The sequence below is a fragment of the Apium graveolens genome, chromosome 7 (assembly GCF_009905375.1).
Source record: "Apium graveolens cultivar Ventura chromosome 7, ASM990537v1, whole genome shotgun sequence".
Classification (NCBI taxonomy): Eukaryota; Viridiplantae; Streptophyta; class Magnoliopsida; order Apiales; family Apiaceae; genus Apium; species Apium graveolens.
This window is the reverse complement of record NC_133653.1, coordinates 269,301,087-269,373,175: the sequence shown is the minus strand read 5'-3', so window position 1 is coordinate 269,373,175 and position 72,089 is coordinate 269,301,087. Positions and strand designations below refer to the sequence as shown.

Sequence of the window (72,089 nt, the reverse complement as noted above, 5' to 3'; positions counted from 1 at the left end):
GTAGTAGTGTTAATCATCTATCTGCTAATTGCAAGTCTGTTAAGAAAACTCCCATGCATGTACCCTCTTCCATGCCTAACATGTCTGTATCACCTCTACATGCTATGCCTACTATGTCTCAACAGAATCCTTATGCACATTTTGCAAACATGCCATATTTTAACAATCCTTATCTTGCTGCATTTAGTATGCCTCAAATGCCATACAATATGCCTATGTGGAATAACATGTTTGCACAATCCATGCCTTATCATATTCCAAATGTGCTAAATGATTCTGTGACTAACCCTACACCTCAACCAACTACATCTAAGACCAAGGTTGACTCAAAGTTACCTAAGTCTAAAGATGCAGGAGGAATGAAGTCTAGGAGAAAGGATAACAAGAATGGACCCAAGGAAACTTGGGTACCAAAATCAACTTGATTGATTTGGTGGTGTGCAGGGAAAAAGAAGGAATCTATGGTACTTGGACAGTGGCTGTTCAAGACACATGACAGGAGATTTCACCCTGCTCACAGAGTTTAAGGAGAGAGCTGGCCCTAGAATAACCTTTGGAGATGACAGCAAAGGGTTTACTATGGGATATGGCTTGATTTCAACAAGAAATGTCATCATTGATGAAGTTGCATTAGTTGATGGTCTCAAGCATAACTTACTGAGCATCAGTCAACTATGTGATAGAGGGAATACAGTTTCCTTCAATTCTGAAGCCTGTGTTGTCACTAGTAAGAAAGACAACAAAGTGGTTCTAACTGGAGTTAGAAAAGGAAATGTGTACTTAGCTGACTTCAACTCTGCAGATGCAGAATCTATTACTTGTCTCTTCAGCAAGGCAAGTTCAGTTGAAAGTTGGCTATGGCACAAGAAGCTATCCCATTTGAATTTCAAGACAATGAATGATCTAGTCAAAAAGGACTTAGTAAGAGGAATTCCTCTTGTTGAATTCTCAAGGGATGGTCTGTGTGATGCTTGTCAGAAAGGCAAACAAAGGAAAGCATCATTCAAAAAGAAGCTTGAAACAACAATTGATGAACCATTACAGCTGCTACATATGGATTTGTTTGGACCAGTCAATGAATTGTCAATTGCAAGAAAAAGATATTGCTTAGTGATTGTAGATGATTTCTCAAAGTTTTCATGGGTCTATTTTCTTGGATCAAAGGATGAAGCAAGTGAAATTATTATCAATCACATCAGGCAAATCAATAATCATCCTGACTTGAAGGTTAGGAATATCAGGAGTGACAATGGAACTGAGTTCAAGAATTTGTCAATGAGGCTGTTCTGTGAAGAAAATGGAATCATGCATGAGTTCTCAGCTCCAAGAACACCTCAGCAAAATGGGGTAGTTGAAAGAAAGAACAGATCTTTAATTGAGGCTGCCAGAACAATGCTTGAAGAATCAAAGTTACCAACATATTTCTGGGCTGAAGCTGTTAATTGTGCCTGTTTCACTCAAAATATTTCTTTGATCAATCAAGCTAAAGGCATGACTCCTTATCAGTTGTTCAAGAGAAGAAAACCAACTCTAAACTTTCTTCATGTCTTTGGATGTAAATGTTTTATACTGAGGAATCAATCTGACCATAATGGGAAGTTTGATGCAAAGGCTGATGAAGGGATATTTGTTGGTTATTCAGCTGGAAAATCTTATAGGGTCTACAATCTAAGAACCAACATTGTTATGGAATCTGTGCATGTTGTGTTTGATGATAAAAAGATTGATGGACTAACAGATGAGGGACAACATGAGAGACTCAAATTTGACAACATTGAGATATATTGTGATGATAGTGAAGAGGAGACTGATGGAGATGACACTTCAAAAGGGATTCAAAACATGCCCTTGGATAATGCACAAAATACTGCATCCGTTGAAAGTCAGAATTCTGCATCCGTTGATAGAGGCAATGCAGTATCCGTTGAAAGATATGGTGCATCATCCGTTGAAGTACTAAATGAAGCATCCGTTTATCATAGTTTATCAACGGATAATCGATTTACATCATCAGTTGATAGAACTCCATGTTCCCTGCAAAGGACTAACAACTCAGGGGGAGTTTCAACTAATCAACACTATGTCTCACATCATGACAATACTGAGACCACCTCATCTAGAGCATATCTTCCACCTCAAAGGAAATGGACCAAGAATCATCCCTTTGAACTGATCATTGGTGATGTATCATCTAAAGTGCAAACAAGAAGAGCTACTCAAGATGAATGTCTATATAGTAGTTTTCTATCTCAGGAGGAACCTAAGAAAGTGGAAGAAGCCTTATTGGATCCAGATTGGATATTAGCTATGCAGGAAGAGCTGAACCAATTTGAGAGAAACCAAGTTTGGAAGCTAGTACCCAAACCAAAGAACAAGAGTCCTATTGACACAAAGTGAGTATTCAGAAACAAGATGGATGAAAATGGCATTATCATAAGGAATAAAGCCAGATTGGTTGCTAAAGGCTATTCTCAGCAAGAGGGAATAGATTTTGATGAGACATATGCTCCTGTTGCAAGACTTGAAGCCATCAGAATTTTTCTAGCCTATGCAGCCCATGCCAATTTCAAAGTCTATCAAATGGATGTCAAGAGTGCATTTCTAAATGGGAAATTAGAGGAAGAAGTCTATGTAAGTCAACCTCCAGGATTTGAAGATCCAAATTTTCCAGACTATGTATATTATCTGTTGAAAGCACTCTATGGACTGAAGCAAGCACCTAGAGCCTGGTATGAAACCTTATCAAAATTTCTTTTGGAGAATCACTTCACTAGAGGTGCTGCTGATAAAACTCTCTTCTTTAGGAATGTTAATGGCTCTAGTATACTTGTTCAAATTTATGTAGATGACATAATATTTGGTTCTAAAGATAATAAACTTTGTAAAAAGTTTGCTAAGCTAATGCAAAGTAATTATGAAATGAGCCTTATGGGAGAACTAACCTATTTTCTTGGTCTACAAATTAAACAAGTTAGTGATGGAATTTTCATTAGTCAAACTAAATATATTCATGATCTTTTAAAGAAGTTTGACTTAATGGAATGTTCATCTGCAAAAACTCCCATGGCCACTGCCACCAAACTTGAATTAAATAAGACTGAAAGGTCTGTGGACATTACAAGTTATAGAGGCATGGTTGGTTCACTTTTATATTTAACTGCTAGCAGACCAGATATAATGTTTGCTACATGTATGTGTGCTAGATTTCAAGCTGATCCTAGGGAGTCTCACTTAATAGCTATCAAAAGGATTTTCAGATATCTCAAGGGTACACCAAATTTAGGTATTTGGTATCCTAGAGAATCTGGCTTTGATCTAATTGGTTATTCAGATGCAGACTATGCAGGTTGCAAAATAGACAGGAAAAGTACAACAGGCTCCTGCCAATTCCTGGGAAACAAGCTTGTATCATGGTTTAGCAAAAAGCAAAATTCAGTCTCTACTTCTACAGCTGAGGCTGAATACATTGCTGCTGGAAGTTGCTGCTCTCAAGTGTTATGGATGAGAAATCAACTCCTTGACTATGGACTTCATGTTGATAAAATTCCTATCTTTTGTGACAACACAAGTGCCATAGCCATAACAGAGAATCCTGTACAGCACTCAAGAACCAAGCACATTGATATCAAGTACCACTTCATTAGGGAACATGTCATGAATGGTACAGTGGAACTACATTTTGTTCCAAGTGAACAATAAATTGCAGACATATTTACCAAGCCACTTGATGAATCAACATTCACAAGATTAGTAAGTGAGCTAGGTATGCTTAATTACTCTTAAAATTCATGTCCTTATTGCAATTTGAATTGAAGCCTGAAATGTATTAGCTACTAGAACAAATTTGACTTTTAACACAGATTATTCCATCAACGGATATTTCCTATCCGTTGAAAGTCAAAATTGTTCTGTCAACGGATGTTCATTATCCGTTGAAAGACATATACATTTCTGGAATTTTTATCCGTCAACGGATAAAGCTGAAGTGCTTTTCAACGGATGATAGTTTACCTTATCCGTTGAAATGTCACATCAGTCGATTCAGGTGTTTCACAGCCGTTGATTCTATTTTCTTAACCGTTGATACTCATACATACAGTTGTATGTATTTGTTTTAAAGGTAGTAATTAGAATACTTACAGTTTATTCTTAAACGGTTGAAATTTACTTACATATATTTATTGTTTAATCTTTTATTTATGCTTTTTAACTTGAGAAAGTATATAAGCCCTTCTGATTTTTCATTTTTACTTTACGCTTTCTTAAAATTTCAAAGCTTTTACCATTTTCTCTCTGCAAAACCTTCAAGTTATTCTCTGCAACTTCTACTCACAACAATGGCACCAGTAGTAAAGATTATGTCTCAATCTGGATTCATCTATGAGAAGAACAATTTCATAGCTTTGGTTGAAAAGAATGAAGCCCACTCAGATTATCACAAAATGATGGACTTCATCAAAAACTGTAAACTTAGCTATGCAATGCTGGAAGCCCCAACGATTTACTGTGAAGTAGTTGAGGAGGTTTGGACATCTGCTGAGTTCAACTCCATAGATATGACTATCTCCTTCACTCTCAAAGGTAAAAATCACTGTGTTAACTGTGATGATTTACAAGCATGTTTTAAATTACCTGAGAACAATGCCATGACACCACACACTGATAATGATGTATCCAGCATGTTAGATTCCATAGGTTATTCTCTTAACTCTGCTAGTTTAGGGAGTATTAAAAGAAAAGGCCTTAGGAAAGAATGGAGTTTTCTTGGAGATGCCTTTATCAAGGTTTTCTCTGGGAAGATTAGTAATTTTGATGCCATAACTTCATCTCTTGTTAATATGCTCTATATGCTTGTTTCTGATAGGTATTTTAATTTTAGCAACTATGTAATGCTAGAATTGGGTACTAGATTAGGTAACAAAGCTAATAGACCTAATAACATCTATTATGCTAGATTCTTTATGTTATTGGCTAACCATGTTGCTGAAGGTTTGGTCATAACCAATGAGAATAATAAACTCAAGTGCTGGGCACAAGAGAAAAGAGTTCTTGCAGATTTAGTGAGAATGGATCTCAACAGCAGTGTGCCATTGGTGTATCTACCAATCATGAATGCACCTCAGGTAAGTGAGGTAACTGCTTCTACAACTCCTACTTCATCCAACCCCTCTATTTCTTTATCTTCTAGTGTGGCCATGGAATCTGTGACAATGCCCCAACAGATTCCTACCAAAGTCACCAAAACTAAACTTTCAAAATCAAAGACAAAGAAAACCACCTCTGTTGTTTCTCAAAAGATAATAGTTGTAACACCTACCATTAACCCTGAGGGGAGTGAACAGGGTGTGAGTGGTGAGGGGAGGGGTGAACATCAAAGAAACCCCCAGGATAAGGAAGGAGAGTTAAGTGCTTCCCAAGCTAGCCAAGCCACAGTTTCTCAAAAAGCTGTGGTGGTTGAAAAGGTATCTAGCACATCCCTAGTTGCATCCTCCCAAAAGGATGTAGCTATTGAAAATAGTTCCCAACCAGGAACACAGAACAAACGAGGGAGGGACACTGAAGCCAAACACTCACCAACAAAAGCCTTTATTAGAAGAAAGAAGGCTAGAACCCAATCTTCCACACAGGGTGCACACACTGCACAGATACATCCATCTGTATCTATGCCTTCTCAAACTCAGTTTGATGTGGCTCCAACAAATGTGGAGTCACAGCCCCATTCTCTCACAATAAATACACATCAATCACCACACACTTCATCACCTTCTCTGGATGTGGATATGTTATTCCCATCAATTCCTGATTCTCCCTCTTTACAACTCAGGGAGGAGCCCCACTCAAATACAGGTGATCATCATCTTTTAGATGATTTGTTGGATCACCCGCAAATTCTTTCAGATGTAATTGAAGGATCTGTGTCACCAAATCTAAAATCAATCCACACAGATTCAACAGTTATATCACTTTCAATTTCTACTTCTTTTCCTTCTTCAACGGATATCACTCATCCGTTGACAAGTGGTTGTTCTTCAACGGATAAGCTTAATAGCAGTTATCCGTTGATACTATCAGTTTCACCTTCAACGGATACTCCATATCCGTTGATAGTCTCTACACACTCAACTGAAATAGTTCCAAGTGTAGAAGACATGATTACTGTACAATCACTTCTAGGACTGAGGGAAGGGAGTGATAATTTGAGTGAGAGGCTGGGTTGCTCCCAGGCAAAAGGAGAGATTGAGAGCTCAAATATGCATGCTATTTCTTCCAGCATGGCAAAAGTAAGTGAGAGGAGTACCACCTTAGTAGGTGAAGGTGAGGGAGTGAGTTGTGTGAGCCAGGGGGAGCCCCTGATGCAAGAAAATAGAGAAAATGAGAGAAAGGCAGGTACAGCAGATATAAGGGTGGAACCAGCCATTGCAAGTGAGTCAATGATTGTGGATGATGCTGAAAAGGAAAGACAATTTCAGCAACATTACAAAGCTGTAATTGATAACATTTCCTTGGATGCTGACACTTTTACTCATCCTGTGCCAGCCTATCAATTGTTGGCGGCTCAGGGCAATGAGGAGGCAGAAAATACACTACATCTAGTACATACAACATAATCTCTTCAAAGAGATAAAGCTGCTATTAACAAGATGCCTTCTACAGCTGGTGAGTCATCTGAGGAATTTGGAGTAAATTCTGATGATGATGACTCTGTTTCTTCTGATGGAAACATGAACTTAGGGGGAGATGAAGGCCCTAGTTCAATTTCAAATCTACCTGAATGGGCCTTGACAAAGGAGTCTACACCAGGGCAATTCAATGTCTCCTTAGTCAAGCAAATCAGTACTATTCAACAGGCCATTCAGAAAACTTCTCATGCTGGTACCAAGGCTATCCTTACAGCTCACCTGGACTCACTGCATCTCATGAAGTTGCAGCAAGTAAGACATAATCTGAGTGTGGATGAACTCCGAAAGGATATTGCTGACTTGAAATCCTACAATTCTGAAAAGTTGGATTCAGTCATGCCTTATGGTACAATGCAGGACTTGTTGTTGAGATTGAAAAAGGAATCAAATACTGAAAAGAGACTGGCCAAGTTGGAAGACAGAGTTCAAGGTATTGAAGATTCTGTGGCCACCATTCTTCACAACCAACAATCTCAAACAAGTCTACTTATGCAGCTGGCAAAAGCACAGGGCTTGACCCCTCTCCTTGATGATAACAAAAAGGGGGAGAGTAAAAGGGAAGGGGAAGGAGAGCCATCTACAAAAATTCAAATATCTAAAGTGCTAGTTCCTGCCATCACTACTTCTCCAATCATTCAAATCAAAGGAAAGCCTGATGGAATTGATTTAATCCAACTGGCAGCAGCTGAAATTCAAGTGAAAGAGCAAAGGAGGAGAATTGATGAAAGGATGCAACAGTTGTTTGGCTCTACACAAGATAAATCAATATCTGTGAAACATAGCACAAAGGTTGAACCAATCAATATGGAGCACAGGCCAGAAAGGAGAAATAAGGTTGGAGAGACTTCTTTCAAGAATTTAAAACCTATGGTTCTCAAGCCCAACACTAGATCCAGCATGGACTCCACAAAGAACCCCCTAGACTTTGCTCAGATGAAAGAAGTAGACTTTCCTCTTCCAAAGCCTGATGAAGACAAAGTTCTGGGTGCTAGCATCATTAAGAAGAAGGAGACCAAGGACAAAGCTGAGAGAATGAACATGGCCTTTATCTATAGAAAGGGAAAGAGTATCTGTGTGATGCAAGGACATCCCAAATTTCCAAAGGCCAAGAGGGAAGAAACCAAAAGGTTGAAGAAAGAAGCTGTAAAACTCAAGGCTGACATAAGAGCACAAGCAAAGCTTGAACAACAGCTAAAGTCAAGTCAAGTTGAAGAAAAGAAAGGAATTGAAGTCAGGGGTGAAGACAAGATTGCTAACTTAGATGAGGTTCTTGGGAGTATATTTGGTGAAAATATGGAGGAAAGAGAGGAATGACAGAAGGGAAACAGAAGAAAGGCCAAGGCACATAGAAGGAGTGAAGATAACCCTGAAGAAACTAAATCTATATCTAAACCACTACCTTCCATACCTGAACCCTTTGTTGCTGATCCCACTATAAACATCCATGGTGAACCAATCATTCCAAAAGAGGAACCTATTGATTGGGACACCATCAAATTACCTACCTTTTTAACCACTCTTCCAATACCAAAGAAACAGAAAAGAAAATCCAAATCTACACCTCCCCTAACCTCTAAGAAATTCACTCAAAAACAAAAACCTAACCCTAAACCACCCATTTCTAAAGATGATTATGTTCACATCTGTGACATAAAAGAAATTTCAGACATTGATCTCTATCTGGATGAGCTGGAGGATGTAAGGGGAATAGCTGCCTACAGACAGCTACCAGAGAGACTGGTGTTCAGATACAAGGGAGCTGGGGAAAGAACATGGCCTCTCTACAGGATTCTGAATGAAGGCTACTCTACCTTGATCAAAGTCTTTTCAGCCATACAAAAGGATTCTGGCTTTACCAGGACTGCCAAGACTGAAATTCTCAACAAGATTGCCAACATAAGGAAAACTTGGAGGGAGCCCAATGCTTTGCCCAGAACCTTACTCATTCAAGAAAGGGGAACTACAATTCACAAATCACCTCATTGGTTGATGGAATTTAGAGATGATAAAGGAGTCAGAAGATTTTTCAGACTTGAAGACCAACTCAAGATTGCCAGCAATGAAACTCTCAAGGAAATGCAATCTAAGTTGGATATCAATGATGAAGATGAAGCTGAATTCTTCAGAAAACTCCAACTCCAAATTGAGGAAAATGACAAAGGACTAGGAAAGAAAACCAGGGAACAAAGAAGAAAAAGATGATTTGCTCAGGCTAGAGGAGCACCCTTGGAAATACTGTAAATCTTCAATTACCTCCTAGTACATACAATTTTGCAGCACTTTTAGATTTCTACTTAGTTTCAATTCATATATCTGTTAAGTGTTTTGTTATCATCAAGTTAACCCTGAATTTATGCCTACAATTTTTATAGACATAAATAGGGGGAGATTGTTAGGAATATATGTGCATTAGTTTGATGATATGTTTTAACAAAACACTTAAGTAAAAATCTAGTGACTGTAGCCTCAACGGATAAGACCATTTTGGTCATCCGTTGATGGTGTAGCTTCACTTAGAAATAAGTCTAGTGTTGTAGCACATTTCAGTCTCTGTATTTAAGTTATTATTCTTAGAAGTTGAGGGAAATTATAAGTCATGTTGACTACTAGAGGATATGCAGATAGGAAGGCCAATTGTAAATATTTCATGCCTTGTAAATCTGTATAAATGAAGTGGTATCAACGGATAACTTAAAGACCTTCAACGGATGAGAAACAAAGCTTCAACGGATGTCTCTAAAGCTTCAACGGATAACATCCTTCAACGGATGAGTGCATCAACGGATAGAGCTTCAACTGCTAACACATCAACGGATAAAGCCATCAACGGATGAAGGCTTCAACGGATGTTCTGTTAAATAGCAGTTGATAAGTGGTAGTTGTAACTGCAGACAGAGGCACATGGGTGAACAGAGAAAACTGAGATGTGGAAGCCTAATTTCAGGAACATCAGAAAAAGCAGCCGTTCTACTCTAGTACAAAGAAGCAATAGTCTACAAAGTATTGGAGTGGTATGGAGAAGAAACAAGTGGAGAACTTATTTTATTATTTTATTTTACCCTTGTCTTCACTTGTAAACTTGGTGATATATAAACCAAGTAGCAGCTAGTAATTAGATAAGAATTTTTCCAGAGCTGTTTAGAAAAATCTTGAGAGAAAAATTATCTAGTTTGTACTAGGACGCAGCTGTGATCAAATTCTTAGATCACAGAATTTCTGAAATACCATCTCTGGTGGAACAACAATCCACCAGAAAAGTTTTTAAGATCTGCTGTGTTATTTTCGTAAGTGTTTGAATATATATCTGTCTATATTAGCTTAAAGCAATTCACACACTTGTTTATCTTGAACACTCAGCCTTTAAAACTGCTCAAAACTTGAAAGAGTTTTGAGATTTACATTCAACCCCCCTTCTGTAAATCTCATTGTTAGTCCACTAGGAATAACACGTTTCCTATCCGCTCACGTATTGGGAGCTTGGTCCTGTTCATCTTGTCTATCTGTTGTTGTGTCATGAAAGAAGAAAGTAAGGGTGAGCAACAAGCCCACCGAAATAATATGTATAATAATTAACAATATATGAGTATTCTCATAGTACTCATGAAAGTCTTGGTCAAGAAGAAATGAACCAAGTTGATATCGTAACACGACCAAGTCGCAAAATATTCAGTATATATATACATATATACTTTTCAAAATCTTTGAAATCCTCTGACATGTATAATATACACAGAGTTCCAGTTTATAACTGTATAAAATATCGTTGCAAGGTGATCTTATATATCTAACCTTGTCCCAACATTTTTCTGAAAATCCTTGTCATGTATAAGATAATCATTAACCAGATATAAGTTGAAAAGATGAAGTTACAAGTTACTCCAATATACTTATATATTTTCCGAATACTACTTGAACTACCACCTTTCAAGGTATAATCAGTTTCAAAAGTTCATCACATAGATGAGACTATAAGATAAGACTTGAATAGATTAAATCTTTGAAATATCATTCAAAAGAAATGAAGTTACGAGATACTTCATTTAAGTCCCGATATATAAATACACCTATATATATCTCATACATTCCCTGAAAACCTCTGTCATGAAAAGTATAAACAGAGTTGTCATATCCAATAAATTTGGAAATAAGAGAATTTTGGCATAAACCTGATATCTTGCTGATCAGGCAAAGATACCAATAAGTAACCTTTTCTACTAGTAAATGGACGAATTCCCCATTGGTCATCACCCTGGCCGCATTAGGACCTATGCTGGACTGCCACTCAGCCACTTGCGCGTTGATGGACTCTCACTGAGCCACTTACACGTTCATGGACGCCCACTGAGCTCATGTTGCTTATGCCGACTCAAATAGATGGACTTACTGTTAGTGTATACTGAAAATATTTATTTGAAGTATGTACATTTATTTCTGGCCAGTTTATTTGAGAATCATTTGAATGTTTACATGTTGTCTAATATTATATATTGTGAACAATCTAGTATCAAATGGGATACAGAATATTAGATTGTTAAATACGGTTATATAATATAATAAGGTTCACAGCACAGGTGGTGTTGGACAATCCACTGGTATGGCTGTAGTATTATCTAGATTAGTTTATATTGACTAATAAATAATACTAGTATACTTTGTGTATATTGAACATGATCAAATTTAGAATTGTTCCCTTAATACTGATTAATAAGGAGAACTAAGATTCTATGTTATTATTAATGCTTAGGTTCTTAATCCGGAAATAGTAATTGACACGTGTATATTATTTACATGCTTTGATTTATATATGAAATAATTCTTTTTAATTATATCATTATATTTTGGGTGATGGAATTATATACATGGTGGATATTATTTATTGAAGGAATCCATGTCCTGATAATATTCGGGTTAATGATGTCCCTTTGAAAGCTCAAAAAGATTTAATTATGTGAAACCCTGCAGGTGGAATTTATTTTGGCATAATTAAATAAAGGTTGAGTGGATGATCAAGGATAAAAGATATTAATTAAATAAATTATCAGTAATTTAATTAATTAATGGACATATAATATTTTAAACATGGGAATTTAATAAGCAAATAATATTGGAACCGAATTAATTAAATTACGGTATTAGGAAAGGTAGTGCAAATATTAATTCTTTAGTGGATTGAATTAATATTTAATTACATTGGGCTAGGCTCAAGATGTAATTAGAAGGCCCAACCTAATTATCCATGGTCCCTATTGTAGCCTATATATATTCTTATTCTCTTCTTGCTTGGAATTGTGTGAAAACATATTGTAGCCACCAAGGAGCAAGAAGAGAGGATAACTTGAGAAGACGGAGGCCACACTTCGCTCAAGGGAATTCGGAAATACAATAGAAGAGCGTGGAATCAACCATTAACAAGGTAATCCTCTTTTCGTAATCTTTATCGTAAAACGTAGTAACACCCTAAGTCCGTGGTTCCCAACAATTGGTATCAAGAGCCTGGTAATGGGTTCTACGTTTTATGATATAATGTCCATGTCGTAATTATATATGCGTGTATATAGTGTTTTGCTTGTATTGCTTTTGATGCAGGTTGTTAATCCACTATTATGGCCATGTATATTTTAATTATGTGTTTGGATCCCACGTGGTTTAATCGTGGTTAATTTTTGTTTTGGTTTCCACGTGGTTTAATCGTGGTTGTAATTTACACGAGGGTTGATCGTGTTAGAATAGATTTTACAAAATTAGTTTTGTATTAGATCTATTTTTTTTGTAATTGTTCCGGGTATTTTGTAATAGTTATGTGCGATCGGAAATCAATTCCGGTATTTTTTGTTCCGCTGTGCGATTACAAGGGGCTGCTGTTGATGTTTGGATCGAACAAAATCAAAATAAAACTCACAGAAAAGCAACAGGCGCGTGCGCGCTGCGGCAGCTAGGACTGCTGGGGCTGCTGCGGCAGCTGGGACTGCTGCGGCAGCTGGGGCTGCTGGGGGTGCTGGGCCTGCTGGGGCTGCTGGGGGCGTCGGGGCGCGCTTGGGGCAGATTTTTTTTGAGAGCTGGATTTTTTTTTCAAGGGCCATAATAGTGGAAAATTCATTTTAATTTTTTCCATTAAATTTTAATTATTGCTTTAATTTATTGATTATGTGTGTCGTTAATTATGTGTGTAATTCTTTTAAAATTGCATGTTTAACTTAATTAGGACGACATGGACATAAAATTTATTTATTACTTTAATTAAATGTTATATGTTGCTAAAATTATGTGTGTATTTTGAATGCATGATTAGACATAATTATAACAACATAGGGCCCCATTTAATTTTAAAATTCCTCAATTTTAATAAAAAAAAATCTAAGTGGGAGAGGGAATTAATATGAAATTAAATTCCATGGTCTCCATTATTGGTTGTAGGTAATTTAACATAAAGACGAATATAAATTATATATACGTCACCCATCGTGGCATGTAATTTGTGGTGTCTAGAATGTTATAGAAATTGCTTGAACAAACTTCTTAAATTAATAAATTTTGAAAGGAATAAATATGAATTTTCTTTATTTCTGATTTGGGACGATTTTGTCAAAAACGGGTTCATCGAACTTGTAAGGCTGTGGGTTTTAAGCGAGACCGATGTGACTACTCCACTACCTGAAAATCAAACCATTGATGAATATTGAATTGAAGTATTCTATTCAAGGCAAAATTACGAATAGTGGAAGGTATACACGCCACCCATCGTGGCGTACCAAGTTCCATAGATTTCGAATAATTTAAGATTTGATGATGGTATACACTTAGCTATGAAAAATAATATAGTCCACCCTAACGTGGCATATTGTTTAGTAATAGGACCGAAGTAACATTTAAACAAAATTAGGTGGTATACATGTCACACATCGTGGCGTACCAGAAGCTTATGGTGTTTAGATGTTAGTGCATTAAATTTTAATAATTTAGATCTTAATAATTAATGCACCCTTATTTATGTGATGTTTTTATGCATGATTCTCAGGATAAAATGGGCTTTAACCCACTATTCACCATACTTAAGGATAACAAACTTACCGGACCTAACAATATTGAATGGAAACGAAATTTGGACATTGTGTTGACTGCTGAGGAGTACAAGTTTTGCACTTATGAACCCAAGCCTGAACAGCCTGCTGTTGATGCTCTTGAAGATGAGAAAGAGTATTATAAACGGTGGATTAAGGCTGATGAGATGTCGCGATGTTACATTCTGACAGCAATGTCGGGTGTTTTGCAGTATCAGCATCAGTCTATGGCCACTGCTTCGGATATGCTCTTTTATCTCAAGGAACTTTTTGGAGATCAGAATAGGGCTGCTAGGCAAGTAGCCATGAAGGCTTTAATGAACACTCAGATGGCTGAAGGCACACCTGTAAGGGATCATGTTCTCAAGATGATGTCGTATCTGAATGAGATAGAGATCCTTGATGCTGAACTTGACGGGGAAACCCAGATTGACATTATCCTTATGAGCTTGTCCAAGAGTTTTGAGCAGTTCCGCTTGAATTACAACATGAACAAGAGGCAGTATAGTCTCGCAGAACTGCTGACAGAACTTCAGGCAGCTGAAGGATTATTTCGGCAGAGTGTTCAAGTGAATGTGGCTGAGAAAGGTTCTTCCTCTAAGCCGAAAGGTATTAAGAAGAAGAAAAAGGCTCAGACACAGAAAGCTGTGAAGGCAGTGGGAGTTCAGGGTGGTGTGAAAAAGCCTAAGGAAAAGTGCTTCAGATGCAAACAGTCAGGTCACTGGAAACAGGATTGTCCTCTTCCTAAGAAGACAAACAATACTAGTATGTCTCTTTCTCTAGTTACCGAAACATTTATAGCGGTTATATCTACGAGCACTTGGTGTGTAGATACAGGAGCCACTGATCATGTTTGTAATTCTATGCAGGGGTTCCAACTATCCAGAATACTTAGAGATGGTGAGATATACGTGTTCATGGGAGATGCTACGAAAGTAGCAGTAGTTGCAGTAGGAGTTATTCATTTATCTTTTGGTTCTGATAGGATTTTGGTTTTGAACAATTGTCTTTATGTACCTTCTTTTAGAAGGAATTTAATTTCGGTTTCTAAACTTGCTTTGGATGGTTATAATGTTTGTTTGGATCGTAATGTTTCTATTATGATGAATAAACGAATTATATGTTCTGGTACATTGCAAGACAATTTGTATATAATTAATCCTAGTCAACCTGCACTGCAACAGCAATTTAGGGAATTGAACAACACATCTTCTAACTCTACTAAAAGAAAGGAACCTTCTAGTTTGAACCAAACATATCTTTGGCACTTGCGATTATGTCATATTAACTTGCGGAGGATTCGAAGACTGGTAGTAGACGGGCCTTTAAGCTCATTGGCAGTGGAGCCATTTCCAGTTTGTGAATCCTGCTTGGAAGGTAAAATGACTAATAGGCCTTTCAAGGCCAAAGGGAATAAAGCCAAACAACTGTTAGAATTGGTTCACTCTGATTTATGTGGACCCATGAATATCCAAGCAAGAGGTGGTTATGAATATTTCGTCACTTTCATTGATGATTATTCTAGATATGGGTACGTTTATTTGTTGCACCGTAAGTCTGAGTGCTTTGATAAGTTCAAAGAGTACAAAGCTAAAACGGAGAAGCGACTTAATAAAAGTATCAAGTCACTACGATCAGATCGTGGTGGCGAATACTTGCTTGGAGAATTTAGGGAATATTTATCAGAAAATGGGATAGAATCCCAGTTAACTGCACCAGGCACACCCCAGCAGAACGGTGTAGCAGAGAGAAGGAACCAGACTCTTTTAGAGAGTGTTAGATTGATGATGAGTTATTCGGATTTACCCAAGTCGTTTTGGGGACATGCCTTAGAGACATCAGCTTATCTTCTGAACTTAGTACCTTCTAAGTCGGTTCCTAAAACCCCCTTAGAATTGTGGACCGGGGATAAACCGAGTCTAATACATATTCGAATATGGGGTTGTCCAGCACATGTGCTGAACTAGAACGCGACTAAGTTAGAATCTCGTACAGAAGTAAGGTTGTTTGTAGGCTACCCCATGGGAACGAAAGGATATTTATTTTATAGTCCGAAGAATCGGGATGTCATTGTTAGCACCAATGCAAGATTCTTAGAGGAGGAATATATAATGAATCACAAACCCATGAGTAGTGTCGTTTTAGAGGAACTAGTGGGAGGGACAAATAATACCCATGAAGCTATAGTACAAGTAGAACAACCACAACATAATGTACAACCTGTCACTAATACCGCACCAGTGCCTCGTCGTAGTGGGAGAGTTGTTCAACAGCCTGATAGATTCATGTTTTTGGGTGAGTCTTCAGACTTGGTCTCTGGTGAACATGATGATGATCCCTTTACATACGAAGAGGCAGCACAAGACAAAGATGCAGATCTTTGGCAAAAGGCGATGAAATCTGAGATAGAATCAATGTATTCTAATCAGGTCTGGGAGCTCGTGGAACCACCCAAAGGTATAAAACCTATTAGATGTAAGTGGATCTACAAGAAAAAGAGGGGATTAGATAAAAAGGTGAAAGCCTGGAAAGCAAGACTTGTTGCGAAAGGGTATACTCAGAAAGAAGGTATCGATTATGAGGAAACCTTTTCACCGGTAGTCATGCTTAAGTCAATCCGTATTCTTTTATCTATAGCAGCTCATCTCGATTATGAGATTTGGCAAATGGATGTCAAGACATCTTTTCTTAATGGAAGTCTTGAAGAAACCATCTATATGCAGCAACCAAAAGGATTCATTAAGGAAGGCCAAGAGCATCTGGTATGTAAGCTTAAGAGGTCTATTTATGGACTTAAACAAGCTTCCAGAGACTGGAATATTCGTTTTGATCAGGCAGTCCAGTCATATGGATTTGATCAAAGTCCAAGCGAATCGTGCGTGTATAAGAGAAGTGAAGGTAATGCAGTGGTTTTTCTAGTACTATATGTAGATGATATTTTACTCATTGGAAACAATGTTGAGATGTTGTCATCAGTAAATGCATGGTTGTTCAAACAATTTGACATGAAGGACTTAGGTGAAGCGGCATACATCCTTGGGATCAAAGTTATAAGGGATCGCAAGAAAAGGATGTTGGCTTTATCTCAAGAGCCCTACATTGATGAAGTATTAGCTCGTTTTAACATGCAGAACTCCAAGAAAGGTTTTCTACCTTTTAAGCATGGAGTTGCTCTATCTAAGAAGTAGTGTCCTTCGACACCTAAGGATATAGAGAGCATGAAAGGAGTTCCTTATGCTTCAGCATATGGAAGCTTAATGTATGCTATGTTATGTACGAGGCCTGACATCTGCTTTGTTGTAGGCATGGTTAGTAGATATCAGTCGAACCCAGGTCAGGAACATTGGAGTGCAGTAAAAACTATTCTCAAGTACCTGAGAAGGACTAAGGAGTATATGTTAATTTACAAGGCCTCAGATCTATTTCCTTTGGGATATACTGATTCAGATTTCCAATCAGATAGGGATAAGAGGAAATCAACCTCGGGATATGTTTTTACTTTGGGAGGTGGAGCCGTTATATGGAGGAGTGTAAAGCAGAAATACATTGCAGACTCCACCATGGAGGCCGAGTACGTGGCGGCCTCTGAGGCTGCCAAGGAGGTTGTATGGTTCAGGAACTTCCTTTTGGACTTAGATGTGGTACCTAATTTGCCTATGAGCTTGACAGTGTATTGTGATAACACTGGTGCTGTGGCAAATTCAAAGGAACCGCGAGACCACAAAGCAACTAAACATATTGAACGTAAGTATCATCTCATACGAGGAATCGTAAAGCGAGGGGATATAATTGTGGCTCACATATCATCAGAAGACAACCGAGTAGATCCTTTCACAAAGAGCTTGCCAACCAAGGTTTTTGACAAGCATGTGGAAGCGATAGGAGTCAGATGGATGGACACATAGATTTTTATGTAATAGTGGATTAAATAAACACTGATGTACACATAGAATATTTTGAGTATAAGTGGGAGATTGTTAGTGTATACTGAAAATATTTATTTGAAGTATGTACATTTATTTCTGGCCAGTTTATTTGAGAATCATTTGAATGTTTACATGTTGTCTAATATTATATATTGTGAACAATCTAGTATCAAATGGGATACAGAATATTAGATTGTTAAATACGGTTATATAATATAATAAGGTTAACAGCACATGTGGTGTTGGACAATCCACTGGTATGGCTGTAGTATTATTTAGATTAGTTTATATTGACTAATAAATAATACTAGTATACTTTGTGTATATTGAACAGGATCAAATTTAGAATTGTTCCCTTAATACTGATTAAGAAGGAGAACTAAGATTCTATGTTATTATTAATGCTTAGGTTCTTAATCCGGAAATAGTAATTGACACGTGTATATTATTTACATGTTTTGATTTATATATGAAATAATTCTTTTGAATTATATCATTATATTTTGGGTGATGGAATTATATACATGGTGGATATTATTTATTGAAGGAATTCATGTCCTGATAATATTCGGGTTAATGATGTCCCCTTGAAAGCTCAAAAAGATTTAATTATGTGTAACCCTGCAGGTGGAATTTATTCTGGCATAATTAAATAAAGGTTGAGTGGATGATCAAGGATAAAAGATATTAATTAAATAAATTATCAGTAATTTATTTAATTAATGGACATATGATATTTTAAACATGGGGAATTTAGTAAGCAAATAATATTGGAACCGAATTAATTAAATTACGGTATTAGGAAAGGTAGTGCAAATATTAATTCTTTAGTGGATTGAATTAATATTTAATTACATTGGGCTAGGCTCAAGATGTAATTAGAAGGCCCAACCTAATTATCCATGGTCCCTATTGTAGCCTATATATATTCTTATTCTCTTATTGCTTGGAATTGTGTGAAAACATATTGTAGCTACCAAGGAGCAAGAAGAGAGGATAACTTGAGAAGACGGAGGCCACACTTCGCTCAAGGGAATTTGGGAATACAATAGAAGAGCGTGGAATCAACCATTAACAAGGTAATCCTCTTTTCGTAATCTTTATCGTAAAACGTAGTAACACCCTAAGTTCGTGGTTCCCAACACTTACTTCCCGAACGTTGGGCAAGTAATCAAAATGTTTTCTCAAAACAGCAACCTCGTTGCGAACATAAAATACACCACAGAGCCGGATCCCTCAGGTTTTGAGCGAGTATTTAAATCCCCTTCGAAAGGAAGATCTTAAATCTAAAAATGAGTTTTGGGATCCGCTCTAACTTTTAAAATCATTTTGAAGACTCGAAAACATTTTAAAGAATGTTTAGAGTAATGATGACTTAATAAAATAAGTCATTCCCGATATGTTAGAAAATATCTGAGTATTATTATTTAAATAATATTTCCATAAGGATAATCTTTATAAAAATAATTGAAGTAGAAGTTTTAAAACTCATACTTGAAATGAATAATAAATAACCAAAGATATACTTATACGAAAGTACAATCTTTATTTGAATAATCGAAAATAAGTTTGATTATCGAAACATTATTCTTTAATAAAATAAAGAATATTATTTAATAAAATAAGCGGAGTCATAAGTCCTTGAATAAATATTCAAAATAATATTCATTAAATAAAATAAAGTTATCGAATAAACCTTATTCGATTAATAGTTTTGAAAACTATTTATATATATATACATATACTATACTTGGGAACATCGACTCCCAGTTTAGAAAATGTTCATCTTTGGGTCCCCTATACTAAGGGTATACACAACTACTGCTTATCTCTAGCATATGTATTATGCAACTTATAAGCATTTGAATCAACAATTAGATATCAAGATTATGAAACAGGCATGCATATATACCATAACAGCATGCTCCAATATATCGCAAGATTTGCTAATAACAATCATGCACTTATCACAAGATAATGCATATACATATATACATCACACCAACAGTACAACGGGTTGAAAACTTGCCTGAGCGACTGGGGGTGGTAAAAGGCCTGAGACGAGTCTGATAACCTATAAACAACATATAAGTTGGAATTAAACCAAAGTCGCTTAAGAAACTAGACTTTAACCAATTAGACTCTAACGTTCGCTTAACGATTCACATAAGTCGTTCGAGTACCCTCGGCTCCACCATTTTTAATAAATTAACCGTTACAAATTTTAAGGCGACTCTTTCGCGAATACTTTACCAACTGACCTATTAACCTTACATAATTGTTTCATACTCCAAATAGCCATTTAAGGACCTTAACCAAGGTTTCAAAGTAAGGCGAGGGGAAATGGTTCGTTCGCGAAACGCCGTTACTTAAAACGGTCGTTTCTCCTAAACCGTACATCGGATTCAAGCGAACCACATATCAAAACGAAGCTTACGACATAATCTAGCTAATCATGGTAAAGTCACAGATTTAACAGTTAGCTCTCTGTCCCGAACACTAAGAACAAGCAGTTGTATGAAATTGGGCATTACGACGGCTATGTTTACACGATTACCAAGTTTTAAACCACTCCAAACAACCACAATCCAACTCACAATCAACAATACAACCAACCCTCATCCAAACCTTACTACATCAGTCCCAACATCTCAATATTTTCCAATTTATACAACCCCAAACATGAACTACTAGCTATACTTAAGTTTCATTAACTATAAACAAGATTTACAACTCAAACTCATTACCATCCAACCAAACTCTAAACATACATGAATCATGCTTCCCATGAACTATATATTCAAAAGTAAGGCTAGGGTATGAGATTATACCTTCCTTGATGAGTAGAAGTAACTAAGGAGCTTGAAACAACCCTTGAAAATCCTTACAAAAGCTATATCTAAATAAAACACAAGATCAAAAATTTAAAATTCTTGAAAACACTATTCACTCTCTTCTTCAATGATTTATTGAAAGAGATTGTGAAGGAAATGGGAGCTTAAACTCCTTGGATAGCCATAACTGATCATAAGGAACCTTGGATAATTACCTTGCAATTTATCAAAGCGTGGATCTTGGAAATTGAATTTTTGTTCTTGGTTAAAATGAAGAAGCCGAGAGCTTCTCGTTCCTTTGGCAAAGTCAACTTCCAAATTTGTGTTATGATTTTCTTTGGCTTGTTTGATACACTTTTGTTGTTAAATTATTTTTACCATGGTGAAAAATGCATGGCTCACAATCAACCAACCATTCTTTCCACTTGTCATGCTTATGTCACCATGCTTAAGTCATCTTGTTAACACGTGTCATCTCCTTGTTGGTGTGATGACGTCATCATCCACTAACTTCTTTGATTAACCCTTAACTACTTGGCTAATGACCGCTTATCTGTTATACGGTTCGCTTAACTTTCGTTCTCGTTTATCGTTTGAGGGATCATACCCGGGATCTTATTACTTGGGTTCCCTTAAACCTTTCGGAATCTGGTGGATTTTCAGGAAAAAATCAAAGTGTTCGAATTTGGATTCTAACGATCTTTACATACACTTATATACCTTATGGAGTACTAATAAGATCTGAGAATATCAATAAAAGAACTCCTACATAGTGTTGCATGAAAAGTTTTCTTAATCAACATAATCAGCAAAATCACTATTCATAAGTGTTACAAAAAGTCCATTTTTTTGGGGTTATTACAGTCTCCCCTCCTTAAAAGGATTCTGTCCCGGAATCATATAGAAAATGAATATGAATACTTTCTTAGTATTGCACTTTGTAACTCTCAAGTCAATTCTCCACATTGTGGTTCTACCCCCAAACTCTGACTAGTTTGATAACCCTTCTCCTAAGCACTTGTTCATTTTCGATTTATAACCCTTCCTAGTTGCTCCATATAGGTTACGTCTGGTTGCATGTTTATGCGCTCATATGCCCCTATTGTCTGGCATCCAGATTACACTTCCTTAACATCGACACATGGAACACGTTGTGAATTTGTTGTAGGTCGGGGGCAAGGCCGGCTCATAGGTCACTCCCCAATGTGTTTTAAAATCTCAAATGGTCCGATATTCCTGGGGCTTAACTTTCCTTTCTTCAGAAATCTCATCAATCATTTCCAAGGGGATACCTTTAACAACAATAGGTCCCCTACTTCATACTCTTTGTCCTTTCATTGTCAAATCAACATACTTCTTATGTCCATCTTGGGCTACTCTCAGCCGTCCTCTGATTAGATCTATTATATCCTTAGTCCTTTGGACCACTGCTGGTCCGAACATCTTGCGCTCTCCAACTCCATTCCGATACAAGGGAGATCGGCATCTCTTTCTGTATAGGGGCTCGTAAGGCGACATTCCGACACTGTCATATCATCCATCGTCGTAAGAAAACTCGATACATGCTAAGTGATCATTCCAAATTCTTTCAAGTCTATCGCACAGACTCTCATAATAGCTTCTTGCGCTATAGGTTTTGCTTCTCAATACCCACTCTTTTCCAGTTCGTAGTCTTTACTATCTTCCGTACATAATACTATACTGGTTACACTTTTGCTCGTTAGTATTCTATAACCTTTTAATAATTGTGTCAACCTTAATATCACGAATGCGTTAGCTTCGGAGTACCACCGCACTGATATACTTCCTTTAGCTGCTTCCATCTTCGAAAGCTTGATCCATCGTATAGAAGTAAAAGATTTTATTGAGAGATCACAAGGATCAAAATGAGTTAATACACCCAACATTTTTAATATAATCATTAACAAAATTTTATTATAATCAATATCAAGACATGTATATAACAATCATTTTCATATCAAACATGAAATTATTTCCACTAAAATAAACCATTCCATAAAGATTAATAAACATTGCAAAAAAAACAAACAAACCAAGTAATAAAAAACATACTACAACAATTTAAATAATTTAATCATGAAAACAAAGGATAAGTATGAAATAAACGTTGGCATGTCTTCATCATCACTCCCTTCTTCCTTCCAGGACATTCTCGTAAATTACATATTTTGATCCCCTCTCGAATCAATTATACCCAAAAAATGCATTAATTAATTTATTTCTTTTCTTCTAAATATTTCTAATATTAATACACACAATCCTTCTCTACGGTGCCCTAGAAATTCGATTACAAATCTGAAGATTTTAGGGTTTTTCATTCACAAATCTCGCTCTTCAATTCTCGTAAGTTCTATTTGTTTTTTTATTTTTTTATTCTGTATTTTTTTTTTAATTTTTATTGTTTGATGTTTTTAGATATATGATTGATGATTGATTGATGATTGTATGTAACTGTGCTGTGAGTGTACTGTTAATTTGAAATTTTCAGTTAATTTGTATGTATATGTGTATGTGTATGTATATGTTTGTTTTTGAGCTTTGATTTGAATTGGTGATGTTTGTTAGTGGTGAAGTGGTCATTTATGGCACTAATTTCGATGTAAGTTTGTTACGATTGGCGGTGGTGGATTTTTATGTGGAAGTTGATGATTTCGGGATTGGATTCCTTTTCGGAAGTTTGGATAGGTGTAGGGTTTGCTTTTCGGTGTTTTTGTGGAATTTGATTGGATGTCGGGGTTTTAGGTTTTATTGATGGGGTTTATTAGGATGACATGAAATGTACGTAAGTGATTCTGTGATTTACGCGGTAAAATGCATGTGTTTAGTGTTGGCGGTTATGTTGTAGGATGTTTATTGTTAGAATTGAATCTGTCTTTACTCTGTTACTTTTAATTTGGATACGGACTAGGTTTGCGTTTTTGTAATATTTGATTGGATGTCGGTATTGTACTTGTGCTGATGTGTTTATTGGTTTATAAAGATGATGTGAAATGTACGTAAGTGATTATGCAATTTACGCTGTAAAATGCAATATGTTTAGTGGTGGTGTTTATGTTGAATGTTTATTATTAGCATTGAATCTGTTTATACTCTTTTGCTTTTAATATGGATACCGGAAACGTACGAGGTTTGCCTTTTTTTAATATTTGATTGGATATCGGTATTTCTACTTGTATTGATGTCTTTTCTGGTTTATAAAGATGACGTTAACAGTACGTCATAGGTGATTACGTGATATAAGCGGTAAAATGCATGTCTTTGAAAGTTTTGCATGAATGTTTATTGAGGTTTAGTAGTAATAGTTATTCTGCGGTGTAATGGTTGTTTTGGATCTTTTACGGATACTTAAGTTTTCAAATGAAGCGAGTTTATAATTTCTTTTTTTATTAGTATTCTTCAAATTCAGTGTTTTTTTGAATATTGATTGAATATGTTGCTGTATTTAGGGAGTTCGTAGAAGGATTTGGCGCTTTTGATTTTCTGAAGTAGGTTCATAGGGGAAGACCATATTCTGGAGATCATCCACTGATAAGATGTATGTTCGTGGGACTTTTCCTCCTCCGCATGGGCAGGGTCCTGAGACATCAGTGTCTACTTCTCAGCAGCTTGTGCCGCCTCAACTACCGCCGCCTCCTTATCAGCAAGGAGATAGAACTCAAAACCCTCAAATGATGGAAAAAGGTCCTCCATTTTACCCAACTCCCCATCAGGCTTACCCGCGTCCCTATGTCAATGGCCATCATGTGTCTGCTCCATCAACTGGAATACCGAGCTCAGGACAATCTTACTTGATTCCTCTCTCGCGCCCACCAGCACCTTCACAAACCCAAGGGCATAGCACCCAAATGGCTCATCCCTTCTCAGGCCCCCAGCAGAATTCCCAATGGACTCAAAATGTGCAACCTGTTATACCACCTTTACCTCCTACTTTTGGACGTCCGCCCTCTGGCCGAAGTGGTCCAGAAATGTTACTCCCCCCTCCACCTCCTAGACTGCAGCCTCCCATGCTCTCACAAGGACAACCTCTGTATAGAGGCTTTGTTCCTTCTCCCCTACCTGGTCCAGTACAGGGGCTTCAGCATACCCCACTGACACAACCACCCCCACCCACTCACACACCTTATACACATGGTCCATTTGGGTCGATAGTGCATCCAGTTTCACAAGCTCCTCGCAAGTCATCTACTGGTCTCCTGCCTCCTCCACTTCCCCCGTCCCCTCCTCCTGGACCTCCACCCCCTCCAGCCACTTCACCACCACCAACTTCTTCATCTTCTCTGTCTAAGAGACCACCAATTTCTCCATCTTCTCAGTCTAAGAGTGCTGCTGCTCAGCAACATGATGTACCTCAGGAAGACGTGCAGACTAGTGATGCACCCGCGGGATCAGTTCAAGTTGACAGTTTAATTGATGAAGTCTTATCTCATTCACCTGCTGATTCTAACATGGATATAGAAGGTACTATTATAACCATTGCATCTCTTTCCTCTTGCATATGCACAAATGTTTTACTGATATGCATGCTTCTGTTGCTGAGGTCTTGTTATATAATGAAGTTACACAAACATAAAGCCTCTAATATCTGAAATTACACTGTCTTTCTTTAAGGACCTTTGTCGCTTATGTGCGTGAAGAAACTATTACCAAATAGAGATGTATGTGGCATGTTGAAACTGTATGTCTTACTGCTATCATTGGTTTTATCATTGGTTTTATCATTGATTGATTGATTTTTTGAACCACTAATTAAGGTAATAGATATATGAAGATGACATTTTTTGCAATGAATATTTTTCCGTAAGCACTATATGCAAAATATTTCTAGTAAGTAAGATGAACTCTAAAGAGGATAACATACCGACATCACTTCCATTTTTCAATGCCTTTATAATATCTCAACTGTGACTACATGACCCTAAGAAAATTAAAAAAGGTATCAGATCATTAGTAGAAAATCATAATGGTGGTCTTTTTAAGTGTTTGAGCCCCTAGAGGACATTATTACCCGCTCAAATCAATAGCAGCATGGGGATGCTTGACTGCTTGGTGGCCGGAACTCCTGTGTGATGATCAGTTTAGCGCATAGAGTATAACACGGGACAAATCTTTCAAGCTTTAAAATGACAAGTCTAATCACTTTCAATTTGTGGTTATCCTTCTTCTAAGAAGCCTTTTAAATAAGGTTCTATAATGATATTAATTGAAGTGATTGGATTAGCCTCCAATACAACTGAATCAATCTTTTTTGATTTTCAATTTGCTCCATTAAGGCAAATCTGTTAATCTAACTGGTTCAGTCAACCATAACTAGTGACATTTTAGAAACATAAAAGTGTGGAACCTACGAAAAAAGATGTGGTGGATCTATAGATCATATATCGTATACAGGTAGAATATAAGCCTGTATAAGCTCCTCTCCAAGTATTGTAGTGGTAGATCAGATCATATCTTATAGTAGAGACTTGGGTAGTAATGACTGATTGGTGTTGTAATTTCATTAGAAATGAAATCATATATAATGCTTTACTGCTTAAGTTTTCAGACTTGATCCTTGTTTATCTTTATGCTTGCAGATGAGATGATTGAGATTGATGAGAATAAAAGATGTTCTGAAATTGTGGATGGCAAGTCTGTTTTGGTATCTAGTGAATGTGAAGTGGAAAAAGAACTACACGAACCAAATATCCTTGCAAATCATACTTCACCCGAGGAATCTGCTTCCCAAAATACATTCTCTTCAGACAAGTCAGAATCTGCGGATCACAGAGAAGGTGAGAATTTGATTCTACAATATCTTCCCAAGTCTCACTTTATTAGTACTTATTTAGTTATTTGTGTATGTTAACTGAATTACATGTTTGATTTGCTATTGGCGCCTCTTAGTATGTTCTTTGGACAACACTTGGGGTTAAATAATATAATTTTTTAATGAAAACGTTATTTTTTAATATTGGTAATATTCTTTTGCTTACATTTGTAATCTATGTAGATGTAAAACGGCCCAATGCAGCAGCAAGTGCTGATTATGAGAAAGTTTCGACTGATCTAGTCAAGGGTACTAGTGCTTTCAAGCTTTTACAAGATTATGCTTCTGATGATAATTCAGATAGTGATCATGAACTGTGTATTAAAGACATTGCTTCAGCACCAGTCTATCCTTCAGGTGAATCTGCCGCTGCATGTTTGGAGAGTGAGACAGGTTCTGATTTCATGAAAAATGAAACAACTAAAAATTCTTCAGAATCTGAAAGGGGTTTTGGGCTATCCTCTGAGCGTGGTGTATCTTTGGATGCTAGCATGCCTTCTAAATCATTGGATTCCTTGTTGGTGTTGCAAGGACCTTCTAAAGAAGTTGATGCAACTATAATCATGAAAGATAATAGACCTGATTATAATAGACATGCAAATCAACTTGACATGAAGAGTGGCACTTCTGACAAGGATTCTGAACAGAAGTCCAATAGAGGAAGTCATAATAGGCCAGCTTTTGATGTTGAGAAGACCCGAAAGGAAGACGGGAAGTATGATTCTGCTTCTCAGCTAAAAGTTGATGAGTTTGGAAGATTAGTTAGAGAAAGTGATAGTGGCAGTGACTCAGATGATTTGCGCCACAGTAGGAGGCATGGTAAAAGAGGTCGAATAAGGAGTCGCAGCCGATCTCCTTATGATAGAAGAAGAAGGAGCCCACAAGGTCGAATGAGGAGTCGCAGCCGATCTCCTCATGATAGAAGAAGCCCACGGAGAAGACGACAGAAGCGTAGTCGCTCACGCAGGTAGACTTGTTTATTAATTTTGTATATATCTGAATGAAGACAGAGATCTCTGTTAACTTCTGTCCTCGCTATGTTTTGATCAGACCCAAAGAGAATTTTATATCTTTTATTAAATAAATTGTGCATATGTATTATTTTCTAAATATTGAGTACAAATTTGTAATTTGTTTCTGGTTGCCTTTTTAGCTGGTCGCCAAAGAGACAAAGAAGCAGGAGCAGATCTCCAATTAGGCACGGGGTTCAGTATGGCAGTGACAGAACAAGACGGGATAAAGTTCCTAGTCAAGCTTGCTTTGACTATCAAAAAGGTAAGTGTTACCGAGGGGCATCTTGTCGCTATTCACATAGTGACTCTACTAAGAGTGATCTCTCGAGGGGTTACAGAAGCAAGTATCAAGCCGTTCAACTTAGTCCAAAGAAAACTGGAAAATCAGTGCATAAGAATGATGAAGACAAGAGTCAAGAGATGCAGCTTTGTCGCGATCTGTCCGGAAACATTCTTGGTGCTTCAAAGGATTGCAGCGTTGATCGTAAAGAAATAGCGTCTGCAAGAAATTTTACTGACAAAGATGTTGAATTATTGATCTCTTCTGTTGCTGAATCTGTGAGAACTCGAGAAGCAGTTCAAGTTCAAGTAACTGAACGTACAAGGGACGATTGGGTGAAGTCTTCTATTCATGAATCTGCTGATAGTATTTACATGGAAGCAGGAGTAACCCCAAATGATGCCAATAAGTTACCTCCTGGTAGTACTTGTCATGGAACAGAGACATCTATGGGTCAAAAACTGCAAGCTAATCTTGTTAATCAAGGCCTTCAAAAAGCCGACCATCACCCTCAGCCTTTGGATGCCCCTTCTACTCATGATCCTGAAACCTTGCCAGCTTCGGAGGCCAACTTAAATCGTCTTTCTGTTCCTGAACTTTCTTATCTACCGCATCCTGCTACAGGTTCTGCGGAAAAGTCATTCTCATCTGAAACATATTCAACTCAGCGTCTCAAATTTGAGGAGCCATCACCGAAAAATTCCCATCAGCCTTCCCAATTTCTCCCACACCCTCCCCCAACTTCACAAGCTACGAATGCTCCGCCACAGATGCCTAGAGATTACATCATGATGCCTCAAAGTTCAAGATATCAATCCCTTCCTAATCCCCCAGATAATTTTACTCCCTATCAAGCTTCATTATCTAACCAACATGCCAGTTTCTCCATCTCAGGAAACTCCGCTTGGAATTCTTTACCGCAGCCCCCACGTCGGCAGCATGACAATGAGTCGACTGTACATGTGTCTTCTTCATATGGTTTACCTTCCTCGCAGTTTCAAGAAAATCAGTTGCCTTTAAGAAATGACTTTCCTCAGATGCCTGTTAGGCCATATTCTACAGAAATGCATACTTATTCACAGGTTGGTGAATCTCATCGACAATTCTACCCTCCAACACAACAGCCTAGTCAACCTTTATCGCACGTAGAAGATAATAAGTCGAATGCATTGCCTACTGTAAGCACCACAACTCAACAATTTGGAGGCCCCAGTACTGTGGGAAATGGTGGTTTAAGTCATGGCGGTCAAATTTTATCAGTTGAAGGTAGCGTGCGCCATCAGCCTATCTCTTCTTCAGCAGGATCTTCAGCTGGTAGAATTCAATCTTTTGGTAGTAGTAACCTACAATCTGGTGAACCTCTTTCCTCATCTTCTCAGAGGTATTCCAACTTGCAGCAGCCTTTGGATGCTTTTCAGCACCCTACAGATGGAAATGTCTCGGTGATTGGCAAGCCTGGGACGACAAGCAATGATATTTCAAGCTATAGTTCAGATTATTTTCAGAGGAACATGCCATCTCATGTACCTGATTTTGTTGGATCGAGAATACCAACTTACTATAACCCCTATGCATCTACTTTCGAACAGCCTGCAAGTTTGAAAGTCAGCTCAAATGCTTTCAGTGAAGTCAAGGGCATGCCCAACAATAACACTCATGGCGATCCATATAGTTCGAGTCATGTTTCAGCAGATGTCCGTGTAGTCGACATTGTTGACTCTAAAAATGTGACTTGCCTCACAAATTCAAATCAGCCTGTAGAGAAGACATTACTCAACTCTACTGGCGATCAGTATGATCCACTCTTTGACAGCATCGAACCATCTTCAAACTCATTTAGGACTCCCAATAACGATCAAAAGAATGAAATAACTGATGATTCTGACATAAATATGAAGCTCAGTGGCTCAAACAAGCCACTGGATTTTGCGGAAAACACAAAGCAGAAGGAGGCTGAAGCTGTTGCCGTAATGTCGTCGCTGGACAATGATGAGTATGGCGAGACAGCAGAAGCTGAAGTGGGTGCTGTGGAAAATGGAAGCCCAAGTGATCCAGTTGATGAAGCCAACATAGCTGAAGGAGAGACTGAGATAGATCAGGTTAATACATCAGGAAGAAGCAAGAAAGGAAAGGATTCCAGATCAATGAAACTTTTTAAAGGTGCTCTTGCTGACTTTGTAAAGGAGGTTCTAAAGCCATCTTGGCGACAGGGCAATATGAGCAAGGAGGCTTTTAAAACCATCGTGAAGAAGACTGTAGATAAGGTGTCTGGAGCTATGAAAAGCCACCAAGTACCCAAGTCCCAGACAAAGATAGACCACTATATTGACTCTTCTCAGAGGAAATTAACCAAGCTTGTTATGGTAAACCTCTTTTTAGTTGCATTGTTGCCTTAAAAATTTTGAACACTATCTACTTCCTAATTTTAATTAGATATTTGGAGGTGCTTGATGAATCGTGTTTAAGTGTAAAAAGAAAATTTAGGGTAAGAAAATAGGTGATATTTGAGTTCTAATATTGTAGTACCATATTTAGTTAGGGCAATAAATATCTAAACAACATTGCAGACCAAAGGCTGACTTGTTCGCCATGACAAATTTGCAATGTATTAAAAAAGTTTGTGACATGATTAACTGACACTAATGTTTTACGGTTTCTTGTTATAATTGCTGTTCCATACTTACGGTTTCATGTTATAAGTTCTGTTTCATACTCTATCAAGTAATTTTGGTTTTGTAAGCTTTGGCTTCAAGAGAGCACAGAAAAATGGTATCGTCTGCCTTCAAATATCATCATCTGTACCTAGACGCCCGTGCTTGTTTGTATACTGTACCTCAGTAATCAGTTGAATTGTTCGTTGTTGAATTTGAGATGTGCTTTGTTTATTTTAATATTATGGGTAAGCTTAATTTGAGTCCTACAGTTTTGCGAAGTCAGTCATTCTTCTTATGAAGTTTGTCCATCTATTTGCAGGGCTATGTTGACAAGTATGTCAAAGTTTAAAGGCTAAGGCGTGATTTGCATTTTCTTCTGCTCAAAATTGTTCATTTGTAAGTTCTCTGTTCATGTAATGTGTGGATGCTTGCATTTATGCCTCTTTATGTATGTCTCACTTTAATGAATGTGATTTTTTATACTATGTTTCTTATGCGACCTGACAGATCAATTGAAGTGACATCTGCAGCCTAATTTGTTGAGTTGAGGGAGCGCTGCATTATGTTCGGTTATTGCTCGCTACATAAGCTGCCTGCTTGCATCTGGAGTCCAAAGTAAACCTTATCGGCGGAAAGTAATTTAATTTAAGCTTTATGACACCGCTGTAGAAGCTATGTAATGCTTTTCTTCATCATAGATATATGTTTGTCTGATGTTTGTAAAGATCTTGTGTCTCAGCTAGGCACATGGGTGACTTGTTTATCTATCATCTAAAAGTACTTCAAGTACAGTACTCCCCCCTTATATCCAGTATACAGTTGAAATATTATCTTGAAAAGCGATCTGTTGACACCTGTTTTTTTAGTTTGTGGTGTATGCCTCCTTAGTCATCTTATAACATATTTTCTTGACTGAATTTTTAAAATAGTAACAAGTTAAAAAGATTTCCAAACCTATAGATGTGTGTTTCTGATGAAATTCTACCGATGTGGAGATGGTTTGATTCATGTCAATGAAATTGTGCCTAGCTCAAGTAGGTAGAGAAAAATGTTTATGTACTAATTCCGTTTTGCGGTGTCAGTGTTCTAGCTAAAGTAGGTAGAGAATTATGTTGATGTACTAAAGCTGTGCTCCACCGTCGACCTTTCTTTTCTTTCTTTCTCTTTGACTCTTTCAGGGAAAATTTTGGATGTGGCATATGATGATGGTATAATGTGGCAAATTAAATTAGTGCAAGATTTTGTTCATTACGACCTCTCTATAAATTTCTTTGAAAGAACTGAAGACGGCATGATTTGTGATTGCCCTGCTCAAGTTGTTGACTAAGGGGCGATTTGCTCTTCTGAAGGCAGTTCCTTGTGCGATATCTCTATATGGATTTGTGGAAAGAAATCCTAGATTACAGAGGGTAGTTTCCTTGCATTAGTTTGATTGAAGTATTCGTTAATCGTTTCTAGTGGTGATGATGTAAGTGTAAATTATGTGCGTGTTTGTGATTTAAAGGGAGCTAGAAATGTTCTGTATACTTGGTGAAGAACAATATGGTGGATTTGGGTGCTGCTGTCCATTTCTCCAAGGTGTTTGATATTGGATGTTATGGTGTCAACAAGAATCTCTCTCTTTCCTGTTGTGGATGCAGGAAGATATTCGAACTCTTTGTACCTGATGCTGAGTAATAGGAGAGGAAGCAACACTTGTGATAGTGGAAAATCAAGGAGGGGGAGTTAATATTTACTTGTAAGATATTATTGGTTTAACTTTACTTTTACAGTTGATACTACGAGTTCATGTCTTCGTACTAATCTATGTAAGCAATGGCAGATTCATTGGTGTTTTGTTTGCCCAGCAACTGGCTAGATTATTATTATTAGTTAGACCAAGAGGAAGGAGGTGTGTTATGCACCTTATGGTAGTTGCTGATCAAATTTAAAACAAGAATTGCATAAAATCTAAAACTAATTTTGAAGATAACCTGAAAAGGAGTAGCAGTCACTCTACCTAAAGGAGCACAACAATCAAGTCTTTAACAGAATTGAACAAATCAATAGGATACTTAGAAATATTTTAGGTAAGGCTATAAATAAATTGATATTACGGATTCTAATAATGTGTTATTTTCGGAAAGCAAAGTTTTTAGGAACAATTATTGCATTGATTTCAATTATAAATAACATAAAACAATGCTCCAACAATTTGACATCGTGGCATCAAATTTGGTTCACTGGCTAGCGAAATCAAAAAAACACATCAACAAATTATCCAGCTGCATAATACCTGGGCACTACAACAAAATAGGCAAATTACGACGGTCAATTTAGTATTTACGACGAAACTCAAAACCGTCGTAAATTTAGTATTTTATTAATAAAATTATGCACGATACGATTAAACAAAAATGAAAAATTAGTATTTGCTTTGATAGAAATACAAACTTATGACGGTTGTTTATCACATATTCCGTCGTAAGTAGGTCCCAATTCCTAACATACGACAGTTTTTTCCGTCGGAAGTTACTTATGTTATATTTTATCAATGGTGGGTCCCACCAAAAACATCCGACGATTGCTCCGTCGTAAGTAACTAACATACGACGATATTTTCCGTCGTAAGTTGGTTTATAATTTTATTAAGAATGTGGGCCCCTGCTTACTAAATTACGACGGAATTTTATTTTGTTACGAAAAATTGAACTTACTACTCGAGCAAAAACGACGAAAATTTTCCGTCATAAATGGCTCAATTACGATGATTTCAGTTCAAAATAACCGTCGTAAATGACCTGATTTCTTGTAGTGAGGCTCACCTAGATACCAACGAAGAGTTAAAGGCTGCGGAGAAGAAATTAAATGACTTATTGAGTAAAGAAGAGGTTTTCTAGAAGTAAAGGTCAAGAATATTGTGGTTACAACCTGGGGATCAAAATACCAAATTTTTTCATCAAAGGGCAAAGAAAAGAAGTAGAATAAATAATATGAAAGGTAAAATTTATGTGTACTGACAAAGTCCTATTGCCTCACTTGATGATTAAGTTATTTTAAATCTATACATGGAGAAAACCTCTTTATAAGGGGGACTCAATAACTCGTTAACCTCTAAGTTATGCTATCTTTAATGGGATGAGAATTATAATCCCCTATAACTTCTTTTAGGAGACATTAGGACTGAAGTACACTATATAATGTCATTTATCAATAATTCAATATACATGAAATCAAACTTGAACTATAAGAGTACAAAACCAGAACAAGGTAGAAGTGTCAATCTACGGAATAAAGTCAGATCTAATAAAAAGTGATACCAGTAAACAATAACAAACCTAGAGAAATGTAGTCTCAGATGAATGATTGCTAAAACAAAACTGAGATTATGAAATGTTCTAGATATGATAAAATTAATTTGATAACAACCTCATAAGAGAGTGTGAGACTATACAAAGATAAATATAATGTGTAAAATTATGGATTCAGAATGATACAGGATGAGGCCAAAAGTTTATACAGGATGACAGGATAAAGAGATGAAAGTACATATAAATGTGATATGTTTAACATGCTCATATGTCGATGGATCATAGTACTGTTAATTATGTTATTTAAGCAAAAATAAAGTTGATATAAACCTCTATGATGGACCTGCACGTTTGCTAAATGAGAATAATGAATGGTGCTCAAAGGAGGAGGAGCGCAGTGCTATAATTCAGAGGTTTTATGAAAATTTATTTACTTCGATATCACCTGCTGAGGAAAAGATTGAAGAACTACTGACAACGGTGAAACCACTAGTAACAGAATCGGTGAGCAGATCCCTAGAAAGAGGGTTTTCTAATAAAGAAGTTAAAAACGTTGTGTTCTCTATGTCAGGTGACAAAAACCCTAGACCAGATGGGATGAATGCGATATTCTATCAACAACATTGGGATATTGTCGGACCACTCGTCTCAAAAGCAGTATTGGATTGTTTAAATGAAAAGGCTGATATGGACTAGATAAATTATACACTTGTCACACTTATTCCAAAGATAAAGTAGCCTAAGTCAATTGGGGAATTTCGGCCAATTAGTTTGTGCAATGTACTATACAAAATAGTATCGAATGTCCTAATTAACAAACTTAAACCAATCCTACCGCTGATCATCTTTGATACACAAAGTGCTTTTATGCCCTAAAGACTTATAACAAACAATGCGTTGTTTGCCTTCGAATGTTTGCATCATTTGAGATTGATGAAAGAGGGAAAACGGTGTTATGCTGCAATGAAATTGGATATAAGTAAAACTTACAATAGAGTGGAATGAATTTTTGTTGAAAGGATGTTAATCAAGATTGGGTTTTCACAAAATTGGGTAAATAAGATTATGAGATGTGTAACTTCAGTGAGTTATTATTTTCAAATTAATGTTCTCACTTTTGGAGAAGTTATCCCAACAAGAGAATTACGTCAAGGAGATCCCCTCTCACCATACTTATTCCTCATATGTGCGGAAGGGTTCACAGCCTATTTAAGACAAGCAGAATATAGAGGAGATATTGTGGGATTAAAAATTGCAAGAACTGCGCCTCCTATAAGTCATTCATTTTTCGCCGATGACAGCTTGCTCTTTCTCAAGGCAACTACGAGATCACTAAAATCAATTCAAATATATTCTCCCTATACTCTGATTGCTCAGGACATGTATAACAATATTTGGAAGAGTTATAATAGTATTATTTGTTGAGACTTAAATAATATTGATGGAGTTTGTATTACCTAAAACCAAATTATATTATTGAAACAGAGTTCCCCTTTAACATGTAAGGGACCCTATTACATTAAAGGTTGATTGATGTTTTTCCCTTCTATTTGCAAATGATTAATTATAACAAATCTCTAATTCTATTCTCCCCTAATACCAAGGAAGAGGTACGTTCGATATTTATATCCAACCTGAATATGCAAATGACTAGTGCTATTGAAACATATTTAGGACTGTCAATGATGGGAGACTCAAATGAAAAGGCCTTGTTTAGATCTGTAAAGGACAAGATATGGGTACAATTACACTTATGGAGCTCCAATCAATTCTCACAAGGAGGCAAGGAAATTCTCTTAAAAGTCGTAATCCAATCCATGCCTACATATTTTATGTCTTCTTTCAAGATACCAGAAGTACAATGTCAAAAAATAGAGAAATTACTAGCACGCTATTGGTGGTGAGCTTCCCAACTTAAACGAAAAATTCATTGGAGAGCATGGAAGAAGATGAGTATACCGAAAAGTGAAGGAGGATTAGGATTTAGACAATTCACGCAACATAATCAAACGTTGTTGTCTAATCAAGCTTGGAGAATATTAATAAAACCAACACCTCTTATTTCGAGGGTTTGCAAGCTAGATATTTCACAAATTCAGGTTTTTTAGAATCTAAAGAAGGCAGTTGCCCATCTTTTACTTGGAGAAGTATTTGTTGGGATAAAAGCTTGTTAATCAAAGGAATAAGAAGGCGCATAGGAAATAGAAAGAGTGTCAGTGCTTCAAAAGACCCTTGGTTACCTCGACAACCATCCTTTCTACCGATTACTCCAGGGTTAAATGATGATATGAAAGTCTCTGATTTGGGCCAACAACTAGGCAAGTGGAATAGAGAATTAATTCAACAATGATTTTTGAACCTGGATTCACAACTTATCCTAACGATTCCTCTTAACCCTTTCAATCACGCAGATTCATGGCTCTGGCACTATACCAGTGACGCTAATTACTCTGTTAGAAGTGTGTACAATCTAGCTATTAGTGCTGACATAAATAAACCATCTTCATCATCAGGAGATTCCTCAAATTGGTGGAAAGCGTTTTGGGCAATTAAAATTCCCCGAAAAATTCAAATTTTTGCGTGGAGAGGTTTTCATGAAATCTTACCCACAACAAAAGGATTATATCGAAGTAATATATCCATCAACATCAATTGCCCATTATGTGGATTTGGTGAGGATTCAAACACACATGCTGCGTTCTGGTGTCCTTTTGCGCAGGATGTATGGGTGCATTTTGATTTTCCTTTCCTAGTAGGATCAAAAGAAGAAATATCGTTCAGAAGCGTGTTACTCTATGTTACTGATCTAGTAACAAGAGAAGATCTTGAGCATGTGTTAATTATCATGTGGGGTATATGGACCGAAAGAAATAAGAGAACTCATGGTCAATTATACAGAACTCCTAAACAAATAAAACGAAGGTTATCTGCGTATCACGAGAAAATAAAGAATGCGAAAGAGTTAGAAACTTGAACATTCGTAAGAGAATATCTGACTCATGGAGTTCAAGAGGAAGTAAATTTAAACATTCTCGCACTTTTTGTGGATGCATCAATTTCAACACAAACGGATATCGTCGAATTTGGAGCGGTAATTTTTGCAGCAAACAAAATGATGCGGACAAATCTCTCAAAGCCTCTAAAAGGTAATCTATCAGTATTACACGCCGAAGCACTAACAACCCTAGTGGGGCTATGTTGGGCAAAAGATATTGGCTTGTCAATCATAACTATCTCATCCGATTCTTTATCCACAGTACAAGCCTTAAATAACTCAAATGTGTACCATAATGAGTAAGTAATCATCATCTCTGTTATTAAAATGACATTGTCAAGTTTTCAGGGGGCAACTATTCGACATGTCAAGCGTGAATTTAATATTGCGGCACATAAGTTGGCTAAACAGGCCCTGCAGCTAGAGAGCGAACGGTCATGGATAGAAGATCTCCCTCAACTCAGTGAGAGCTATAATTAGCAACCTGCTAGATAAATTTAGGTGCGTATATAATTATGTTTGTTGTATAATTATTGACTTTATTATATTATTTAAAGTTGTCGATTTGTTAGTTATTAAAGATGGTTCTGTTCTTTTACACTTATGACTGATGAAATAGTTGTAGAACTACTGTATCAACCATAATTTTATAAAGGATGTAAACTCATGATCATGGACATGTATTTTAATATCTTCTGGTTTTAGACAAAATTGTAAAATAATCAGACAAATTAATATTATGTCTAAATCTCTTAATAACGTTTGTAATTTTCAAGGCCCAAATAACAATTTAAAACCACATAACTCCTAAAATGACCTAAAAACAATTTTAATCGTAAAATAACCTTCATTTTACATGATTTAAACAAACCTAATCTTCAAAAATTAATATAAATACTTTTATACATGTATATAATAAATGAAAATATTATATAGCACACACAAGATACAATACAAATGGTGTGTATTTAATCTAAATTTTTTCGCATATTTTATAGTTAATATACAAAATTAATTATTTTCAAATCTGGCAATATTGACGTAACACTAATCCATGGAATTGTTGACAAATATTTAAAATTTCATGAATTTCAAAAATATAAATACACGGTTGTAGAATCCTTAAATCAAAAGAAAATACATCATAGGCTATTAGATATCATAAAAATTTGTGAATCCAAAAATAAATTCATCAAAATTCAGTCTAAATATGTGAATTATTATCGGACGGATGAAAGTCCGTACAGATGACACGTGGGTGCAAATCATGCTAAATCCGGACATATATTATAACCCTAATTCTCCTCATTTCTGCCGCACACACAAAACTTCCCTAAATTTCTGCAATTTCATTCTCTTTCAGGTACTTCTGTTTCTGTCTGCACATTTACATGTCTGTGTGTATCTTTGTTCAAATTTAATTATCATTTCTCCTGATTTTATTATTTCTGATCTTTAATTTTTGTGCCTATAGGGTTTTATTATATTTGTGCAGTCACAGTTTTTAATTCACTCTGTAACTGAATTTATGTGTGCAGTGATTTGTTCTTCTTCTTTTTTCGCGACAATGAGTTGCAAGAATGGTTCAGAGATGCCTGCGAAAACAAAAAAGATCGAGTATGAGAGTGATGCTGAATCAGAGGCGCATGATATAGAAACATGTGAAATTTGTCAATGTGTTATTTGTGATGAAGCTTTTCGTACTTGGGCGAATGGTGATAGAGTAGCTATCGTTGATACTTCTCATGATCCTATTTCATTTTTCAAGTTTTTTTCTGAAATTACGGGGAACATGGCAGATGGTGATGGTGATGGTGATGGTGATGGTGATTCGGATTCGAGTAGCTGTGTTACCTTTGAGAAGGTGCATTCGGAAACTCAGTCTACCAAAATCTCGGAAAAGAAGGGAGACGGAAAGATGGAAGATGAAAGCGATGCACAGTCCAGAAACTAAAGAAATCGTGCATCGATCACAGGTAGCAGAAGATTTTATGTACTCATGTCTCTGATCTTATTTGTCTTCTGCAGTAACTGTCAGTTTTATGGCTAATGTTGGTTGAGAATTATGTTGTGTACTAATGCTGTGCTGCAAAGTCAGCGTTTTACTTCTTTTTCTTTCAAAAACTTAAGATTTTCGATCCTCTGGGAATTTTTTAGACATATATGGCTTATGTTATGATGTTGGTATTATATGTGGCAAGTTTGATTACCTGCAAGTTTCTGTTTTGTCGATTTTAGAGATGATCATATGTGTTCACCTTGGAGCTAGAGCAGTTATGTGTCCTATAATTTTGAATGTATTTTGTTTAAGGCAATGCAATGATCATGGATTCGTCGAATGAATGCCTAGATTACAGAGGTTAGTTAAGTTTTCTTGCATTTGTTAGATTATAGTACTCATCTTCCTCATCAGATGTAATTAACCCTTTTAGTTTACTCCCTTTGATACCTTCTTAAGTACTCGAAGTTCATTGATTGTTTCCGGTACCTTCTTAATTTACTAGTTCATTCCATATCCTGCAGCTTGCGGATTTAAATTAAGGGGGCTAGATATGTTGTGTATACTTGGTGTAAACTCCGTTTTAAAAATCACCGATTTTACCGATTAATCATTCCAACATGTTTTGCTGTTCGCTTTTATAATTCGATTAATCATTGCACTTTTTTCTTGAATTAATATATTTAGTTTAATAAATTAATCATTTCTCTATTTTATTAAAGATATCCGATTAATGCTTCGATTAATCAATCTGATTAATCACCCATTATACAATTAATCACTGAAACAATACCGATTTCCGTTTTTTAGAACAATGGGGATAAATGATGGTGCATTAGGGTTTTGTTGTCCAGTTCTCCAAGGTGTGGTTGATACTGGATGTTTAGAAGTTACATATATATATTGCCAGTAATATGATTTCATGTGCTTAAATGAGAGGATTATTGTTATAAGTTGTCCAGCATTGTTTTTGCACATAGTCAATCGGTATGTCAGATTGCTAGTTAATAGTCAAGATATAATTTTCGAGAGTGACCCAAAAATAAAGATATGCGGGTTCGCCCAAATCCGAAAATAATTAAGAAATGTTTAGCAAGTTCAACAATTATTTTTATTAAATTAAATGAAGCATTATACATAATTACTAAGGGATTGTTTGGTGGTCCAAGGCTGAGGAGCTGGCCTATTTTTTTTTTTAAATGCTAGAATTGTTTAAAAAAATGCTTAGTAAGTTTGAAACTTAAGACACAAAACAATTGCTGACAAATATTTTTAATTTGACAAAGTTATAATTTTTCATATTGATCGCTAGATACTACTTAATCTATAAATATAATATATAAATTTTTATAAGTTGATCATAGATATCCGTTTTTCTGGTAATGTTAATATATTTATTCATCAGATATATCATATTTGAAGCAACTCTAAACTATGTTGGTTGTTTGATGGAAGAATGTTTAAGAGCATCTCGAACTTTCTTTTACCTTAAAAATAATATAGATAATAAGTTTGCTAGTAAGTTATTACATAAACTATGTTCCTAACAATATTTATTCATTTATGTTCTTTATTTTTAGTTTATTTATTTTATGACATGTAGCTATATGTAGTTATTGAAAATGATTATTTCATTGAAAATAAATTAAGTGCATGTCTTGTATAATTTGCTCTTAAAATTGAAAAAAGAAATGTGACGGTAATGTCCCGCGGACTATTAATCTAAATACAAAAACTTAAAAAATCTATTTTAAGTGGAGGTCAAAGTAACAGTTAAATTCAATAATCAAAATCATAAAAACGAAGACGCAGCTCCACAAAATTCAAATTATTATCGGATTTGTGGAGCTGAATCTCCGTTTTTATGATTTTGGTTATTGAGTTTGACCGCTACTTTGATCTCCATGATATATTTGAATAATCTAATAAAAATCTATTTTATTTAAGTTTTTGTATTTAGATTAATAGTCCGGAAGTGCGGGCCGGTGACCATTCTATGTTTAAATAATTATCAGGAGTCTAACTCAAAAACATTTTCATCTTTTTCATTTTTTGATTTTAGGCTGCACCTACACTTTGGTGAGTATATATATAATAAACCATTTTTTTTTATCAGAATTGGATATATTTAAAATGCTTAACTATGTTGTGTAAGTAAAAAAAATGGTTAAAATGCTGCAATATGTGTGAAAAGTTTTATGCACCCAGACGTTCACAATTAGTTGACCATTTTTATTACAACTAATTAATACTTTGGTCTATGAGCATGTACAGGGTGAAGGAAGAAAGCCAAGAATAATGAAATTGCAGAAGTAAAGAATTTTCTTTATGGCATTAAATCAAGAAAAGAATGATATTGAGAAGTCCAGATTGCTGTTACTCAAAGAAGTTTAATGCCTAGATTACATGCAGAGAGGGTAGTTTCCTTGCATTTGATAGATTATAATTATGTGTTTGGGAAAGGTCTTATTAATTTATAAGACCGCAACAACTAATCGACGGGTATTTGTCTACACAATTTATAGGTTGAATTTACAACTTATATTGATAAATTGAATGTTAGCAATGACGTATTTTTTCTCAACTTATTTTGATTTTTTGTTTTGTTTATTAACTTTAGTTTTTAAAAATATTTTTTTAAATGTTAACCTAACTTAAAATTCAATAATTAAGATAATTATATTTAAAAATTATTTATTTTAGTTTATTTAAATAAAAAAAATTCTGACTTATAAGTTAAATTAGCCAAACACTTGTATAATTTATAAGCATTTATCAACTTATCACTTATCGGTCAATTATTCAATTTAAATCATAAATTACTTATTTTAAGATTTTCCAAAGGGGCACGTAATCTCATGTACACAACTTATAATTGTCGACAAATTTCGAATCTTTAAAATCTCATCAAGTAATCAAATGAGATGCCATCAAAATTAGGAATGATAAAAATAATGAAAGATATTAGAAGGTGATATGTTAGATATGACGAGCACAACCACAATGTCAATATTTTATTCCGTTCTTAAATTATATTCTACGTTAACAACAAATTTTATATAGGGATCTTAATTTTTTACTTCTCAAAAAACACTTTATTAGGTAAATTTTACATATGGTTAAATGGTGAATAATATTAATTTGTTTAGGAAATTGATATTCTGAAATACGTACTAACCTAATTTTATTAATCAATACAAATAATTTTTTAAATCACCAAAATTTCCAATTGTTTTTTCGAACTCCGATAATAAATAGAATTCGCGACACGAGAACTAGACAAATTTTTATATAATTCAATGGATAAATTTTGGAACATCCATAGTAGTAGGGGACGTACAAATATGGCACACAAGGATTGGGTGCAGAAAATAATGGTGGTCTAACCTGCACAATTATTATTTGGGTGTAAAAACTTTTGTTTAATTATTTCCTCCGTCACTTTTTAATTGTCACATTTGATTTTAACTCAGTCAAATTAATTAAAATTTGACCGAAGTTTATTAATATTTTATAATTGAAAAAAATAAAAAAATTATATCACCGGAAAGTAGTTTTAATCTATTTTAAATTTTAATATATACTCCCTCCGTCCCAACCATTTCTTTACACTTTTCTTTTTGAGATGTCTCATCCAATTCTTTACATTTCAAAACTTACCACAAATAGTAAATGGGTCCCACCACTTTCTCATTTTTTCCCCTTTTTACACTACTTTTACTTCACTATCTCTTTTTTATACATTAAAAATCAATGGGTTCCGCTACTTCACTCACTTTTGTTTCTCTTTTTCAATATTTTATACATATTTCTTAATTTCCGTGCCCAAAACAAATGTAAATAATTGGCCGGGACGGTGGGAGCAATTTTTAATTTTTTTAAATAAAATAAGAGTAATGTTACAACTAAAAAAGGACGTAACAGTACAATAACCACTGTTACCGGAAAATGTTTGTAAATGCGTGTCCCAGTCTCGAAAACAAGAGTGTCACTCGAAATATTCAAACTGTACTTGTGTTGTTAGTGACGGTGAGTCTCACTATTCTACTTATAACTCAAGATGTCATTGTGCTGCTCTTGTACGACTGTCACTCCGACTTGATGTCATTCACACGTGATCATGCATGAAAATATATCGTAAAAGTCAAAATTAATGACACAAACTTCAAAGTTAATTTTTAAAATGTGGCGATGAGAAATATTTTCATGTGTGCGTCGAATTTATATTACGTTTTTATTTAAATATATCGATGGATAGCATTTTTATATTTACAAGTACGACATTGTTTGTTGTTGAGAGTGAGTTAATTTTAAAATTTAAACGGGTAAGCATTTTTTATGCTTATATTTTAGTATTTGATTAACGTTTGTAATGAGATGACATGATATAAGTGAAGCGAAATTTAGGTCCGTATTCAATCTGAATTTTGATTTGGAGTAATGATAATAATATATAAATTTTGGAATATTTTTGTTGATATCAATTTTATGTGAATTTTAATAGAGTTGATCAAAAATGTCCAAGATTCTTGATGATTTACTTGAGTTTTTCACAAATTTATCAAAATTTCATGTAATTTAAAGAAATATATCAAAATCCACCAATTTATCAATAAAATTTTTAATGGACTTTTGAATATTATGAAATTTTGATGTAATTCCAATTGAATACCAAATATGTTTTAATAATTTTTTTAAAATTTAAATTGAATACGTTCAGATTTTAACATATTTTTTAAAATGTAAATTAAAAACTTTAAAATTCAAATTACATCGTTCCTGATTTCAAAAATCTTAAAAAATCTTTCAAAGTTAATATATCACTCATAAATCGAAAGAATGAATAATATCATTTGGAAAAGTCTAAATTATGAGTTAACAAGTAAAATTGTTCGTGAGCTACTCAATTTCGACTCGTAAATTATTTTAGTAATAATCTAGTTGTTCACGAACTTTAATTATTCAAATTTTTTACTGAAACGAGCTCCAACTTCTAATTAAGTAACTATTAAGGTTCGCGAGTACAGTCAAGTTTTTATTATTTTTATATCTATATATTATTTACTAGAGTTCGATCCGAAACGATCATATTTTTTAGTTTTAGTCAATATTTGATAAAATTCGTTTAAATTTTTGAACTAAAATTCGAGCTTGAAATTCTACTATTGGTCGAATTCGAGTCCAAACTTTTTAACCGAGTTTTGTTCGACTCTACTTAACTAGTAGAAATCACTCTCAAAGAAATTTAAGAGGACCAAAATGTCTATGTAATATTAATATATAACTGTTATATATATATATAATTTATTAATATATAATATCCATGAGACACTATAGTTTATTACAACTTGAAAATTACAAATTTGATATATCCTTAATATAATAATACTTTTACCATCTTATTATACTTGTAGAATCTTGTAATTTTTCATAATATACAATTATAATCTATACAGATACATATCGAAATAATACTCATTCCTGATTCTAAATAAGAACTTCTTTATTTTTTGACACATGCATTTAAAAACAAAAACATAAAAATTTGTAATCAATGTTAAATTCTAATCAAAATTTCAAAATTAAAGTTTAATTTCTAAACTTTTTGTATAATATAAATTTATTAGTTGTTTATTAAATTCAATTGCGTATTTTTTACTCCTAAACTTGCGCGCGCAAAATTGTAACTGCAGTAAAAAGGAAAAAAAGATGAAAAGATATACATATATTGTATACCGGTATATACTTTTACAGTGATCCGTGAATGTATATCTAAACTTATATTCTAATCATGTATGTATAATTACCCTAATTTACATTACTGCCGCATCACAAATTTCAGAAGAACTGCAGACTAAATTATTTCAATTACAATCTCTCCAGGTATGTTTATACAAATCTGTGTCTATATGTTCTAATCTAATTATTGTTTGTTGTAATTATTTTGTTTTATGATTCTCTAATTGTTTGATTGCATCGAGTTCGTGATTTTTGATACATACATGTTTTGTATCTAGTTTTTGCTGAATTGATTGATTTGGAGTGTTGATTTGTCAATTCATAGAGTAGCTGAATTTGTAATTGCTAATTTGCAGTGAATTCGTTGTTGTTTGCGCGTGATTTGCTTTAAAATGAGTGGTAAGGAAAGAGATTTCGAGATAGAAGGTGGATTAGAGCAGGTTGGGAAGAGGAGAAAGTTGGAGAACGCGAGTTCATTAGCATGTGTTGATGGTGATCAGAATGATTCTAAATCGATAGAGGATTCGTGTGTGGATAATCGTCAGGAGTCCATATGTGGGAGTGATTTGAAGGGAGATGGTGAATTAGTTCAGCCTGATGATGATTCATGTATTTCAGAACATGTGAGGAAGGACATTATTCCGCAGGCCTCTAAAAGTGATGAAGTTATTTGTGGAAGAGGAGATGATAGACTAACTATCGTTGATACTTCTCGTGAAAATGTTGTAACTTTGAAGTCTATTTCTGATATTCTAGGGAATAATGATCAGGTGGATGGTGATGATGTTTCCAGAGACATAGGAAGTTATTCTGCTGATCAGAGTATCTGCATTGTCTTTGAGGAGATGCGTATGGAGAGTCCATCTACTAACAATTTGTCGAATCAAATCTCATCAGGACAGAAGCAAGACACTATAATGAAAGATGAAAATGATGCACAAACAAATTTTGTTGAAACAAATGAAGATGATAAGGAGGAAAAGCCTCAAATTTCAATGGGAGTAGATGTTAGAAGAAAACTTCTCGTGCTTGATATAAATGGACTTCTTGCTGATGTTGTTTCTATTTCATGTGTGACGGATGAATATAAAGCTGACATCGTGATTGGCATGAAAGCAGGTTACACACACATATAATATATATATATATATATAATGATTTTTATGTTTTGCAAATTGTAACTTAATTATCCTATTTCATCAGTTTTCAAAAGGCCTCACTGTGACGACTTTTTGCAATTTTGTTTCGAGAGATTCAATGTAGGCATATGGTCGTCAAGAACAAAGTATGCATCGCTCTTCTCCTGTTGTAATTTGGAAATTACTTGTCTGTTTATTAGCCCCATTCGGAATATACACATTCAATATCTTTTTAAGTCAATTTTAGTATGTTGTAATATCTTAATGTTATGGAATGTTACTGCAGGAGAAATGTGGATTCAATTCTTGAGCTTTTAATGGGGGAACATAGGTCCAAATTGGTATTCTGTTGGGTAAGCCACTCATTTCTGATTTGTTTTAGGACATCTTTATTTCAACTGTTGCCTTTTTCCTTCGGTAAATATATTTCTCTATTTTGCTAATGTCTAGATATTTATATAATACCAAGTCTGAGTTATACCTTATTGGGTACACACGTATATTTTTCTAACATTTCCAAACATAATGGAAAACCTATTAAGTGTACCTTACACAGTTACTAGATTGCAATGTTGATAATTCATTTCCATGATTAAAGCTCCAACATATTTTGTTATGGACAATATTGCTTGTGCAGGATCAGTCCCATTGTACTCTAACAGGTTTCAACACCATTGACAATAAGAATAAGCCTTTAGTATTAAAGGAATTGAAGAAACTCTGGGAAAAAGATGATCCTAGTCTTCCATGGAATCTTGGGGACTATAATGAGTCAAACACCCTCTTGTTAGATGATTCGCCATATAAAGGCTTGAAAAACCCAGTAAGTTTTATCAAGTCCAGTTTATTGTTCCTTTGCTACTTACTAGTTACACATAATTGTAGTTGTCATACTTAACTGTTTTGAAAATTGATCATCAAGTAATTATTGTCTTATAATCTCTTGGGTTTCTATTTTTCAGCCGAATACGGCAATATTTCCTGATACATACCAGTACAAGAATTCAAAAGATGATTCACTAGGTGAGTTTGTATTTCTTTGTTTTTTTAAATATAAATGGAACTGCATCAGGTGAGCAAAGAGCCATATAGAACCAAAACTTGACATTCTATTTATAGAACTAGAATGTTCTATGTGTGTGTGTGTCTATAATGTTATGTAGCCATAGATTCATCTTATGAAATTCCTTTCACAATATCTTTCCTTGTTCAAAACGGGAAGGAAAAGAACAAGCAGCTCTTAATTTATATTCAATTTTCTAAATCAGAATTTTAAATTGGCACGTTTAGTTGGTTGTCTAGTATATTCTTGGTAACTTAGAAGCCTCTTTTTTGTGGGATCCAGTATGCACGTGCGGAACACCCTAGTTACTACTATTCTTGGTAATTTAAAAGCTTTTTGGTAATTTGTATGCGGAACCTACTTACTACTATTGACGTATTAAACTTGGTCTTTGAACCTCACTTTTCTGGCAGTACCTAACTTGGTCTTCTTTCGTTGTAACTTCTAACTTCAGCGCATGGCTTTTTAGTAGTATTCATTGTTGTGTGTATGATGGAAACGATGAATTACTTCAGGATTATTGGATTTGTTTACTTTGTAGTGAAAAGAATCCACAATTGGAAATGAGTTTTATTATGTCACTTATGTTTTAAGCATGAATGTCTCTTTGCTAATAATTGCAGGACCTAAGGGGGATCTTCGGTCTTACTTGGAAGGATTATCATTGGCTCCTAATGTCCAAAAATATGTTGAGCTTAACTCACTTGGTCAACGACCTATAACAAAATCAAATCCCTCATGGCGCTTCTATGCGAAAGTCATTGGAAAGGATTCTACTGAACAAGAAGAATCTTCTTGTCATTCAGAAATTAGACATGAGAAAGCAACGACTACAAAATGGTCGTCTGAAGAAATTATGAAAGACAAAAGTTTTACCAAAGATATGAATTCCACAGAATACCATAAGTGGCATTCCCAGTGGGATAAATTGCCAATAAATAAGAATGAGCAACACTCGAACTGGGATAACCGGAGTAAGCTAGCAGCAGGCCAAAATTTAAACTCTATTGCATGTTCTTCTCAGTCTAACTGGGATAAACCAAGAGTAAACCAGAGTTTAGAGGAAGTTGCATGTTCTTCAACAAATCCATTTGAGAAAGTTAGAAATATCCGCGAGAAGGAAAAAGCTTACAGTGATTCTCGTGGCCACCATCCTCACACCCAACCTAATGAGCAAAATACACAATCTACAACGAAAGATTCAGTTAATTTATCATCGAAGACCGATCAACAGTGGGATTGTAGAGCTCGCTTCCCATCAATTCGACGTTTCTCTTTTGGAAGAAGTCGTGAAGTTTTTCGTAAAACGAAGCTTCTTATTCTGGATGTCAATGGATTGCTTGCAGATTTTGTTTCATATGAACCTCCTAAGTGCAGAGCAGACGCTTGGTTAGGAGTTAAAGCAGGTAAAGTTGAACTTTAGCTACACTATTATTTTGCATTTGATCAATTATTTTCTGTCTAAGTTTTGTTGTTTTTGTCTTGTATCAGTTTTTAAAAGGCCATTCTGTGATGACTTTCTGAACTTTTGCTTTGATAAGTTTCATATTGGTTTCTGGATGACGACTACTAGGTAAATATATCGTGTTAGCTATATTTGAATATATTATATACACACACACATGACACTAGATATAGCATTTTTATAATATTATGCTCATTGTGTTGCATTTTGAAAAATTCACAGGAGAAATGCGCGATCTAATCTTGATTTTTTTTTGGGTACGGCTGCTAAAAATGTGCTTTTCTCTTGGGTAAGCTATTCACAGAGTTCATTTAGAGTGTACACGCATTTAATTTAATTTTTTTGTCTGTATTTTAATAAATGCATGACAACTTCTAAGTATATTTTAAGATAAATATGTCTTCTATTGGAAGGTAGTTTTGCATTTGCCTAGTATCTTCGTACTCGAAACTTGAAAGTATAGTGCTTACATTTAGCACAAGTCAGTAGCTTCGAAGTTGCTAACAACTTCTAATATTCTGATTATTTTTTTGCACAGGATGCATCCCACTGTTTGGAAACAGATTTCTTCTCTCTTGAGAAAACTCAGCGAAAAGATACACATATACTTTTTAAGGAACTAAGGAAAATATGGGAAAATGATGAGCCGAATCTCAAATGGGGGAAAGATCAATTTAATCATTCAAACACTCTTCTGGTGGATAATTATCCACACACTGCGTTGCTCAATCCAGTTAGTTCAAAACAATATAATTTTGTAGATTTGCAGGCTCACTCTTTAAAGTTCAGTTTATCTTATTTTTTCTTGTTTACATTGTTTTTAGCCACATACTGCAATATTTCCTCCAAGGTACCGGTATTCGGATGAATCAACTGACAATACGTTAGGTTAGCTATCATTTCCATCTTTTTTCCAGTGATATTCTCTGACATCTTATATTTTTTGTAGTTTCTTATATTTTAGAAGTAAAATTTTGGTTAAATTAGCTTGAGCACCCTATGTTTTTGTCAATTATATCGTCAGTACCCTAATTGTTTACTTAAAGCCAGCGCCCTAATTGTTTACTTTTGTATCTCCTGCACCTCATATTTGCACATTTGTACCTCTAGCAAGTTTTTAGTCTAAATTCATTAATAATTTCTCACATGCTTTAAAGTTTACCTTTGTGCCTTCTTCATGTATATATATAGATATGTCTATGTGAATACTAAAAACCCATCCTCCGCCACCATGTATAACACACGTCCTGTGAACTTTTAACAGAACATATGCTAGAAGTGTAAATGAGGAAATATTAGGGTGCTGGACATTCAAAAGTAAATATTGAGTTGCTGCAAGTGCAATTGATTAACAGGCCTTTTCTTTTAGATATGCTATAAATTATTAAAGATTTGGTACTAGTCTAATCTTCATAAGGGCCTGTTACATTTTCTTCCTCTCTCTTTTTTTTATCTGACATGCAGTATTTCTTATACACATACTTACATTGGTGCAGCGCCTCTATTCATTTTCCGCTTTCAATCTTTTTGCTTACCTAATTTTAAAATTTGTTGTGATTTATTACAATTTCTATCATGTTATAGCTGAAATGGGGTTGTTAAGCTAGCTTATGATATGCAGGACCTGAAGGGGATCTTCGAGTATTTCTTGAAGGATTAGCATATGCGGAGGATGTTCAAGAGTATGTCAAGAATAAGCCATTTGGTCAAGCCCCTATCTCGGACGAAAATCCGTCTTGGAAATATTATGCCAGGGTTATTGAAGATACAAAAGCTCGTCAGAAACCTTGGTTAGAAAGATGGTGGACTCCAACGAATGAACATAACTCTAGCTTGGATAAGCTAAAAGTAGCTCAAGATTTAGTTTTGACCGAATGTTCTTCTGTAAAACCATTTGTGCATAGAATTAACTATGAGGGTGGAAGTGCTATTAGTGATACTCGTGGGCACAATATTACCACCCAAACTGATGAGCAAAAAAGACAATCTACAACTAAAGATTTAGGTCATTTATCATATAACAAGGACCAACAACAGGAGACTGGTTGTGTTGCTGTTTTCACAAGCAGAGAGCCCCCTGCTCCGGGGATTCCACATTCCTCTTTGGGAAATAGTCAAGAAATTTCACGTAAAACAAAGCTTCTGATTCTGGATGTCAATGGACTGCTGGCAGATTTTGTTTCATTTGAACCTGATGGTTACAAAGCAGACTCTTTTTTAGGCGGTAAAGCGGGTAAAGTTTGACTTGGGCTAGTTGATTTTTTTTCAATTTAAAATATAATATTCTTTCTTACAAAGTTATAATGTTTCTCTTGTATCAGTTTTCAAAAGGCCATACTGTGATGACTTTCTGAACTTTTGTTTTGAGAACTTCAATATTGGTTTCTGGCTGACAACTTCCAAGTAACCATCAACTTAAATCCAACTTATTTCCAGTTAAATTGTAATATATAATATGTACACATATAGATGCTTTAAATAGAATTTTCTAACAATAGTATGCCGATTCTCCATTTGTTTTGCAGGAGAAATACACGATGGAATCTTGATTTTCTTTTGGGGAGGTTAACAAAGGATGTGCTTTTTTCTTGGGTAAACTATTGATATATCTCATATACATTCGAGTATCCACTTTTTTACTGTATCTATTTAAACAAGAGTATACCCAATAAAATAATATGAGTCCCCTCTACTGGAAGGTAGTTTTTGCATTTGCGGTTTGCCTAGTATCTTTGTACTAGAAGGCACATTGCTTACATTTGTTGCAAGTCATTAGCTTATTGATTGTGAGGTTCTAATGTTGTTAAGTTGTTTGTACAGGACATATCTTACTGTTTTGAAACAAATTTTGGAACTTTTGAGAGAAGAGATAGGCACATTTTTTTTAAGGAACTCAGAAGAGTTTGGGAAGATGATCAACAATATCTTCCATGGGGAAGAGGCAAATTTGACCCATCAAACACACTGTTGGTGGATAATTATCCATGCACCGCATTGCTAAATCCTGTAAGCTTAATACAAAACCATTTCCTAGAGTTGCAGTCTCATTTGTTGCAGGTCAATGTTATTTCATTGGGTTTGTAATTATTTCTTTACTCTAATATTTGTTTTAGCCGCACACTGCAATTTTCCCCCCAAGATACTGGTATAAGGATGCAAAAACTGACGATTCATTAGGTAAGCTATCATTTCTATCAGGCTCCAATTAATTTATCATTTGCACCTCTTGTTGCCTCTGCTTGATCGTGATGTTCCAAAATATTTTCCCTTTTTCTGACCAGAAGGATATATAAATATGAGAGGGACAGAGGGTTAGAGCAAGTCCAGTGCATAGTTATAGTTGGTCTTATAACTATAATATAGGCCGGGACCAAAATAAAAAAAAATTCAACTCCAATGTAAATGCATAAATGGATAGTTGGTCCTATATTTAGAACTAAAGATAGCTATAGCAATCCTTGCCATGTCATTAAATAATTACAAATAAAATGTATGTTGATTTGTTTTAAATTAAATTTAGAAAAGAGATACAAAACTTCACTAAATGTGGAAATATTTGGTTGTAAAATAGAACTAGCATTGGAATTGAAGTCCTGTTTTAGCACCAAAATGTACTTTTTGGTCTCAAATTATAGCAATAGCTATAGTCATTTGTCAGGGAATAGGTGTGTTTCTGACCTAATTTGTTGTTGTTTTTGGTATTTTCTGTTAACACAAGTAATAGAACAGGTAAATAGGAAAGAAATGTAGCAGATAGTGAGAGATTAGGCAGAGATCAGAGAGATTAGAGAGATCAGAGAGAAGAGAGATAGAAACTTAGGGAGGAAGATAGAGTTTTAGAGAGCAAAAAGTTAGTTACAGGAGAGAGAAAGAGAATAGAGAGAGAGATTGGTGGCAAATGCCTTTTCTCATATATTCAACATACAGAAAATAGAGTAGTGACCTGGTTTATATAGACCAGCACATTACAACATACTAACAGACTACTAATGTCCAAATTACCCTTACTACTTGTCTCTTACTACCGGACTTGTAGACTTATGCTAAGCACACCTCAACAACAGTACTACACACATACTAATATGCTGCTACTACTAACATATATTCACTACTCCTGACATCCCTTCCCCTTGAATGCATCCATTTCCTTGTGGAGGTGATTAATTTCCTGTTGCTGGACTGATCCTGAAGCCTCGTGCATCCTGCTAAGTGCATCAACCACTTTATTTTCAGTCCCTTTTCTGTAGAGAATGGTATAGTGATACCCTAATAACTTGCTGATCCACTTTTGCTGGAGCAAGTTATTAATTTTCTGCTCAGTTAGATACTTGAGAGCCCAGTGATCTGTCTTGATGAAAAAATGTTTATGCATCAGATAGGAAGTCCACTTCTTCACTGCCGAGACTATTGCCATCAATTCTTTTTTATAAGTTGACATGGCTTGACCTCTTGGTCCTAAAGCTTTGCTGAAGTAAACCACAGGATGTCTATCTTGAGTTAACACAGCCCCAATTCCAGTATTGGAGGCATCAGTCTCTACAGTAAACTCCTTTGTATAATCTGGCAGCTGTATAATGGGAGTACTAGTCATTGCTTCTTTCAGCTCCTTAAAAGCCTTGTCAGCTCCTTCATTCCACACAAAACTATCTTTTTGAAGCAAGTTAGTTAAAGGTTTGACTATAGTTCCATACCCTTTCACAAATTTCCTGTAATAGCCACTTAAACCAAGAAATCCCCGCAAAGCTTTTATATTTTCAGGTACTGGCCAAGCCATAATATCTGCCACTTCGCTACTGTCAACTGCTACTGCTACTCCTTGTTGACTGATGATATGTCCCAAATAAGCTACTTGCTCCTTCATGATCTCACATTTGGATTTTTTAGCATAGAGTTTATGTGTCCTCATGACTTTAAAGACCTCCTCTAGGTGCTGTAAATGTGCTTCTGCTGACTTTGAATAAACCAAGATATCATCAAAAAAATGCCAAGGTAAACTTTCTCAAAAAAGGTGCAAAAATTTGATTCATCAAGTTCTGAAAGGTTGTTGGGGCATTTGTGAGGCCAAAAGGCATCACAGTAAACTCATAATGACCGAGGTGAGTCCTAAAAGCTGTCTTTCCGATATCCTTTGACTTGATTCTCACCTGGTGATATCCAGCTCTTAAGTCCAATTTTGTAAAGTACTTCACCCCATGCAACTCATCTAACAGCTCATCAATTAATGGTATAGGAAACTTATTCTTAATAGTTAAAGAATTCAGTTTCCTATAATCAATGCAAAACCTCCATGTGCCATCTTTTTTCTTCACCAACAGAATTTGAGAAGTAAATGGTGAACTACTAGGTCTAATGATACCAGATTCTAACATCTCTGCAACTAACTTCTCAATTCATTTTTCTGCTCAAATGAATTTCTGTAAGGCCTTATTGAAAATGGTTGAGCTCCTTCCCTCAACTCTATACTATGCTCAATATCTCTATGAGGAGGCAGTCCTTCTGCAGTCTTAAAGACATCTTCATAATCTTGCAGCAGTTGTTGTAGATGTCTTGATTCTTGGCTGTGTAATTCAGTTCCATCTTCTGAATTAGCTTTCTCTGAATTTTGATCAACTTCATTGACCAAATAAATAAACCCATGGCCCTGCCTCTGACAGCTCCTAACAAAAGCTTTTGCAGTCATTTGCTGAATTCTAGGTTTGTTAGCCTGAGTATTACCCTGCAAAACTACTAATTTATTATTCTGTTGAAACTGAAGAGTCAGTTTCTTGTACTCAAAAGTAACTAAGCCTAGAGCTCCCAGCCAATTAACACCCAAAACCAAATCATATCCCCCCATCGGTAATGTCCTAACTGAAGTTTGGAACTCCCACTCACCAATATTCCACTTGAAATCTTTACATTCATAGTTGCTTTCCAGATGATTTCCATTGGCAACTTGTACCTTCATTGGCTGTGTTCTCACCAGCTCACATTTCAATCTACTTGCACATCTAAGAAACTATGAGTGCTTCCCCCATCAATTAATATTGCAAATTGATGCTTACCTCTCCTTCCAGTCAATGTGATTGTCTTGTTATTATGCACTCCTTCTATAGCATGAACTGATACTTCCATTGTTTCCAGGGGTAAAGTTTCCTCATTCTCTACTAGGTTAGTGACAATTTCTTGCCATTCCCTCCATGTGCATTCCAGCAATAGCAACCCTCTTCATCTTATCTTCAATGTTAAAGACTGTAGAGAGAAAGAGAAGAGAGAGAGAGATTGGTGGCAAATGCCTTTTCTCATATATTCAACGTACGGAAAATAGAGTAGTGACCTGGTTTACATAGACCAGCACATTACAACATGCTAACAGACTACTAATGTCTAAATTACTTATTACTTGACTCTTACTATTGGACTTGTAGACTTATGCTAGGCATACCTCAACAACTGTACTACACACATACTAATATGCTGCTACTACGAACACATATTCACTACTCCTGACATCATTTTAGCTTTAGCATTGAACTTGCTCTTATAAAATCTTTGTACCCTCCAATAATTTCCCGAATTCTATTTTGTCTATAATACCTTTAGCACTAACTATAATTACTTTCCTTTCTTCTAGGTATACTTGAAAATTATTTTTAAATGTCCATAAATTGCTTCCCTCACTTTTATTTTGTAGCTGCAATACTAGTGCTCTTTTTCTTTTTTTAGGATTTTGCATGTTCTCATTTTGTTTTTTTGCTAAAGATGTTCTCATTCTGTTGCTGACATGCAATGTTTCATAAATACATATATTTGTGCAACACCTCTATTTGTTTTCTGCTTTAATCATTTTTTCTACTTATTTAAGATATTTATTATATATTAGAATTTCCTTTGCGCGATAGCCAACATTAGTTTTCTAAGCTAGCTTCTGATCCGCAGGGCCGGGAGGCGATCTTCGAGTATTTCTTGAAAAATTAGCATTGGCCGATAATGTTCAAGATTATGTCAAGAATAATCCTTTTGGTCAAAGCCCCATTTCGGAAGAAACTCCGTCTTGGAATTACTATGCCAGGGTTGTTGAAGACGTAAAAGCTAATCAAAAAGCTTGGTCTGAAAGATGGCAGGGTCCTACAAATGCCCATCAAAGAACTTGTTAGGTTAGTATTTAATTATTAATTTATTAATTCTTTTCCAAGCCGACATAGTTTGCCTGTGTTCCTTATATTGATTATTGGGGCGAGATTTAAGCAATTATATAGCATAGTAGAAGTAGATACTTTCAGGATAACTCCTTGAGTTTGTACAGAGTTGTTGATGTTCAAACTTTGTAATGTAACTTTTTAAAAAAAAACTTTGTAATGAAACAAGCAATGAAATAAAAACAAAGAAGATAAACTTGCTAATGTACAAAATAATTTTGTGTCTACTGTTCTTCACACCGTACAGGTATGAATGTGTTTGGAGTCCATAGAAGGGTTAATTCTGTATATTTGCTCTGCTATGTCTTAAATCGATATCCTGGAGCCCTCGGTGCTAGAAGTGGTGGCAACGCTGCCATGTGTATGTAAAAATAACAGTAAACTTCATTCTCATTGTCTCTCAGAGTTTAAATCTTACATCGCTTCTTAGCTTTTCAGTTCTTCTAGTTGACATTGTTATTAAAACAAGATATGAAGCAGACACAACCATCTCCAAATCTGTAGAAATCAGATATAAGATGAAAAGTATCAAAATCGTAACGAAAATGGAGCTTAGAAATCCAAATTAGAGATAAGCGGTTGTTCACAAAGAATAGCCATGGCATTGCTAGAGAGTTGATTCATGAGGTTGCATTATCTATCTTTCTTCTCAACTCCATCTAGAGACAAATGCCTTCCGTTCTGTTCCGTTCCGTTCTTACAAGATTAGCTATACTAGTTTCACTGCTCTTCGAGCTACCTTCCAGCACCCTCCTTAAAAATGGAACAGAAATTCGACTTTTTGTGGACTGTGTCTTACCAAACAGTAGAAGAAGCTGATAATGGAATTCAATTCTATGCACAAAAGTGAGCACTTCTTAAAAACAAATTTTTGTAAAGTTATTGAACCGAAGCCTCCAACTCAAAAGTCTTGTTCTCTCAGGACTGTTTGTTAACAGTCCTGGTTTGAACTTCTTAAACATTTTGCCAAGATAAAGAGCATGTTATTTGATAGAATCAATTTTATTTATAAATATAGTAAAGAGAATTAAATTCATAGAAATGACATGCACATTGCATAAAATGAATGAATAACCGGTACCTAGCATTACTCCTGATTACTGTTGTAAAAGTCGGGAAAAGTTAACTTAAATGAAAAACCAAGAGTAAATAAAAATTAAATCAAAACCGTTTATTAAATACTTGTTATAATACTTCCTCTATTTTTTATTATATGATGATTGATGTTTTACACGTATTTTAATATATTTTGACCGGATATTTATAATTACTATTCTTTTAGTTCTTCTTTGTAAATTATAATTTTTTTTATCAACGTTTATACGAAAGATAAATTTTAATATATCTAACTAATCGATCAAAGCACATTGAAAATATATAATATATAAGAAAATGCTTGGTATCAAAAATTTGTCCCAAAAACAATTTTCAAATGAACAAAAGTTGATCACCGATCATTTCTTAATAAACCCACACATGTACTGGCACAAATTCGACCGTAATGTCAATTGGATTTTTTTTTGAGATATCCAAAACTACACTATTATTTACTAATACTTTGTCTTAATCTATTAGTTATTTTTTTATTACTATATATTTTTTGCATCATAAATTTCTTAACCATTTATATTTCATCAAAATATCTTTGTATTTATGATAGATATATATTCATTAAGAAAACTCGTATTTAGAAAATCGAATTTAATTAAATATTGTGTGATGAGAGCAATGCCACCACATACTCCAAAAAGAATTTCAATTTTTTTTCCAAAATAACGTGTGCGAATTTTTATTCGTAAGATTCGTATTAATGAACCAAAGGTCCATTTCATTTATAACAAGAGAACCACGATAATATCACGAAGAACGTTTTTAAGATATTTTCCGTAAACCATAAAACATTACTGATTTGAAGAGATGTTAATATTCGAGGTCCACCCTATATAGCATAGGGTTGCCATTAAAATCGAAAAATTTACAGACCTAGCTACCTCTTCAAAATCACTCTTAGTTTAAGTGAGTGTCAATTGTTCAAATCTTTTGGATCTCACAGTCTGCTGTAAATATTCCAGTCACATGTCCAATATAAAGCTAGCTAGGTATAGGACAATTCATCACATAAAGGAGTATTGAGGATATCATTTTTTGGTGCTTAAAATGCATAGCAGGAGGACCACTGAATAATATTGATAGATACGACTGAAAAGCTAAACCCTAGTGCAAGTTGTTAAATTTTTCTTGGATCTGGTGATTTATCAGCTGTTCATATGCCTACGCCAATCCCCAGGACTGCTTTATCCTTCTTTCTTTTTCGTATCAGAAAATTGTATACGGTTACATTCTTCCCTTTCACTATATATACCTCTTTGCGTCATTGCGATATGGAGTTGTTATATACATAATTACATGTTATAATAATAATAATAATAATATCTTCGTCATTTATACCTTTTTTGCCTAGAATTTTTTTTATTTTGTTCTATTCCAATTTATCATGACATGGACAATAATTTGAAAGAAATATATATTAAGAATTATGCAGGACGAAAGAAGCAATACTATTATTTATTTAATCATTTATATTGTTGATATCATTATTACATTAGCTTACTTTTGAAGACTTATATTTAAGACCGACAACTCGGTCATTTTAATTTTAAAATCGGTCGGTATTAGATAATAGTGGCCACATTAATTACGGTCGGTCGAATTATTCCTGATCGTTATTTATTTTTTTGATCGAATCAGGCTAACACTGCTATCACGTATGCATGTTACGTGTCGAGATCCCGTTTGAAATATCGTGGGACACCTCCTGACATGTCAATGTCACGTGGATGTGAATGTGGATGCGGGGGTCTATTGACACGTGTTCTTACGTGTCAATCAAAAAGATAAATTCCGATAAAGTTATCGATCGAATATTGGTCATTTTACACTTATTTTTTGGTCAGTCTTGTACAGTCTTAAAAAGCTACGTGCTTTGCAGTGGTAATAAACTGGGCATAAGAGCAACCCCAGTGTTGGGGGTCACTTTCCCTCCCCCAACTCACAAAATTTGCCACATCATTCCTAAGTGGGTTTGTGGAAAAAATGACCCTCATCCCTCCAATGCAAAGCCCATTTTCCAGATTTTGTAGGGCCTTTAATATTATTATTATTATATATATTTAATAAAACAATTATATAATTTGGATTTAAATTTATTTTATTAATATTAAAATTGTAAAAATTAAATTAAAGTAATTAAAATTTTAAAAATATTATTAAATAAAAAAATATGTCCCAAATGCATCATATTATTAAAAATCATGAAATAAAAAAGAGCATACAAGAAAATACTAAATTTTAAACATTATAATAAAAAAGTTAACGATTCTCGTGGAACTGCGAGATATGCTCAACAAAGTCATTTTGTAGCTGATGATGTGCCCGTTTATCACACATTTGCATGCTATTTTGAATATATGTTTCATACGGCATAGAAGGTTCTTCACATATATTTGGTTGTGATAAGCCATTTGTTGCATCATCATTTATTGTATCCATTATGTTCATCTTTCTCAAGTCATTAACTTGTAAAGATTCATACTCTTCAACTTCTGCAGCTGTTGTCTTCCCCTTTCGCTTCCTTTTAGCAGTTTTTGTACCTTTAGGACGAACCGGTTCACAATCATCAGATGTTGGTGTATCATTATTTCCCTCTGATGAGTACGCTCCAGAACTACTTAATTTAGTTTTTTTAGAACTTGCACTAATTGCAGGTTTTCTCCATTTGGGATGTTTACGAAACTCACGCCAATGACCCTCAAAATTAGACTTCTTCTTGTAATATTTTAAATGACGTGCATGAGCATCTTCAATTATGTTGTCCAAGTTTGAACCGTTTCCGATATTTCGCTGAGCCTCAACGTAACACGATCCAAATTTTTTAGCACCTTCATTTATTCGTTGCCACCTTTTTTCATTGCCACAACTCCTCTCTTAATCACACCAATATTATATTCTTCACAATACTGATGAATTCGGTCCCAAAATGCTTCGGCTTTTTGATCAGTACCGATTAGTGGATCAATTGACACATTCAACCATGCACTGATTAAGAGTTTATCCTCAACCCACTTCCACTGACCAGTAATTTCTCGCACCTCTTCGGTTTCCTCACAATCATCATTTAGATCAATAACATTTTCGTGACCCAAGGCCGGAACTTGCGTTTCGGGAGAATTTTGAAAATTGATAGGTGTTTGTTGGGTTTCAAATTGTGAATTTGAAACCGGAGGAAATGGAAACTGATATGGAGAATTTTGAGGATATGAAAATGGATATGGAGAATTTTGAGAATGTGGTAATTGGTATTGAGAATTCGGATTTTGAGAATTAAAGGTTAAAGTTTGTGGGTTTGAAAAATAAGGATTTGGATATGGATATGAAAATTGAGGATTTGAATTTTGAGGATTTGAATTTTGATTTGAAGATGGGGTATTATTTGAATTCATCTTTTGCTAATAATTTTTTGAGAAGTAAGGAGTGTGAATAATAGGGGTTTGAGAATTGGTATTTATAAGAGAAAAAATGTTACCGTTTATTTATAAATGTTACAATAATAACGTTAACATTACTTTTTAACAGTAAAGGAAATATGCAAAAACTATTAGCAGGAGAGAGAAATTAATAAAAAAAACAAAAAGCAGATGAAATGGACGGGCCTGGGGTGGTGGGACGGGACCTCTTTTTTATCTTACCTCTAATGCACTGGGTTTTTTTTTGTTTCTGAGACACATTGTGAGTCCCAATGCAGCAAGTGGGACTGCATTGGGCTCTAAGCTCTGTTTTTAACTACGTGAGTCCTGATCACAAAAAGTACAACATTAACTAATTCAATCTATCAAAGTTATAATTTCTGGCGATTTAGAAAGCATAATTAGTAGTAGTACTTATTTCGTACGTGGTTTCAAAAAAAATAACATACCTAGGCTAGGTTATTATATACAGAAAGCTAGGTTAACGTGCAGTCTAGTTCTAGCGTAGCTATAACAAACATGATCAGTACTCGAGGCTCTAAAGGGATTGGAAGTTCTAACAAGGTTTTGAGAGGTAAGAAAGGCATCATGATCGTCCGTCCAATAATCCATGTATGCATAAGGTTTTCCAAAAGAATTAACTAGCTTAATTAGTACTGCAGCTAGGTCGTTCGATTATATGCTTGTGAAATGTTGGCGTAGAGGAGTGCTAAATACCCAAAATTGGATAAAAAAATAGTTCCAAATTGACGTGTGTCACTAGTGATATGTTATTTTGGACTATTTTAATTGGTGATTATTGATATGCATGTATACATGAGCCCATTTTATTAAGGGTTTTTATCATAAATATCCAAATTTTACAATTTTTTGTAAAAATACTGTCATTTTTTGAATTTTTTTTGCAAATATACTATTTTTCAAAAAATATTTATAAAAATACGGAGGTTGCATTTGCAACCATATTTGCAACTATTAGCAACCATATATACAATCACAAATTCAAATTTGAAAAAATCTGTTGAAAATTACATTTAGTTGCTAAATAAGTTGCAAATGGTTGCAAATGAGTGCCCCCGCGGGTCGATACTAATATCATAAAAGCAACCATAAAATCAACAATTTAAACAAAATTATACTTATGCCAGCCAAAAGATCTCAAAATTTGAAGTAAAAAGTCATTTTTTTTGGGGGTCTAGGAACTCGAATTAGAAAAGCAAATAGTTTAGTGACTAGCAAATATATTTTTCTTGTATTCTCAAAGTAATAGAACTCGATAACTCCAAATCCAGGCTCCTTCCTTGAACTTGAGGGTGGAGGTGGTGGATTCGAGGGCGAAAATAGTGGAGGCAGTAGAGGTGGTGGATTGGGGGTGTAGGTGGTGGATTCGGAGGTGGAGGCGGCGAAGCTGGTGGCGGCGGCGGTGGATTTGGGGGTGGAAGTGGCGGAGGAGGGGGATTCGGGGGTGTAGGCGGCGGTGGATATGGGGGTGGAAGTGGCGGAGGAGGGGGATTCGGGGGTGGAGGCGGCGGAGGAGGGGGATTCGGGAGTGGTGGTGGAGGCATATGAGGTGAGAAAGGATGAGAATGATAAAGAGGATAGAAGTATTATATTTTTGCAATTTAATTGTGTGTATGTTTAAAAAAATAGCAAACTTGCAAGACTTTTAATAAGATATTAGAGTTGTAAATAAATACATCAAAATTAGTATATTTGTCAATTTCCCTTTTATTAATTGTCTAATAACCAATCACAACATATTGATATTTTGGAACTATTTTGCAAATCAATTTTGAATATCTGACATTTCTCAGGTTCAATATTAATATCCGACTGTGCAAATACCAAAAAATGTTAACTGCATTCAAAAAATCAAACTCTCAAAATTGACCTGAATCCAATTAATCCGGGGTATTAAAATTAAAAAATCTAAACGAAAAAAATTAACTAAAAATGCTTAAGCATTTCAAAGTCCAAACTATACTTCTTCATCGGCAAAGTCCCATATATAAATGGGATGCAAATAATAGGTTAAAGAATTCGAATATATATATATATATGTCAATCACATTTACCAAGTCCTAAATACGAACCTTACAGACTCTTGAGGATGAACCCTATAAATTAAGGATCTTAAGGATGAACCTTATAGATGGCATCTAAGGATGAACCTTATAGGTTCAAAAATCTGAAGGATTCTAATGGTGCAAGAGATTAATAATACATTTGAATGATCCAGGACCTGAAGATGAACAGTAAATAGGGTCATAGAAATGAAACCAGTCTCTAGGGTTATAGGGTCATTAAAATGAAACCAGTCTTTAGGGTTTTAAGAGATTTAATTTTATCAATAGTTCATAGTAGTCTTGATCGACATTCTACCAGTGTAATTAAGTTGTTGTTCAAATGAAGAATCAAGCATTTAGATATATATAGAAATCTAAGTATTCTTTATACTAAGAGTACACTCTGAGAGAGACTTGGTGATAGCAGATTATGCATGCATGAAATTTATATACACTGCATAGAGTCTCTGCCAGTACTCCCTAGGGAATATTAGATTGGACCACTTAGAATTGAAATCAAATTAGACAAAACTACTACATTTATATGAGGAAATGATTCGATTTTAATACTATAAGAAAAACAGCATTAGACTACACTAATCAGACAACAGTCGGAAAGAAAACCGTTGTCCTGAAATGACAGACAATGGTTTCAGTTATGATAATCAATTACTATAAACCTTTAACTGAAAAAGTCAATTAAAATAGTTTACAATTTATATGTTCGTATTGCAATACAATGTAGAAGTGTCTTATCAATAGAAGGCATATGTTTGAAGTAAGAACATCAATGCAGCAAAGTTTATCTTTACAAACACACTCACAAAGCAAAAAATACAGAAACACCCACACTAATAAGATGTAGGAATGTATATTATCGTGTATCCAATGTTGATCGAGAGGCTATGATCCAGGGTTTGATCAAGAATGTATGCAGCTAGTATAGAATAACTGATGAGTAATAGCTACATGTATTTTTAAGAAATAACTAATGGACCTGTAACCAAACAATATAGTATAAGGATGACCTCAAATATTGACCAATTATATATACCTTTATTTTGCTGTATCGTTGTTGTTTTGCAAATTTTCCTTCGTATTAATATTGAAAGGATTGATGAAACGAAAAGGTGACACAACTGAATTTGGTGCAATATTCCGCGTACCTGAGCTAATGAACTGAAAGTGGTTAGCATTTCTTGGATCATTCTCAATTGAAGAAGTCACGTAAGCAGGATATTGAGGGGGAAATATTGGCGTTGTTGCTGGTGGATAGAAAATAAGTTGAGATGGAGTTGGATGAGCCACAGGAGGTAATGAAGCTGAATGAGTAGAGCTTTGGGATTGAACTTGTGAAGGGTACACTTGACTTCCCAATTGGGATAGAGATAAACTTGGAGGCTCCCAATTGTATGCCATGGTGTTACTTATGAGGCCCGGAAAGGGAAATTGATTGACTAATGGGAGAAAATTTTGAGCTGAAAGTTGTGGGATGTAGCCTACACTATTACCACCAACATTTTCTTGCACATTTGATGGAACATCCCACTTGTTATTCACGATATTCTCTCGTTCAACCTCTTTGTTTTTGCCTCTTGAATCAGTATCCAGATTAGCCCAGTATTTCGACTTTCTTGTGGCCACTGTTTGACTATCCTCATCACTGTCATTGATTCTAAGTTCTTGTCTCCCAAATAATTGATTTCCTCCATCTTTCATAAATTCGGAGTTTGTACTGAAAAATGGAGGGACAGAAGACTGAGGGGTATTCAGCTCGTGACGAGGAGCTAGGGTTTGCTGATAGAACTGAGTGAAATCTCCTGGTGGTATCTGAAGTGGTGGGAGTTGATCAATATCATCTTTAGTGACATCAAGAAGCCAATCTACAACTTTGCTAGGTTGATTGAGTCCAAGTCTGTCTTGTAGATCATACAGCTGAATTGCCGAAGGTACTGAAAGTCTAATCCTTCTGTCTCTTAGACCCCTTATGGTGCACACTTTGCTATGCCTGTCTTTCCCTCCAAAAGAACGCGAAACGCGTACAATTCTTGGATTTTTAAATCCAGCCCATTGCCTTGAACTTGATGTAGTGGTACTCGATGATTTGATGTCACCGGTTTCAGCTTCTTGCTTGGCTTGCACATTTTTTCCCCTTGAACTGTTGATCATCTTACTTAATCACACCATTGATTTATTAGCTGCAATAAACTAATATACCCAACATAAATTTTCTACTAGTGAATTTCAGATTCCTCGATTCTACATTAAGATGAAAAAAGACTCTAAATGATTATTAATATGATTAATTCATTATTATGAAGTTGATTGCTTTTCTTTTTCCAGACTTACTAAAAAAAATTACTTTTAAATACATCTTGAATATATATCTGTATACATAAATTCATTATTATGTAATTCAAATATCTGAATCTGATTCATAGCTGCAACAGATCAGATTTTTTCTAATCAATATGATCCCTATACTTGCAAAGGGTAACTTTTTCACAATCCAACAAGAAAATGAATAAAGTTCAGAAATTCTTGAATGTGTACTGACCACTACATAAATTAACCATACAACAACAGACCAATGAGATTGGTCTGGTATTATAAGAAGATTGAATGCTATATATGTGTATGAATTATTATCTATCAGATATATATCTGCCATCTGGTAATAGTACTATAAGCTCACTGTTGAAGAAAGATAAGGTTGTGTAAGATACTTACAGGAGACAAAAACTTCATATATAAAATTTGCTGCAGCTGATAGATATTCAATCAAGAAGAAATATAGGACTGGCCTGAGGATCTGCAGATCGATAACACAAGTCTTAGAGCTCTCTCTGTAAGTTTAGTACTCTCCAAACAAATGAATTAAAAGAGAAGACTTTGATGATGAAATATATCTAATATTTCATTGGTATTGTACTGAATAATTGTCATAATTTTAAGTAAATAATCCAAAAAATAAAAGATGGTAGAATCTTACTATGCCATGTTGCACGCGAAAGAAAAAGAAAAAGGAATGGCATATTTGCAACCATGTGGCATCTTCATTATCGACAGGTTATGTGGTAGATATTACAGATATTTATCATTAACACATTCAAACATACATTTGTAGAAGTAGATCAGATACAAAATTATCTCCAGCTTAATCAGGGATTGTTAAGTAGATAAGTCGGTTACTCAACAATGATTAAGTCATTCGCTTACAATCAACATTATGCACTTTGATTATAGACATCTGCACTTAACTAAATTACATAATAAAGTAGGGGAAGTTAATTAAAATCAGAGCTATATAGGGACCATCCTATAAATATTGCAAAAAGAATTGAAAGCTTAAAGCTTCATTGACAACAACATATGTTTGTACCTTTATGGAAAACCAAGCTTCAATTCTTAGTTTAACTTCTCATATGGAGAAATGATTTTTTTTTCCTCTATTTGCATAATAGGACAGATCATGAACTGAGTAAAATACTGATTCTCTGCAAATTTGGGGCGAGGATCTCATATAAATCATTCTACATCAATATTTACTAGCTTAATTACTGAAAAAAGTCCCAGGTCCAGGCAAAATGTACAATCCAGAGGAAACCAAATTATGCAAAGGTATCATGGAGTAAAAAAAATGAGATTTATGATCATCAGTTTAATTAAAAGATAGGAAATTTAATCAAAGTGGATAAGTTGGACAACATATGTGGCTCCCAACAAGTTGTGGTCTCATTAGTAATACATTGAAGCTTCTTATTGTGCAGCAGCTGGATGATATTATAATTTTCTGCATGCTGCAGCTAACTTGTAGAGGAGGGACCAATTATTTAGGTTCTTTAAAGCATTTCACATACTGGCTACTACTCAAAGGACCACCAAAATATTGCAGTGAGATTTCCGAGAACTAAATTCAACTTCAACAAAGTTATCGTTAGTACTCGAAATCTACTATTATATGGGAATTGGAATAAAATCATAGGGATAATTTTTGCTGATAGGCAGCCAACAGATAGAGGTAGCCTTCAAGGAATTGATGTATATGTGCCTCAATTAATCATTGTGTTCTTGTTTTTACGTATGTGCTATGTATTATATTGAATCTTGTAGCTTTGTATTTGTATTTATGGATTATCTGTGTGTGTAGGTCTGCTGAAAGAGAGTGAACTTGTAATTTAAGGCTGTCCATTTCTTTACCTAATTAAATAGAATGGAAGGTTGGAAAAAAACATGCGGAGGTGAAGCAACTGATGAGATATGTATATATATTATGAAAGCAACACTGCAAAAAAGTCATGGTATTTTCGATCAAATTTGGTCGAATTTAACGTAGTAATTTCGACCAAATTTGGTTGAATTTAGTATTTGTGGGCGGGATTTTAGAATTTTTACGAATAATTTGAAATTTTGTCAAAAAATTTGGAGATGAGTTATTGCAACCAATTTCGGTCGAATTTAGTTGGTCAAATTTATTCGGTTATTTCGACTAGCCTTTGTTCGACCAACAACTGGTTGGTCGAAAATAGCTCTTTTAGACCAAAATCGGTCGAATTTAGCTAAATTCGACTATAAAAATTTGGTCGAAGTTAGCCGAATTTCTTGTAATGCATATTATCCCCGACCAAATTGGCTGAGATACACTTGCTATAATGTTTTATTATTGCGGCAAGTGTATCCTACGGCAATGAAGTATTGTGGCAGCTCTATCTCATTTAACAATAGATATCATATCCCTGGTGTGAAAGACTCTCGTGTATAGGAAAAAAAGGGTGTTGGCCCCAAATGTCACTTTTTGGGTTAAAATGGCCCTCAATATCATTTTGGAAAAATATGAACTCAAATGTCAATTCAAAACAGAATTTCGGGGTCCGTTTTTTCTGTTAACCAAAAATGTAATTTCGCGTTTCGTTTTTATTTTTTTTTTAATTTTCAACACGCAATACGTACATTCGTGTTGCGTTATTCAATTTTTTTTATAATTTTATGCTAGTAAAACGGAGGTTGATTTTTGGTTTTAGTTGGAAAACTCACGTTCAAGTTCTGTTTTGCAATTTTTTATTTTTTTACCCAAAATATTAGATAATGTTATGTTTTTGAGTTTAACACGTTATTCTAAGGTATGTTTTGTTCGTATTTTATTGATATCTAAAAATATTTTAATATTTTCAAAACCCAAATAGAGAATTGGTGAACTCTAAAATATTAAAACATGTTAATAATTATGGTTCAATAGATTAAATTAGTGTTTAGGCTCTAAACCCTAAATCAGTGTACATTTTCTTAATTAATTTTTTTATAAAACCCAGAAGGGATTGCTGAACCCTAAAATGTTAAAAATTGTTAAATTAAGGTCCACTTTTTAATATTTTTGGGTTCATTAATTCTCAATTTAAGATTTAAAAATATTAAAATATTTATATATGTGAATAAAATATGAATAAAATACCTCTTAAAATAACGTTTCAAGCTTGAAAACATAACATTATTTAGCATTTTGGGTAAAAAAACAAAAAAAAAACATGAAAACGTTGATCCATTTAATGTTATCCATGAAAACAAGAAATGGTGTTGCATTTTGATAAAAAAAAACATAAGATGAAATTACGTTTAAACATTAAAAATAGAAAATAAAATAAGATAAACGGAAGGCGCGGTCACGTTTTTGTTTAATAGGAAAAACGGAAAACGAAACCATGTTTTGTAGTGACATTTGGGCCTATTTTTTTCTAAAGTGACACTGATAGTCATTTTTCCCAAAATAGTGACATTTGAGACCTTTTTCGGAAAACGATGAAACATACAGAGATGGTGGATAATCAAGGACAAACGATTCCTAACATACCATACCGCGGTATGTAAAAATATATATGAGCCCACGCATTCACACGAAAACCCTTAATTTACAAGTATATCGAAATAATATCGCGGTATGGAATAAAATAGTCCTATATTGTTTCTATAACCTACCATAATATCAACATGTAGAGATGGCTAGGATTGAGGAAGGCCGCATGTTTAATTGGTGTTAGATTGTTTTAGACAATTCATAATTAGTATGATATTCAAATGCAACATTAGGGTTACAAACAAAAAGAGATGAGATTCAGTATTTCAATAGTACCACAAAGGTTTTGTACTGTGCCTGCAGCTTTCATGGGGTAGCTGCAATTGCAGTGGTAAAAGCTGATCGATCACTATTGTTATATCGTTATCATGTCCATCTTTTTCAAGCAACTTTAATATATATAAGAAAACTAGATATATGTACAAACTATGACTACTTTTTGCGACGATTAATTTCCTTTTTTCTTTTTCAAACGATTGTGGCACCCTTACACCCAGCAGTACCAATCACTTAAGTGGGTAAGATTGTAAACGAGAATAATATACATACCCTTAGATCCGACTGCGAGAATTATAGTGTGCGAAAATTAATCTGAGACAAAACTGATCATTAACTTAAAGGCCGAGTGCCGAAATGAGTCAAGAAAACGATATTCAGGATCAAGAAATCTCGCATTTCCGGAATTTTTCCTGCAAGTATAGATAAATGAGGCGCTACATGAAGTCCTATATCAGATTTGGGATTAATTGAAAATCGGGAATTTTATCGGAAGTATTAATCGGAGTAAAATCAGGTATATTAAAATATTAAATTATATTTAATATATTATTATGATTATATTAGTTATTTTTATTAACAAATATATATCTATTATATCATAATTTCTATAACTATTCATATTTAAGTTAATATAGTGTTTTAATTTTAATAAATAATTATATATACTTCAATCAAGGTAAAATTCACAAGGATTAATCGGATTTCAGAAATCGAATCGGTCGGGTACTTTGCAGGTTTAATCGGAGATTAATATCGGTTGAATAGGAATTTTTAGAACACTGGTTTTTATTTGTCGTTTGATTTTTGTGCATACACTTCTGAGTTCTTTGACCAAATATATAGTTATATTTAAAAATTTTGAAAGAGTTAAATACACTTTGTACCCTTGTACTCTGTTTCAATAACAAATTTGTACCAGAATTTTGGGAAACTCATTTTGCACCCTTATAGTTCAACTTGTTGATTCATTATGCACCTCTTTTTAGAATTTTGTTGAATTGGGCGGGGGCAAATTGAAAATTCGGCAATATATTTAATCAAAATAAAATTTATCTTTTTCAAATAATATTACAAATTGAAATTTTCTTTATCCCAACTATAAGAAAATAAATTTTGAATTTTCAAATAATAATATTAATTTCAGTTTTGATTTTTATTTTTTATAATACTAATTTCAAAACTTTATAACTCTACTACAATTAAACTTAAGTATAATTAAAACTAATTGTTAAAATTATTTTAATAGTATTAAAAAATATTAGCATTAATTCTATAAAACGATAATCAAAATTGAATTTACTAGTATTATTTGAAAATTTAAAATTTTGTATCAAAATTTAATTTTTAATATTATCTGAAAGATGTAAAATTTAATATACTTAATCTTTTGCTTAATTTCCGATTTTACCCTGTACAATTCAATGAAATTATGAAAAGTGATACATAATGAATGCTAAAATATGAGTTAAAGGTGCAAACTGCTTTTACCTGTAATAGCCCGACTTTTCGGACCATTAAATCTAAATTGAATCTAGTACAAAATTCAATTTACTGATCAAAAATTATATTACATAGGTGTCTATTACAAACGCACAGTTAAAAACAGAAGTCCAGAAATTTATCTACTTAAATTCTAATTCCTCGAACTCCAATGATATGCAACTTGAATTTTTGGCAAAACCTGAAATCGTAAATAATGAGCTACACAGTCCAGCAAAAAGCCAATCAATCCAACCAGTAGGCCAAGTAACATCTACATATATATATATATATATAAGAAAATATGATAATCATACAATATATGATACAAACACTTTTCAAACACTTCAATATTCTTATTCTTATTCGATACATCTGATACACGTAGCACATAAATAACAATAATTCAAAACCCATGATCCATGCCACGGCCACTACAACCCGGTGATAACGGTCCTAAATTTTCAGAAAACCGTCACTGCAATCCGATGACTACAGTCCTAAGTTCTTATTCGATATTTTCACAAACTTTTGCATAAATCATATATCCAAAATTATCGTTTAGACACCAGACATACACAACAATACATATAATTTAAGACATAATACTCTCAAATATATAATCACTCAGCCCAAATTTTGATAATCAAATATACACGTATCTCACAATTTTGAAAACTTATCAAAATCGATCGAAAACTTACCTCAAAATCTGATCAGATATGAATTTACTCTTTTTGACCTTCAAAACGACGTTTTCATGTAAAACATGAAACACGAAAGTTGTAGAAAACGAAAAGATCTTTCCGAAAAGTTCAGATTCAACGAATTCTGACTTACAATGAATTTTTTACGAATTTTATAAGACTGCTGATTTATGTTGAGAAAAGCCCTACGAATAATACAAAAACCGAGGAAGACGAAAATGATGTATTTATAACATACAAAAGCCTATATCTTAACGTACAAGTTATCCATATTAAAATTTGACGTACAAGTTATCCATATTAGAATTTGATCCAAATTTTAGGCGCAGTAGTCTAATTCAATTTTAAAATCCTAGTCATTATCTAATTTTAATGCTTTTTTCTATTATTTTATTATTAATTTAATTCTAAAAAGTACGGAATATTACATTATCAAACTTCTGGTATGTATTTATTTTCAAAACTGGGGTGTGCAAAGTGCTGTTAACTCTTTTTACAATTTTATTTTTGTGAATAAAAATATATAACTAAAATTTTAGTTTATAAAAGGAAAAAAAATTAAATTTATTATTTAACTATGTGATAAAAAAAAATTAGAAAACAATCAAACCACGTGTAAAAATTAAACAAAAGGAGTATATATTTTGACTATTACTTACGTTTCAATTAAGATTAGCTTATTAGCTTGGACCTACAATGCATGGGTGATGTATATGTCTTTCCTGTTAATTTGTTAACGATTTACTTGAGCCCTAATCGGATCTGCAGGCCTGAAACTCTGTATACTATTTGCCATATCTGAACGTTTTGTTTTTGGATTTATGGTTTATGTAGCTTACACGGTACGTACTGAACACTACAAGAAATTTGGATAAATATGACCGGCACAAAATCGCTCGTATTTAGTTAAATACGACGTTTATAAACTAAGTCCACCAAATCCCGATTATATAACGAGTTACTGTCCCTGAAGTCTGCACACGACTGATCCAATAGCGTTTCTGATTCAGTAACCATTATATACACTACTTTATCCCTTTGTTAATTTAAATGTGTTTACAAACCCTAATTTTAGATGGCACAAATACCAGTACTAAATTTTGATGTGCATATATATATAATGATATATAAAAACATGTACAAACGTAATCAAGTCGCTCCCAGAGCACCTTCGACCTGCGTTTACGTATACAGGCGCCAGCAGAGCATCACTGTGAATTATTGTAACAAAAAAGCTGGAGGTACTAGATCGTCATTAGAATGCAGCACTGTCTGTCTTCTTTTTTAATGCATGCAAATAATGAGTAAACCTCATCATCAGAAAGCGACTTAACAATGTAAGTATTCATCCATGGATGCTTCCACACCACACCCACCATGACGGAGCGCAACAGGCTCTCGTATCAGGGTCGGCCCTAGAGATTTGATTGGCCTAAACAAATTTTTGTATTGACATTTATTTTAAAATGGTGAAGAAAATTTTAATATATATTAAAATCATCCCTCGTTATTATAACAATATAACTAAAAATATATATTTTTAACCCTTAAATGCATATAAATGTGTGTATATATAGTGCATAAATTCATCTTTACAGCACAAATGTCAAAAAGAATTTAAAAATAATTTTGGGAAAATATTATTTTAGTCATGTCAGAATTGGACACACAACAACGCTAGTAGAAACAAAATAAATATCCGTTTTGTTTGTATGTAAAACACTCTTCATCACTTTTGCAAATGGTTGTGAAATGTGATCTCCTCCAATGATTTCTTCCATCATATTAATTTCACTAGCACCTAAACATGCAAAGACATACACATATGTACACAACAAATTAAGTATAAGCAAACACACACTTGTCTATCAGTTCAACTTGAATATATCTCAAGATCTAGCTCTTGTCCCTATGGGCCATGGTAACAATCAGAGAGGATTTAAGAATTGATTGTGATAGTCAGCTCAGCTGTCAATATATGTATTTTCTGGGGGCTACTATCTTCAATACTACTAGTAGTTATCTAGCTAGCTGCATCTACATGCAG

The 72,089-nt window shown here is 34.6% G+C and overlaps 4 protein-coding genes across 6 annotated transcripts; 2 read left to right on the top strand and 2 right to left on the bottom strand.

Moving 5' to 3' along the window:
• Positions 1-22,651: 22,651 nt before the first annotated feature.
• Positions 22,652-32,105, top strand: LOC141671457 (uncharacterized). 2 transcript variants are annotated; one of them, XR_012555140.1, is made up of 8 exons: positions 22,652-22,862; positions 23,966-24,977; positions 26,093-26,290; positions 26,509-27,292; positions 27,479-29,981; positions 30,592-30,668; positions 30,780-31,681; positions 31,777-32,105. XR_012555140.1 is itself a non-coding variant. In XM_074477713.1 (7 exons), the coding sequence occupies exons 2-6, from the start codon at positions 24,053-24,055 to the stop codon at positions 30,619-30,621; spliced, it is 4,440 nt and encodes a 1,479-aa protein (XP_074333814.1). In that variant the 5' UTR covers positions 22,652-22,862; positions 23,966-24,052; the 3' UTR covers positions 30,622-30,668; positions 30,780-32,105. The 2 variants fall into 2 exon arrangements, 1 of the variants encoding a protein (XP_074333814.1); XM_074477713.1 differs by having other exon boundaries at positions 30,780-32,105.
• A 12,216-nt stretch (positions 32,106-44,321) lies between these two features.
• Positions 44,322-55,359, top strand: LOC141671381 (uncharacterized). The gene is made up of 17 exons (XM_074477609.1): positions 44,322-44,439; positions 44,652-45,414; positions 45,499-45,580; positions 45,721-45,787; positions 46,072-46,257; positions 46,397-46,457; positions 47,121-47,903; positions 47,989-48,070; positions 48,185-48,251; positions 48,501-48,695; positions 48,787-48,850; positions 49,584-50,195; positions 50,284-50,365; positions 50,488-50,554; positions 50,783-50,968; positions 51,076-51,139; positions 54,881-55,359. The coding sequence occupies exons 2-17, from the start codon at positions 44,688-44,690 to the stop codon at positions 55,096-55,098; spliced, it is 3,543 nt and encodes a 1,180-aa protein (XP_074333710.1). The 5' UTR covers positions 44,322-44,439; positions 44,652-44,687; the 3' UTR covers positions 55,099-55,359.
• Positions 55,360-58,509: 3,150 nt separating this feature from the next.
• LOC141674937 (glutathione S-transferase T3-like) lies at positions 58,510-59,924 on the bottom strand. The gene is made up of 3 exons (XM_074481637.1): positions 59,886-59,924; positions 59,201-59,432; positions 58,510-59,123 (listed from the first exon to the last, which is right to left on the bottom strand). The coding sequence occupies exons 1-3, from the start codon at positions 59,922-59,924 to the stop codon at positions 58,510-58,512; spliced, it is 885 nt and encodes a 294-aa protein (XP_074337738.1).
• Positions 59,925-62,321: 2,397 nt separating this feature from the next.
• LOC141670924 (transcription factor TCP5-like) lies at positions 62,322-64,633 on the bottom strand. Of its 2 annotated transcripts, none has more exons than XM_074476981.1 (2): positions 64,460-64,633; positions 62,322-63,927 (listed from the first exon to the last, which is right to left on the bottom strand). In XM_074476981.1, exon 2 carries the CDS (start codon positions 63,896-63,898, stop codon positions 62,786-62,788), a length of 1,113 nt encoding a protein of 370 aa, XP_074333082.1. In that variant the 5' UTR covers positions 63,899-63,927; positions 64,460-64,633; the 3' UTR covers positions 62,322-62,785. The 2 variants fall into 2 exon arrangements, with proteins under 2 accessions (XP_074333082.1, XP_074333081.1); XM_074476980.1 differs by having other exon boundaries at positions 62,323-63,937; positions 64,460-64,632.
• Positions 64,634-72,089: the final 7,456 nt, after the last annotated feature.

Bases quoted from the DNA above. Each gene is read 5' to 3' on its own strand.
- LOC141671457 (XM_074477713.1), top strand. From the start codon at position 24,053: ATGTATGTTCGTGGGACTTTTCCTCCTCCGCATGGGCAGGGTCCTGAG. The intron at 26,291-26,508 runs GTGAGAATTTGA...TAATCTATGTAG, and splicing joins ATCTGCGGATCACAGAGAAG to ATGTAAAACGGCCCAATGCA. The intron at 27,293-27,478 runs GTAGACTTGTTT...TTGCCTTTTTAG, and splicing joins AAGCGTAGTCGCTCACGCAG to CTGGTCGCCAAAGAGACAAA.
- LOC141671381 (XM_074477609.1), top strand. From the start codon at position 44,688: ATGAGTGGTAAGGAAAGAGATTTCGAGATAGAAGGTGGATTAGAGCAG. The intron at 46,458-47,120 runs GTGAGTTTGTAT...TAATAATTGCAG, and splicing joins TTCAAAAGATGATTCACTAG to GACCTAAGGGGGATCTTCGG. The intron at 50,196-50,283 runs GTAAAGTTTGAC...CTCTTGTATCAG, and splicing joins TTTTTTAGGCGGTAAAGCGG to TTTTCAAAAGGCCATACTGT.
- LOC141674937 (XM_074481637.1), bottom strand. From the start codon at position 59,924: ATGTGTCTCAGAAACAAAAAAAAACCCAGTGCATTAGAG. The intron at 59,433-59,885 runs GTAAGATAAAAA...TCTCCATATCAG, and splicing joins AAAAACCCAGTGCATTAGAG to TTTCCATTTCCTCCGGTTTC. The intron at 59,124-59,200 runs GTACTGATCAAA...GGTGTGATTAAG, and splicing joins GTCAATTGATCCACTAATCG to AGAGGAGTTGTGGCAATGAA.
- LOC141670924 (XM_074476981.1), bottom strand. From the start codon at position 63,898: ATGATCAACAGTTCAAGGGGAAAAAATGTGCAAGCCAAGCAAGAAGCT.